This window comes from Embiotoca jacksoni, unplaced genomic scaffold (assembly GCF_022577435.1).
Source record: "Embiotoca jacksoni isolate LCO1_2020_lvr unplaced genomic scaffold, fEmbJac1.0.p SCAF_28, whole genome shotgun sequence".
Taxonomy (NCBI): Eukaryota; Metazoa; Chordata; class Actinopteri; family Embiotocidae; genus Embiotoca; species Embiotoca jacksoni.
This window is the reverse complement of record NW_027185379.1, coordinates 2,768,066-2,828,795: the sequence shown is the minus strand read 5'-3', so window position 1 is coordinate 2,828,795 and position 60,730 is coordinate 2,768,066. Positions and strand designations below refer to the sequence as shown.

General features: G+C 40.2%; 8 protein-coding genes across 11 annotated transcripts; 6 read left to right on the top strand and 2 right to left on the bottom strand.

Annotated features, from left to right (window-relative positions):
- Positions 1-1,262: 1,262 nt before the first annotated feature.
- LOC138205335 (capZ-interacting protein) lies at positions 1,263-15,008 on the top strand. Of its 3 annotated transcripts, none has more exons than XM_069161278.1 (6): positions 1,263-1,382; positions 11,393-11,476; positions 11,674-11,745; positions 12,211-12,279; positions 13,122-13,358; positions 13,916-15,008. In XM_069161278.1, exons 1-6 carry the CDS (start codon positions 1,377-1,379, stop codon positions 14,324-14,326), a joined length of 879 nt encoding a protein of 292 aa, XP_069017379.1. In that variant the 5' UTR covers positions 1,263-1,376; the 3' UTR covers positions 14,327-15,008. The 3 variants fall into 3 exon arrangements, with proteins under 3 accessions (XP_069017379.1, XP_069017378.1, XP_069017377.1); XM_069161277.1 differs by having other exon boundaries at positions 1,264-1,382; positions 11,390-11,476; XM_069161276.1 differs by lacking the exon at positions 1,263-1,382 and adding an exon at positions 1,416-1,515 and having other exon boundaries at positions 11,390-11,476.
- Positions 15,009-16,099: 1,091 nt separating this feature from the next.
- Positions 16,100-21,683, top strand: LOC138205336 (TPA-induced transmembrane protein). 2 transcript variants are annotated; one of them, XM_069161280.1, is made up of 7 exons: positions 16,100-16,655; positions 17,121-17,198; positions 17,482-17,568; positions 17,786-17,918; positions 18,161-18,273; positions 18,945-19,015; positions 19,122-21,683. In XM_069161280.1, exons 1-7 carry the CDS (start codon positions 16,605-16,607, stop codon positions 19,306-19,308), a joined length of 720 nt encoding a protein of 239 aa, XP_069017381.1. In that variant the 5' UTR covers positions 16,100-16,604; the 3' UTR covers positions 19,309-21,683. The 2 variants fall into 2 exon arrangements, with proteins under 2 accessions (XP_069017381.1, XP_069017380.1); XM_069161279.1 differs by having other exon boundaries at positions 16,103-16,655; positions 18,113-18,273.
- A 4,536-nt stretch (positions 21,684-26,219) lies between these two features.
- guca1c (guanylate cyclase activator 1C) lies at positions 26,220-28,018 on the top strand. The gene is made up of 4 exons (XM_069160976.1): positions 26,220-26,414; positions 26,888-27,037; positions 27,520-27,607; positions 27,882-28,018. The coding sequence occupies exons 1-4, from the start codon at positions 26,220-26,222 to the stop codon at positions 28,016-28,018; spliced, it is 570 nt and encodes a 189-aa protein (XP_069017077.1).
- A 2,135-nt stretch (positions 28,019-30,153) lies between these two features.
- On the top strand, positions 30,154-30,783 carry thrsp (thyroid hormone responsive). The gene has a single exon (XM_069161475.1). It carries the CDS (start codon positions 30,216-30,218, stop codon positions 30,636-30,638), a length of 423 nt encoding a protein of 140 aa, XP_069017576.1. The 5' UTR covers positions 30,154-30,215; the 3' UTR covers positions 30,639-30,783.
- A 64-nt stretch (positions 30,784-30,847) lies between these two features.
- Positions 30,848-31,854, bottom strand: ndufc2 (NADH:ubiquinone oxidoreductase subunit C2). The gene is made up of 3 exons (XM_069161476.1): positions 31,590-31,854; positions 31,321-31,464; positions 30,848-30,979 (listed from the first exon to the last, which is right to left on the bottom strand). The coding sequence occupies exons 1-3, from the start codon at positions 31,726-31,728 to the stop codon at positions 30,930-30,932; spliced, it is 333 nt and encodes a 110-aa protein (XP_069017577.1). The 5' UTR covers positions 31,729-31,854; the 3' UTR covers positions 30,848-30,929.
- An 886-nt stretch (positions 31,855-32,740) lies between these two features.
- LOC138205448 (tudor domain-containing protein 15-like) lies at positions 32,741-41,570 on the bottom strand. Its single transcript, XM_069161471.1, has 5 exons — positions 41,506-41,570; positions 40,661-40,729; positions 34,508-40,285; positions 34,031-34,170; positions 32,741-33,332 (listed from the first exon to the last, which is right to left on the bottom strand). Exons 2-5 carry the CDS (start codon positions 40,690-40,692, stop codon positions 33,319-33,321), a joined length of 5,964 nt encoding a protein of 1,987 aa, XP_069017572.1. The 5' UTR covers positions 40,693-40,729; positions 41,506-41,570; the 3' UTR covers positions 32,741-33,318.
- A 580-nt stretch (positions 41,571-42,150) lies between these two features.
- On the top strand, positions 42,151-46,537 carry rab30 (RAB30, member RAS oncogene family). The gene is made up of 5 exons (XM_069161185.1): positions 42,151-42,288; positions 43,466-43,564; positions 43,651-43,734; positions 43,851-44,034; positions 44,347-46,537. Exons 2-5 carry the CDS (start codon positions 43,472-43,474, stop codon positions 44,595-44,597), a joined length of 612 nt encoding a protein of 203 aa, XP_069017286.1. The 5' UTR covers positions 42,151-42,288; positions 43,466-43,471; the 3' UTR covers positions 44,598-46,537.
- Positions 46,538-46,747: 210 nt separating this feature from the next.
- On the top strand, positions 46,748-58,673 carry prcp (prolylcarboxypeptidase (angiotensinase C)). Its single transcript, XM_069161184.1, has 9 exons — positions 46,748-47,600; positions 51,385-51,525; positions 51,611-51,712; positions 52,060-52,241; positions 52,683-52,840; positions 54,004-54,176; positions 56,041-56,208; positions 56,324-56,511; positions 57,216-58,673. Exons 1-9 carry the CDS (start codon positions 47,436-47,438, stop codon positions 57,484-57,486), a joined length of 1,548 nt encoding a protein of 515 aa, XP_069017285.1. The 5' UTR covers positions 46,748-47,435; the 3' UTR covers positions 57,487-58,673.
- The last annotated feature ends 2,057 nt before the right edge of the window (positions 58,674-60,730 follow it).

Here is a 60,730-nt window from a genome sequence, read left to right as displayed (position 1 = left end):
CTTATACAGGTAAGTACAGAAAAACAGAAATATACCAGATGTGTGAAAATTCTGCCTTCAAAATAAAAGTTTAAATAGTTATAAGCATGTAGGAAAATTCTCTCTACAAAATGTACTTTTTTTTTTTAACTACGAGATACCTCTGGCAGAAAACTACTGCTGCTTAACTGCGCTCTGATTGACACTTTCAAAATGTTGCTCACCTGGCCACATCTGTTACTGATGTCACAGCTGATGTTTTCCATCACCTGTCAAAGACAAAAGAGGCTGTGACAGTTGATTGTGGCTTACTTGCTTGAAGGTTTTCCCTCATAGAAATCAGGACTGGCAAATGCACTATTTTAAAAAAACAATTTCATTTGGGGGACAACGTGCTTTTTATCCACTTTCTCCCTCCTCAGTCCAAATTAAAAGTTTCTGTCCCATTTCTGACAAGAGAAGAGCGAAGAAAGTGGTCTTTTGCATGTTTTCTGCTGTGCAATGAGCATGGAAGCTGTGGACTTTTTAGATTTGCATACTGTCACTGTATCCATCTAATGGTGTAAAACATCAACATCGGATGTGGCTGCTCTCTTCAGTATGTGGTTAAAATGTTATCCAGCATTCCTTTCTAATTGGCAGCTGCCAATTGAACCTACAAGAGAAAACAAATTTAAGGTTTAATATTTAAATACAACCATTTTCTCTGTTCTGCCTTCAGCATCAGTTTGTGCAAATGTATACTATACTGTATATATACGCACATTTATATATATAATGTTATTTACTTATTTATGCTCATTCATATATATATTTATTACTCATATATACCCATAAACCTAATCCATATAACTAATGTGCAATATCATGTCCAATACACAATATATCCAGTGCAATTTACAATTTACTAGTGTGACCTAGGTGCTATAATAATCTGTTTTTTTCTTCATTCAAAAACCTGTATAGTAACAGTTCACAGTAAAAAGTGCATTTGGTGTATATAGCTTTTATTTTAATATTCTATTCTATTTTGTATTGTATGTGTATTTTTACTTTATTTTCATCTTTCTTGTATTCTTGAGCTGCTGTGACGACAACATTTCCCAGCTGTGGGATTAATACATTCTAATCTGAACGCTCTCTATGGAACAGCGTTTTATTTTGAAAATCTTGAAGCGAAGTGGAATTCTTTTAAGCTGATTGACTTGACGTCGCCGAGGTAGCCAAATGTGCGCAAAAGTTGTCCGCTCCTCCTCCACGTTCATGAGGCAGATTTGGCTCCAGATATAAACACGGAGCTTCGCTCTGTCTCCTCACTACCAGCAGCCACTTTGCTCCAAGAGGCCGAAAAGGAGGGGGAAAAACAGGAGGGGACGATCTCTGGCACATTTCCCAGGATGGAGGTAGCAACTATGTGACTCCGAGCGTAGCTTTCTAGTGCAGCCTGTACTTTTACGCCAGATGTTTTTAACATTTAATGCGGTTTTGTGTCGCCATGCTGTGGTTGAAATGGAAGCATTACATCATAGGAGCTCAGTGAGTGAGTTTACAATATCTCCTTGTGCTCTGTGTTGTTGTGATATTGCTGCAGGGACTTGCTGGTGCAACAATGTAACAAATATTGATATTTTGGCAGCAGTAGACCTACGGATCATTACGCATGTAGTTGTAGTTCATTATGACACGTTTAGGCTACAACGAAACTGTGTGCTTAATTTATTATGACCAGCTACACGTGAGAGTTGTATGATGTAAACGGAAACTCTTTTAAAGGATGACTGCACACACACACACACACACACACACACACACACACACACACACACAGCCACGCACACTGGGCCACAACATTCACTAAAAGCAACAGGAGTTTGTGTCTTCACCTCTTTGGCTCAGTATATTTGAGCTTCAGGCTAAAATTTGTGGTGACAATTTCATAACAAGTAATCCCAGTGCAGGAGGAAGGAAATGGAACTGATAAAACATCTTGTCGGGACCCACTGCGTGTTCACTGTGATGTGTGCAAATGAAATGCAGTTAGTAATTTTCTTCCCTATAAGTGTGCTCTTTAAGTTTTCTGATGCTTCCCGGCCCACTTCTCAAACACCAAACTGTCGACTTGAACCGAAGCTAAAAAAAAATTAAAAAGTGTGTATTTTGTAGTGAGCCTGTCCCATGTGTTTTTTCTGCTGGGTTTGCTCACAAGGTTTGTGGTCTCCTCGCTGCAACACACAGGCTGTTTCCTCCAGACTTTTAAAACTTAAAGTAGTTCATGTCATGTGGCAAATAGAAAGAGAAACACCCTATTTGTTTCCCTTCACAGTACGTGAGGGAGCACATAAGTAATCTACCTCAAAACTACTCTTACATACTCACAACACTCAACTTTAGGGTTCGAAAATGCAACTGGTTCACTTTGGATTTAAGATTTCATTCTAATACCGCTGTTGCTAAAGTGGAGAGAAACAAAAAATGGACTTCCCCCAAATCTGTAAATATTAAAGATAAGGGGGTTAAATTGGGAAACAACTTTTTCTATTGTTTTGAATGGAAAAGCAGAACACTAAGAGGGATTCAACTTTTATTGGTGTGTCCAACCTTTTGTGGGTGAAGATTTTATCTTGGTGAACAATTACCCGACCAAAGCTGCTATCAGTTTCAGCATTGCTCACCAGATTTCTATAAAAATAGATTTCTATTGATGGCGCCGATAAAATATGAGACCTCCTTGAAAGTCGCCATGTTCTCCCAGCCTTAAAGGTTAAAGTAAAACCGCTGGCCAGTGACTGGAACATTTGTTCAGTCAGGTTCAGATGTTTGACGTTTCCGACAGCCATCTGTTTCCCGCAAGGCCTTTTTGGTCCTCATCATTTGATGACACACAAAAAAATGCTTATTGAGTCTGTCTACCCACATTACCACAAATAGTGAAGTGAAATTTAGTTGTGAAAGAACGCGTTCCTGCTTTTGATGATAAAATGTCAGTTTTGCTGTCGATTTTTGATTTCTATAATTTCCACTTTGCAATGTCCTATTTGATGCTGAAAAGGACAAAATGGATGAGTTTCTCCGAATGTTAACTTTTCTTTTTTTTTTAATGCTGCATTAATTTGGCCTCAAACGCCTTCAAACCAGTGTTAAAACTGCCTTGTAAAGTCAGTCTTACACTCGCTGTCATCTAAACTGCTTCAGTTTAGCACAGGGATGACATCATGTGTGTGCGATGTATGTGTGTGTGTCTGTGTAGCTTTGGCAAATAGTGATTCATATTTACAAACATTGACTTACATCAGTCGCCTCGAGCGGGCCTTAAAGGAAGATTTAACACATGGAAATTATTACATTCAGTGGTTCCCATGCGGCTGACGGACTAAATGGAAAGTTGTGAGGGCGTGAACGTGTTTGTGCGTGCATGTGTGTGCATCCACCTGAGGACTTGCACTGTATGTGTGTGTTGGTTTGTAGAGTTGCGGTGTTCCTTTTGATGGAAAAACAACACCGCAGCTGGAGGAGTGAGTATTTGGGATCGCCTTGCCAACCATATGGTGCGCACATTTGTTATGTAATTCACAGCAAAGTTAGGGGACCAATAACACAGGAACTCAGTCTGTACCAGCCAGACATTTGCTAATGAGTTAGATTTTCCCCCTTCGCTTTGCAACAGTATGTCATTGAAATATTTTATTATGAACCAGCACTACTTCTTTCACAGGTAGTAACTACTACTTGTGCTTCACTCACAACCATTGGAACCAAAATGTCGTCCGGTTTCATGGAAAAGTAAGAGATTACTATCAGTGAAATCTGTGTTGGCAAACACTGTACATCAGGCTGTATTTGTTTCAGTGCAGGATTAATGGCTCACTCCGTCGCGGACATAAAACAGACACCTAACTCGCCGTAAAGCTCAGTGGAATGTGAAGCATCAGCAGCGAAGGAAAACCTCCGAAGCCGGTTGTTCAAGTCGCAGAGTTGTTATAGTTGGATCTCCGTTCAAATCACACAAAGTGGGGTGTGTACAAAATGTTTCCTGGAGTAACAGGTAATACTAAGGGAATGCTAGAGGTCCCACGATACAATATAATCACGATACTTAAGTCATGATGTGATATCAGTGATTATTCAATATTTTGCTTTGAGTATTTTTGATAAACTTGCAACTGCAAATTATGTCACCAAAGGAAAACTTGGTCAGCATGTGTTATATCTGATGAAATCAACTTTTCTGTCTGTCCATCAGAGACGGTCAAGCAGACAGACTGATGAACACTCATAAAAACAGGTCATGAATGTTGCGCGCACCGGATCATTTCATTTATTTACCTACGGGTGACATCGATAGTCGGCGTACGTGCATTGATACAATATTGCACATTTCACGATAAGGAATCGAATGTTTGCTCCTGCCACCTCCAGCTAATACAAGTCATCAAAAGGCTTTTGAGCCTTGATGAGTTGGATAAAGAGCACATAGTGATAATAGGATAAACTGCCAACATTACATGGGACTTTTAAAATTTCACTGATGCTTCCTGTTGTGGCTTTTTTGTGTAACTGCCTCTACACAACCTCGTCTGTCTTTAATATTATCTCTTCGTGTGCTTTTGACCTTATGTCCAGATATTTTAACTTTATTATCTTTTGATGTGAGCTCTTTATAATGTCGAGAAAGGAAGCCGAACCGTCGTGTTCTCACTGCAGTTACTGCCGTTCGTCTTCACTGTTTCGCAATATAGTTAGTTTCCCTGGGGGGATACCAGTAACTGTGTGAAAACAATAACTGTTTTTTTCCAGGCTAAATAACTGTTGTTGCCATGTGAGTTCAGCTACACTCCTCATAAAAGTAAAAGATGATGTAAACAAGGCAGGTTTCAAAACACTTTAAAAATAGGGTGTTTTCAAATGTTTTATACGGTATGAAGTGCATTCAACAGATTTGTCAGGCCGCTGTTTGGGTTGACAAATTGTAAAGAAACAGAACATTTACAGTATTTCCTTGATGATTGTGCAGTTTTCTCTTCTGAGATTCTAGTGTGCCCTAACCAGCTCGCTGAGGCATTTCAGTTGTTCCTGTTAGACATTCCCTGGAGTTAATAATCTAAAACATGAAATTTGCTCTGTTGTCAGCATACAAAGTTTTACTCTGGTTTGCTGTCTGAATTTACTTTTTTTTTCAAAGTGTGGCAGCTTGGCACATTGAAAGATATTTGCACCTTAATGACCAATCAAATGGTTCACAGAGCCTCGTAATCTCTTAACTGCTTTTGCTGCTTTCTATTGCAAAGTGGTTGTTGTTCTTTTTCCAAACAATGTTACAGTATTTGCAACCCTTACAGGCACTCGAACTATGCAGTGTGTGTGTGTGTGTGTGTGTGTGTGTGTGTGTGTGTGTGTGTGTGTGTGTGTGTGTGTGTGTGTGTGTGTTTTTCTCTGAGTCTGGCTATCAGGGTTCTGCATATGGCAGAAAGATAGGTGTTGAAAACTACAGAGAAGATAGCGAGGAGACAACACCGATGCATGTGAGGAAAACATCCAGGCTGTTGGCGTTCAGGGAAGTTATGTCATGAATGGATACATGGAGACTGGAGGGAATTCCTTGGAATATGAAAACAAACCACACCACACGACTGCTGCCCCAGTTTAGTTATTCCAGACACGTGTTCATGTCAGAAGGGACTTTAAGCAGTGTCTGTTATTGACATCAAAGCTGGTTAGATCATAGCAGGTCAGACATGAAGTCTTGACAGATAGTCAAACATGTTGAATTTTGTTCGTGTAAAGTCTAAAAATGTGAAGTCCATGCACATTGGGTTTGAGAACAGAGGAAGGTGAAACATTTTCTTTTTAAACAACAACATCATCCCAAGTTACTTACTGATCTCCCTGCAGAACAGTTAAAACAGTTAAAACTGCACCTCCTCAACCACTCACTTCTAATTTTGGCTTCTAGCCACATTCTTTCCTTTTTTGGCAGAAAGGAGTGCAAACACAATAAGTGCTCCAAGCTGCTTGTACTTTTCAAGTGCCTTCTTTTGTTCGAGTCAGGTTTTGCATTTTTACTTAAGGTGGATGCTGCAACCTAAATTAGATCGAGATTACTGCTGTTTCCCTCATCTGTGCTTCATCATTAATATAGTGGGACAAATATTGAGAGTTTTGCATCCTGCAAGTCTTAGCAAGTCCATCAGTCTTTTAAACGACATATGATAAGTGAGGAAAAACTTCAATTTAAACTGAAACGTGCTTGGCCTGCTGCCACCGCGACCCGATCCCGGATAAGTGGAATAAAATGGATGGAATAAACTGAAAAAAAGACAACTTAGAATAAGAAAAGACCAGATACAAGTGCACAGTGTCAGCAGAGTTGCTTAGAAACTGGACTGTGACCGTCTTCAGAAAGGTCAATCCTATTGGAGCTGTTGCTGTGATACATACAGTCTGGAAACCCTGCTCGCATTAACATTCGCTCTGCCTTTCTGCTGAGCGGACCAATCAACGACCAGCATGGGTGGCTAAGTGTGATTGATGACTTTGAAGTCAAATGTTTGGCAGTGGTAGATCCAGATGAAGGCACACAAACAGTTGTAGCAACGCCAGCAAAAATCAAAGACTTGAAGTCTACGGTAGTCATTTGCCGACATGCTGTTGCACTCTGCTAACATTGGGTTCGGGTCTCGGTTGTTTACAGCTTGGTGACATTCAGTGCACAGCATACATCATATGGTGGTCAATGCCGATTAGTTGAAGGCTGCTCACATAGTTTCAAAATTAACCCGAGGTCTTCGTCCAATATGATGTAACGACTGGAATCAATCTCCAATGATGTGTTTCTAGACTCGTATATTAATGAAATGAATTTAGTTCTTGTAATACCAGACTACGGCCATGCATGAACGGATTCCTAACCCTGTGGCTGTCTGCAGGAACTACACAACACTACAGTGGGGAAAGTGCAGGGCTTCACTGAATGAAGTCATCCCATGTCTGTCTGCACTCATCGCTCTGATCCACCGTCCAGATGGTTTTGGTCGCTGGGATCGCTGGATCAGAGTGGATGAGAATAGCGGAACGTGTAGATTCCCTTCAAGTTTTCCTGCAGAAGTTCAAATGTTTTGAGAGAGTAATGTCTACTGTGAGTTGTTTACATTTTCTTAATGTATTATGTAGCGAATTACTCTCAACAACTCGGGTCATGTTAAAAAACAGGCTGCTGTAGTTATCATACTAAAATATCACGGTGCATTCCAGGAACAGGCTTGGTTCTGTGATCTGTTCTCATATCTTCATCATTTGTCAATCAAATTGCAGTTGAATAACATCTCAAAGTCTCTTGGGATCTTGACTAATTTTGCGGTGCATTTATTAAGAGAAATACACGTCTCGTGTTCTTTCTCGGGGAGTGTAGCCATCAGCAAGTTTCTGTTCTCAGGTTATCTGAGGGTGTTTTCCTTCTTCGTGAATGCTTATTTTATTTCATACAGTACAAGACTGTGTCTGCAGCAACTCCCATTTCCCTTGAGGCAGCAGCAGCTTGTGGATCAGTGTGTCCTTTTACCTCATCCCTGTGATTCAGGAGCTTTTTTTTTAAGGCACTTCTACTCACACAATGTATGAGAAAACACAGAAAAACAGTGCCAGTGAGGGCAGTGGAAAAGTGAGATATTCAGATGAGGTCTGGTCCAAAAACACATCATGTTTTCCTGGAAAGGCAGCGAGCAAAGAAAGTGCCTGTGTGCTGTCTTAGCACTTAACAAATGTAGGCAGAAGGGAGCTGCTCGCCGTGGTGGTTTCCCCTTGGCGGAACACGCTGACTTGTGAAAACAAGAGTCTGCAGACTTAAAACTGAAGCCATTACGCTCGGTGAACTTATTGAACAAGATCCTGCTGAACAGCTGTGTGCTTCATCTATCTTCACTCCAACAGATTCCCACTGTGGGGCTCACCACTGAGATCTTATGAGGATTGAGAGTTATTCTGAGTAAAAAGAGCCTGAGCCAGACCGCGTCTTTATCAGCTCCATGATAGATTTACTTCGCCTGTTGCTCTGTGACCAATGTTGGTATATCAAGCTGATATGTTCGGCTTTACTGAGACTAATAATCATGTGCTTCTTCTCTCCTGCCTCTGGAAATGGGAATCACAGGAACAGACAATCACAGGCTTTGTGTGATCTGTTTGTCTCTCCCTCTTCATCTGTCGGTCATACAGTAAACCTCGTGTCCCCATCTGCAGCCTTGACATGATGACACGGGTTGGGATTAACCTTTACCTCTTCAAACACAGCTCACTGAGCAGTTGTCGAGCTTGTCAAAGTATCTAACGAAGTAACGGGATGCAGAGTGTTCATGGCTCCAACTAAAACTCCATGAGTTTCCAGGGAAAAATGAATATCTTATTTAGGCACCTAGGAATTTAGCCTTACTTCAAAGGAAGTATTGGCTTTAAATTTAACCCTACCATATTTTGTTAGGGTTAAATTGGTCTGGTCTGGGGATTTAAACAAACAAATTATTTCAGTTATGACACTTAACTGTCCTTTCGGTTTGGAATGTTTTCCTGAATGACAGTCTCACTGCAATAATAAACCTACTTTCTATAAAATCACCTGTTAAATATTAAAAGTATCCTAATATGTCTACAACATTATCATGTTTTGATAACAGTGCTTTGAGTGGGTACTGTAACAGCAAGTCCAAACGGTTTCCAGGGAAGTCGGAGTTCAGAAATAGGTCCTTTTTTTTTTTTGCTATTGGAAAACTTCAATCACACGGTTGAGGCACTGCTTTAGGAAGCTTTTTTTTTTTTTTTTTTTTTTTTTTTTTTTTTTTTTTTTTTTTTTGCGTTTCCTTGTTTAGACATGCTCAATTGCTCTGTATGATAGATTACAGTATGTTTCAGATGTGGTGTAGCATATCCAGGGATGCGCTCTCTTAGGAGCTGAGGGGTTACAGAGCAGCACTGTGATCCAGGCTGCCTTCACTGCTCTGGGGCTTTTTCCCAGGCCTACAGCCCCAGAAATAGTTTGCCCCGCTCTCTCCTGCAGTGGAACATAGTTTCCCACTCTTCCTCAGAGCTCAGGGTCCCAGCTGAGCTAAACATGTGCAGCACTGATAACCATAGGCCTTGTACAGGTCAATGACATAAGTATTGTTTTGTCATCTCAATGACACAGAGTGAAACTATTTGTTTACAACAAAATATGCAAGATTGTAGCTCTTAAGTAACCGTGAATGTTTTGATACTCGTAACACATTCCTTATACATTTTTATTTTAAATATGAATAAAACCGCATCTATCACCTTTGTATACTGACTGCATGGTGAGTGTCTGTACAGCCATGTCTGAGGTTATTTTCATTCTGCATGAAGAAGCTCATTAAAGATAAGGCCTCTCTGTGAAAGACGCATGAAAGAATATTAATGGGTTCCGAATGACTTCTTCTGAAACGATGTAGTCGATGAATAGTTAACATGTACAAGTCATGTTTTATTTATGTCACTTTTGCAAGTAAGTGGTGAATTATCAAAATATAGAAAAATATAATCTGTGCTGTACATGACTAAATTACATGTTCAGTAGCAGCAGTACAAGTGCAGAGGTCACCTTCACCATATACATTGACATTAAATGTTTAAATCCATAATCACATTGGAAGTTATTAAACCAAAAAACAAGTTATTTATTGTGAGTTTGAGGAGTCAACAATGTTCCATTTAAATGTTTAAATAAGTTAAAACACCAGAAAGAAATGCCTGAAACATCTGAGCAGAGATTTGAACAAAGAGCTGCACTTCCTCTGGCTGCACTGTTGTGACTGGAGTTTGTGATGTGAAGGGGGCATTTGTTTTGGAAGGACAGGAAAGAGTTAAACAATTAGAGGTTACAAAATAATGGAGTGGCGGGTGGGTGGTCCCACGTAATTACTATTTATCACGTATGAGAATAGAGAACGCAGGAAAAGGGCGGGGATGTGGATTAGGACAAGGACGCACTGCAGGGCTGGTGCTGTTACACATTTGGGTGGAGGGAACAAGGTGGTGAGGTCATGTTGAGAACAAGGGGAAAAAGGAAAATAAAGCGTGTGATTAAAGTGTGGAATGCGTATATCTGTGGAGCCCAGGAGATCCATGTTTCCATGAGCCACGGTTCAAAATGTGCAGAGGGAGATGAAGGGGGAACTGAGATTGCACACCCAAGAAATGTGACAGAATTTGCAGCTGTGAGGAGTGGCATGAGCTTTGTAGAGCTCAATAAAAATACGGTGGAAATGACATGTGGTATGAAATCCGAAAAGAGAAAAGGAGGGGCCCGGCGAGCACAATGCAAATCGTGAAATGGCCCCATGATGCTTTAGAACCTGCGCAGTCCTGGCAGACAGCATACGTAAACAATGCCTCGACCCATTCCCAGCTCAAACACATGGCACAAAAATGAACCTAGAACCTGGGAAACAATGCAATACTAAAGTGTTGTTTTCAAGACTTACACTCATGCACATTCCAGTCGGACGCCAAAAGCCAACTTATCACTTCGGCCCACAGATATGTGGAGTGAGTTACTGGTCATCAAAGGCAAGCGGGGAGGAAGGGGGGCGTTTAGCAATCAGCTCGGGAATAGTGGGAGAGACAGAAAGGAGAGGGGCCAAGGAGTGATAACAGTGTGAGGAAGCAAAGACAGGTCGGTCCTGCCAAAGGCCGCGGCGTGATGTTGAACAGCTGCAGAGAGTGGGACTCACTGCCTGTGCTCGTTAGCGGGAGAGGAGGCGAGTTCCTCCAACGACAGTACCGAACCCAACGTTGTCGCCCTTCCTGCTGTGTTTCTCAACCGTCTGCATTTTCTTGTAGAGAACAAGGAAGTGAAACACTTTCTTTATTTTAGGACGTCTTCAATTGTGTCCTGCTGCTCTCTGCACACACCATGCATATTAAAATGTAATTTTAATTTTTTTTTTTTTATTATAGTTCTTTAAATCGGCAGGTGTCTCCCCTGTAATGACAACATTAAGCTTTTATGGCGCATCTAACATGTCAAAGCTATCAAAACTGTTCCAAGGTTTCATACTGGTTACTTCTGTATACACTATTAGTTTGGCTGGAGTGTGCATGTCACGGTGCATTATTATTATTTCAAGGTTCAGGGCTAAAGCCTGAAATCAAGGATGTCATCTTGTCATGTTATCATCTTAAGATACATGTACACAGTGCACTTAAGATTATTATATAACATTATAAAAAAAAAAAAAAAAAAAAAAAAAATTGGTGCAGAAATTATGGAATATTCACCAGTCTTTGACATCTATTGTAACAGTGTTTAAAAAATGTTTTATCTGTTTTTTATTTCTAATTTATATGAGCATGTATTAAGACTTAAGAACTTTTTCATGTGTTTTGCTTAAAAAAAAAATTCCAGAAGGATTCTCCATCCAAGCCATCAGTGGCTGAGCTGGCTGGAAGGTTAAAAGGTCATATTCTACCAATGCCCAGCACAAACGATGAGGTAATCTACTCTATATCTCAGACGGTATCTATTCCAAAATCTCCAAATGTGTGTTTGGCTCTGAAGTAAAACGACACTCAATATTCTGTACATAGTTTTTTTTTTTAATTATATTTAAACCAAGTAGCTGTTGAATTCGTGCAAGCTGCTTGTCAAAACAGCTTTTAGTCACACTTCCTCCTCCTTTTCATTTGTAGTTGCCCTTTCGAAGACGACCTCCGTGTTCCCTGAAGCTGCAAAATCGAACAGATGATAATGAAGAGTCAGATGTAAGTAAATGTCTTCTTTTAACGACCTATGTGCTGCATCTGGTTTGTTGATCTGTGCAGGAAGTCTCCAGGAAACAGACTAGGATTTGTTTACGTTGCAATTTAATTGGCACCTCACAATTTCAACACAGTGGACAGTGTTTGCCAAATCTGCAATGTTATCTTTTTTTTTTCTGTCTGAAACATTTAGAAAGTGCTGCTGTTTCCCCCCCCCTCTCCCCAAGTAAAAATGACACAAACACACCACACAAACCTATCTTTGTATTTTGACCGATAAAAGCACAGCAGAAATGAAAGATGCGTATATCATAACCAACAAAGTAATACAAACATTGTTTAATAATGTTGATCTAAAAAAGTCTCGCAGGAGCTGTGCTTGTATGTTCCTATATAATGAATATACATGACATGACAGACATGAATTTATCTTCTTATTAACTCTCGTCTAACTGTGTTCTCTGGCAGAAATCTGTTGTCTCCCCAAATCCCTTTAAAATCAAGATGAAGAACTCCGCCATCTTTGAGAAACTGCAGGTTGGCGCATCTTGCGACATTTCAATATTTTTTGAGGGAAATGGAAATCAAAACCACTGCTAAATCTCAGATTATATGTTAATACAGCATGCAGTCAGGAGTTTGTACAGTCGGGAGACTGAGATATTTAGAGCATTACTGCCACCTACTGTTTAGAGTACACTGGTACCTGCAGAGAAAAAAGGGGAGGGGCTCGTGCCTGCTGCCACAATCGGCTCAGATTAATGAGCTAATGGGATCATGGGCCACCGAGGCTGTGGTGAGGCTCAAACTTGCCACTTGAGTTCCTTTAGTTAGTAGTTCACACGGTGGGCAGCCATGGGACAAAAGGGCTGCCGATTCTCCCTCTTCCTCTTCTCGCCAGTGCAGGTAAGATTCACTCTGAACCTGAACCCGGGTTCAGGGGCTAACGCCGAAGTACTTCACTTCTGAGTATTTCATGTTCTGTATGTTACACTTACAAGGAATTTGGGGTATTACATCTGTTAGTGAGGAAGGTGACAGGTGCATTGTAGTATGTGTATACCTTGAAAATACTTATAACAATATTTATACTCAATTTTAAAGGAAGACTGAAGCTGGAAATACTATTAGTGGATAATTTTTGTTTAAATACATGTGTTTAAATGAATACAATTGTCTAATTTTTACTTTGCCTAATGATGAAGTGTTTATCTCCTAAGTAAGTAAACCCTATGTTGAAATAGCCTCTTTTTTCTAAAACACTATCTCAAATTTTACTTTTATTTGAAGTTTGTTTATTAGCGATCGAGTGTTATTAGAACAAACTGTACTGGAGATTACAGTGTTGAGGCTTCAGGATCTTCTCTGACCCCCTACAGGCCAACCTTGCTCTGTCACCCACTGCTCTGCTGTCTTCACCCAAGAGTCCCGAGGTGAAGCTGCAGCCGACACCGTCGTCCCCCACCGCCGCGCCCTGCAGCCCCCCGATCCCCGTGAGCCCTCTGAGCCCCTCGTTGCGACCGTCGCTGCGACCCTCACAACTGTCCAGTGAAGAGGAGGATCCCCTCAGCTTCAACAGCCCTCCTGAAGGCACCCCACTGCCGAGCTTCAACAAGGTAAACACATCAAGCAAAGCTGCACATTAGCTTGACAATGTTAATGACAAATAGATCGGGACAACTTTAAAAAAAAAAAAAAAGCCAAGATGTAGCCTATATCTCATCATGTTTGTGTGGGTTTGTGCACGAGTTCTGAGTTACGAAATGACAAACAGGAGCTGCTGTTACATTGAAGAGTTTCTCACGCTATTCGCTGAGTGAGCTGTGACCTCACAGCCGGGCACGTGCCCTCACCCCCACTGACGTGCTTCTCAGCGGGTGTGCTGCATCTTGTGTTTAAGCAGCCCTCGGATAACCTGGAGCAAGATGTCACTGTAGTACATGTGAGCCGCTGCAAGGGGGATTGAAGGTGTAATCCACTTAGCCTAGTTAGAGTCCATCAGTACCACTTGTTTGGTGCTGTCACGCGTATGCTGTCCAGACTTGGATAGTTACCAGAAATATTCATTCTCACCTTTAAAAAATACTGGAAACTTGCTCTGTCTTATGGATCTAAAATGATTTCCAGATTTGTGTTTAAGACATTATCTAAATTGCCCATCTTTGCCACACAGACTCGTGCGCGACTATCATTCAAGAGACGTCCGCCCACGAGACAGCACAGAAGGTCAGCTGGAGAGGAGGCGGGAGCCTCTGGGACCAGTCTGTCCACGAGTGAACTGTGCGATCCAAAAGATAATGCGGACAAGGACCAGGTTTTCCACAGCCCAACAGAGGAAGCTGATTGTGGGCAGCTAGGCAGCCTGAGAGAAGCTGAAAACCAGGATGGGGACTGTAAAGTCACAGAGGCTGAGGTAGCAAAGACAGACCCAGACGACATGGGGGATCTGGAAGAACAAGCCCTGAGCTCCGAGGCTTTGGAGCCGGAACAGCAGCCTTCAGCGCTGGCCGAACAGATGCAGGGTGATGAGGGACAGGAAGAGAAGCCTCAGGAGACACACCAAGGAGGAAATGACAGGATGTGAACTTTGAATGTTTATGTTAAGAAAAAAAAAAAATATATATATATGAATAAGTTATTCAGTGCTTTGATCAAGGGAACTCTTTGGAGAAAAAAAAAAAAGAGTTCATGTGTTTTAAATTTCTTGGTACCTTTCTCTTTTAAGTCCCTCTGTCGTCCTCTTCTGGCTGTCTGAACAGGTCTATAAACACTGGAGAGTCTTGTGAAGCAGCTGTTTTCTGCACATGTAAATGACTCATCGCAGTTGATACTGTAGCCACAATCCCAGGAAATTTCCTTCATGTTGTACCAAATCTGCAAGACTCCTGTTTTTATAAAAATTGATTTTTTTTTTTTTTTTTTTTTTTTTTGCTGAGATGTCAAAGACATTGTTAACAGTGCACTTCTACATCAGGAGTCTGTCAAATAAACACAGCTTTGAACATGTTGAATGCTGGGTTGACAAAATGATCAAATATTTTAGAGGACAATAAATGTTTCGATGTCATACCAAATCAATTTTTAAGTTGAAATTATATACTTTGCTTAGCTTTCTTTTGATGTTCAGCGTGTTGGTCTATACACCTTGTCTTCTATTTTGTATACAAAATATCCAAATCACAGTGCTGCTGTGGAGTGGCTCAGGTCCTCAGAAATGACACAGAAATGTACAGCAAATAAACAGCTTCCTTCTTCTGTAAAAACAACTTTATATTACATGTTGTCATTCAAATTTTGATATCAATTTAGAATAGTTGAGTCAAAATTATTGAGGGCAATGTATTTTCAGTCAGGTGTGACCAAAACGTTAGATTTTAGAGTTAAAGGGTATCACTGATGAGGAGTTAAGGCACTGATTAAATACAGATTTTAAAGGCCCTGCAGACCTTTAAAATGCCCACACGGGTGATTTCAATTTTCCCCCTGATTAGGCTCTTCTCAGGGCTGTTGGTGCGCAAACTACATTTGATACGGCTTTGTTGCATCTAGTCAGGTAGGACCAACTTCACTATGATCACTTTCAGTAGCACATAGAGTCACATGATTTTAAACTACGGCTCAGGCATTTTCAATCTTTTTATAAACAGTCTGTTTTCAACCTGAGCAGAATTATCTCATCAGAATTACTGAAAACATCTGTGTGCAAAAGTCTAAGGATATTCGATTAGACATTAAACAGACCGAATGGTTTTAAAGAAATGAAATGTTTTATTCAGTTTTTCCTTTTTTTGACACTGTGCTCCTGGGAACATCGTATGGTGTGAAGACTACTGTAAAGAATAATACATGCAGGTTTATACCTGTGGATTTTGTCAGTCTCTACTGATGACTATTAAGAGTTGCAGCAATTCAATAACTAAACTGTATCTTAGATGCCTGTAATTGCTAACCCTAGCATGCATCTTTACGTGGGTATCCATATGTAAAAAAAAAACAAAGGCCTACCTTAGTTCTTATTCACAAAATTGTTTTAATAATAAAAACAAGTATTTGTGAGTAGCAGCCGCAATAGCCATCTGTGCACTTATTGTAAATGAGGTCTGGGTCAAAGTTTCCTGTTCAACTAATTATGGCACATGTTTTTGTTTAATTTTTTTTTTTAAATGTTATCACTTTAATGTAAACAGAATAAGTGAACACGTCGAGTTTACATCATCAGGGGAATCTTGACTGAACCCATCTTGGAATTTTCCATAATGTATTATTTAAAATGGACAGTTATGGCGCGTAAACAGTCGCCAACAGCCACTATGAGCCACAATGCTTCATTTTACGCAAATATTCAATTATCCACAAAAAAAAGAAAAAAAATCCTCAACCGTGGGAAAAACCTCGGATCAAGTGGAACAAATGTAAATGATCTACGTCAAAAACGCTGACTGTGATAAAAACGTGTCGATGACGCACTAATTTCAGTTAACTTGATTTAATTGCGGCATAATTTCGTCACGTCTAAAAAAATGCTTATGATGTGTTGTGCATTCCGGAGAACGGTTCCTCCTCCTCCCCCCCGGTGTCTTAACTCGGCACCGCCTCCCGAACAATCAACCGGCAGGGGCCACACCTGTCTGCCTGGGAAACAACGGGCAGCGGAGACGGACACGAAAGACACTCGGTGGCCTCGTCTGGAGACAAACTTTGCCACCAGCTGTCAGGGCGAAAGACCTGAACTCTCTGTTTCTGAGTAGATGTTGCATTTTTGAATTTCAGCTGAGACGTTTACGGCCCCGCGGATTTAGGACCATTAATAGTTATAACGTGTAGGCATTTCCGGGTTGGGAGCGTCTTACTTGGAAAAAAGTATGGACATTACTGAGATAAATGTCAACGATGAAGAAACATCTGATGAACTGGTGAGTTAATGGAAATAAAGATTATGTTTAATGACCTGCTTAATTATTGTAATCATTATAATATGAACTAATAATCTTATTTAAACATACAAGAAAACTCTTGATAATAATTACAAGCATACCATGTCTATTTACTGTATTCACAACATTTACTTTTCAACAAGTAAACATCAGAGCTGAAGTCAGTAAATAGTCGATTGTCAGAACATTTATAAAAAAAACTGCCAAATTATTTCCATCTTTTCGATTGTGAAGATTTTCTTCCTTGTTTTCTGACTTGTATGATAGTAAACTTGACATCATTGTTGTACAGAATCAGACAAGCATGTTTTATAGAAAGGTTGAGTTTAATAAAAACAAAATGGTAATAATCTTTTGTCTCAGTTGGCATACATAATCATCATTTTACATTAAAAGACCTTTTGTGATTTTCAGTATTTCACAGTAATATTTGCCAACTCCTAGGTGACAGCAGGCAACGGAAATGGTGCAGTCAACAGAAGTCCTGATGCAGCAGAGTGTGATGGGTTGCTCGCTGTGCAGGTGAGCTTTTATCAAGGTTTTGCTCTGGTTTGTCTGGTTTTCGTCTGGTCTGTCCCTTCAAGACAATAAACAATGGCTCATTCACTTTGTTTAGCTTAACCTTTCGGTTTCTGTGCCAAACAAAAAAAGAAAAGGATCCGTCTATCTGAGTGACATCCTGCTTGAGTCACTTACTTTCAGTCCTTCTCGAAGAGAAAGAATCAACACACTGCCCCTTCATCGCTTTTTCCATTTATGGTAGTGAGGAAGGTGACATGCCTGTTTATCTTTTGTGTTTTTTCAGATCTCTGGTGCGAATGGGGAGGCAGGGCCCTCTGGCAATGCCGCAGAAAGTCACAATAATATAGAAAATAATTGTGCTCCTCAAGAGGTATGAGAGTTGCTGTTTCCTCCTATGATGCGTATAAAGGAAGTGTTACTTATCTATTAGTTATCTAATTTTATTTAGCCTACTGTCAACAGTATATCTTGAATTATGTCTCATGAAAGTGATACTTCACTCCAAATGTGTTTTTATGTCAAACTTGTTCCCTCAAGGACTCTTGCTACATCTTAAAAAAAATGTTTTATTTCATTTCTGCTTTTAGATGAGCTCAGTGTGCCGGATAAAGAAAGAGCTGAATGAGAATGTCTACAAAGGGGTCAAACTATGGATGATTATCGTCATCATCTTTCTCCTCATCCCTGTTGTGATAATAGTTTCGCTGCTCGTGTGCTCAGGTATGGTTTCATGATGAGGGGTTTGTATATAGCCGGGTACCAAGTTATGCGAATTATTTAAGCATAAAGGAGCAGAGTGACAGTATAAATGTTACATGGTCTGAAGGCCAGACTCACTGTTAGTTATTTCTGAACAATGACTGATAAACAATGTTCCCATTTTAAAGGTTTTGACCCAGTTTCTCTTTGAGCAGCGATCCATGAAGATGTGGATGAGAAGTTTGACCCTTCATTGTTTAAAGTTCCTCAGTATTTCAAAGGGAGCTTCCAGATGCCAAATTTGGTCTTCACAGAGGAGCTTTTCACGCTTTCTTCCAATGAAAGCCAAGCCCTCGCTGCACACCTTCAAAATGAGGTTTGACCGATTATAACCAATATTTCAAATCATGTACTTCATAATATTCCCTTGGCTGTATTTAGAACTAACTACATAGGGTAGGTATAAAAGACTATGGAATAGCAGTTACACCCATTTTAACATCTTGAATACGAAATTTATTTGATGCACACATGTCTGACTGGCTTAATAAAGCCTCAACAGAGGGGAGGGATGCTTATGTGTCATTTTATTGGAAGTATATAGTACATTTCATATTCATAACTTACCTGTATAGAAGAGAAAGAAATGCATTGAAATACAATTTAAATTCTAATTTGCCAAATCTTTGACCTTAAGGTTGAAGTTACTCTTGGCTTAATGTCAACCCTGTGTTACAAAATCCCATCTCACTATAGTCATGTTTGTTTGTATTTAGTGAGAGCTGCAGGGCCGTTTTCATTCGGACTTGATGGCAACAAATGTATATTACTTGGATTTAAAAGTGGAAAAACGGCTGGACTGAGCCACAATCTACACAAAACAGAAACCCAGCCCTCTGTAGCGGCTTCAATCTCTTACAGAGAAATAAACTTAAAAGCCTTTAGAAGAAGCTGAATGGCAGCTCTTATTGACGTAAAAGGGAGGTATGTTAGTATCAAGCAGAAACATCTTCTCATTGCTTCTACGTGTTTCAACCTGCCCCACAGCTGTCTGACATCTACAGCTCCTCCCCTGCTCTGGGGCGATACTTCTTTAAAGCCGAGACGTATGCGTTCAGGTAAATACACATCACACTCAGCGGTTAGGAACTATGATTTTTGCTGTCATTCACATGAAACCACCGGATTTTGTGTTGACCTGGAAATGTTTTACTCTCCCTGCAGGAACGGTTCAGTCATCGCTGACTTCAAGCTGACATTTCACTTGCCTGAAGAGCAGCAGGATCAGCTGAGAAACTTTACCCTGAGCAAGGAAATGGTGTACAACGTGTTCAGACAATTTATATATGACCAGCAGCCAGCTGAGTCTGGGACAAAGTACATCGATCCAGTTTCCATAAAATTTGTTTAAGACACTGATCACAAAAACAGACTGCAAAAAGCGGCGTTTCACGCTTCTTTTGTTACATAAGTGAGATACTGTGTAAACACTAAACCTCCTGCAGTAAGCCGCAGTTGTTGCATATGATTTTTCAGGCATGATTTTCCCACGAGTCTGCATATGATGCATTTTCACCACAGGAAGCTATGTGGCCATAGCTTCTCTGTGTGTGTGTGTGTGTGTGTGTGTGTGTGTGTGAATAAAACAGATCGTGATGATTGCAAATCTTCCATACCCATATTCAATAGAAAATAGAACAAAGACAACATATCAGTCCATCTTAAATAACCTAGGACCCAAAGAAGGCAGTGATGTTTCTGGACCAGGTGTCCTTATATGCTTTTTTCTTTGGATGGTATTTTATTTAAGTTTTAACCTGCATTTGTGAATGCAGCAACGAACTGTGTTCACAGAAAATGGTTCTCGGCGGTGTTCCTGAGCCTATGCAATGATTTCTACTACAGATTTGTGTCTGTTTTTAATGCAGTGCCTCCTGAGGGTCTGAAGATCACGGCCATCCTATGTTAGTTTTATGCCTTGTCCCTTGTTTACAGAGATTTCTCCAGATTCTCTGAATGACATTATGAACCGTAAATGATGGAATCCCCAAATTATTTACAGTTTTATGTTGAACATTATTCTTAAATTCTTCCACTATTTGCCCATGCAGTCTTTCACACAGTGGTGAACCCCTTCCCACCTTCACTGCTGAGAGACTGCCTCTCTGGGATGCTGCAATCAAATTCATAATGACCATATATTTTTCATAAACCAATACAATTTCTCAGTTTCAGCATTAGATTTATTGTATTTCCATGTTTACATGGTTTGGAAATCATTGGATTGTATTTTTATTTACATTTTACACAGTCTCTCAATGTTTTTTAGAAATGGGGTTGTACTGAAGAATGTCAACAAATATTTGGGCTTTCTCAAGTAAGACATACCTTTTTTAAATATGTATTTGGGATTTTATTGGATATTACTGCACTTTGTCTTACTGCAAGTGTAGTATTGATTTAAAATGTTGGTGCTGTCATTTTATATTCATACCCTGAATATCAATGTGATTTTGTATATGATCATTTGTATGTGTGAAAAACTGCCAAGTCTTTTCTTTCCCTTTTTTTATGGAGAATGAAAGTGTTTATATTTGCATATCTGTGCCATTTTTTTTTTTGCATCACTAGAAATGATTTGGAAACCGTAACTAGAACGCCAGAGAACTATTTCGATAAAGAGCAACAAACACTGCCTACCAACCTCGTCGGTAATGTACCTGCTGAACCGTGCTTAAGCCCACCTGAACAAACTGACAAGTACTTTGAGGGTCACATTTATTGACTTTTCTAGTGCTTTGGACACAATCAGGCCGGTTGTACAGTGACTGTACATTGTGGAATATAGATCTGCTTAGTGCATATGAGGGCTCATATGTTGTATGCTCATTGGTTGTCTTCCACCAAAAAGTCATGTGTATTGATGTATCCTTTGTTGGTTGGTGGAGGTGGGGGTTGTTTTCCTTCACCCCCTGGAGTCCTCCAGACAGCCCTCTGTTCCTGTTAATGCCTCAAAGAACAACAGTATGTGATCCCACAGGTTGCAGACCTCCTACTGTGACCTTTTGGTTTGGCCAAGCAGTATCACTCTCATTTACATACACAGCCTTTTGTCTACACCTTAAGATTGGTAGTTGATGGTACGACCTATATGTAAGTGATAAGATGTGATATATATATGTGTTGTATTGTTGTGAACATAACCTAGCACAGAAGCTCAAAATATATACTGACTGTAAGCATTGTAGAACACATTGCTTATGCAGGAACTTATCAGGTCGGGGTCACATGAGGTGCAACTCACTATCAGATCAAAAGGGGGATGTGAGTTAAACGGAGGACAGTGGAAAAGTACTGAGACAAACATATGCAAATGTTCCCGCCTCACTGTATGTAACGCCTCTTCCTATAGTATAAGTGTATGTGCCGGAAAGGGGGAGGTCAGACTCCAACAAAGAGACCACAGGTTGATGCTGGGCTCTCCAAGATGTCTTGTATGTTATGCAGGATGTCTTGTATGCTATGCTTAATAAAAATAAGCTAAGAACTAAAACTGCCTAAAGACTGCCTCTATCAACGGACTCGGGGAAAACAATTGAGGATACAACAACATTTAGTATATTTATTATCTTGGTTCTTCTTAAATTCTTTGTTCTTTCTGTCCTGGGGAAGACGTGAATGAGTGTTGTGTCAAAATTTCCCTGTGGAGATTAATGAAGTATTTCTGATTCTGTGCAGGAACATTTGCCATGTGCTTGTATTTAATAAAGGAATACTGTGCCTTCCTATGCAAACCTTGTTCCCTCACTGACCTGTGTATCTGATATTCTTGTGGGTGAATGGTGGAGGGAGTGCCTGTCCCTCATGCAACAGTTGCAGTCCGTTATTTATTTCATTCTGTTCGAGAACTGCCGTGTCATTGATATTTTCCTCCTAAGTAGAATAAGTAGCAGGTAATTGCAGCTAATAGCAATGGTGGCACGTCATCCACAGGTTTATCAAATAGAACTGCGTCAGTATGGCTCATTGAATTGTGCTGGCTGGCAGCGATCGTATCAATAAGTCGGCTTTCTAATGAGATCAAGGCTATGGTTAATTTGCATGCCAAATTGTCTGTCTCTTTCACTAAGTGGTAATTAACGTGTCCTCACTCTGGCTGGTTGCCCTCTACAAAGCACATTTCTCAAATACAGAATATTAACTTTCTAAGTGCAAAGGTTATTGCAGTTATTCGGTTACAGTTTAACTCCACAGTTTTAATAATCGCCTCCTTTTTACAACTGATGTAATAATCAAAATACCAAGATACTCTATGGTTAGGTTGGCCTGCATATTACACTGACATTGCAACTTATCCATCAGTAAAAACATAGCCTGTCCACTTTCAACACTTTTTTGGAAATTTCACTGAAAGACCACATTAGACAGATTTATTGATGGCCTAATGCTGTTAGAACATTGGCTGATGTGACACAATTGGATTCACTTGAAAGGAATTATTATTAATCAATACAATAATTTCTAAGGTTACTGCACTTGGAAGGAAGTGCTGACCTTTTTGTTTTCTCTTTGGTAACATTCTTCTTCTTTTCCCTGAAGGGGGAAATACATCTTCATGTCCACATATCAAACACTCTTTCTGCATGACTGTCACATGCTGGCCAAAGGTTCAAGTTTAAACAGCAGTGCATCAGTGGGATCCAAGAATTTCAACAGCTCATAACGACTTAAAACCACATCATTCGCTCTGCTCTTTGAAACCATCAAAAAGTGCAAACGTGATTAACAAGGCACATGTTTGTTTGGAGAGGATTTATTGATTCAGACTGGATCACTTCAGTGGACTCGGCTGCCCTTAGTGTATTTTTGGATTGGAGAGACTATTTTCTGTAGGTGTCATGCTCTGTTACGTTAAAGTAAACACTTTTTTTTAATCTATTGGCAGCAGTGTGAGACGATGTGGCACTGGGCTGCAGCATTGCTTCTGGTCGTGTATATCGTATAGGCTAACAGATAGGCTTGTAGTTGCTGGTGGTCCCTCTTCTTAATCCTATTTTGAGAATTGTTAATCGTCTCAAGCCAGATTTACCACAATAAGCGCCTGAGCTTTGATAGCCTCGATAGCAGTTACTCTCAAGCTTCTGTCCAACCTTTGGTCCTCTCACTGGTCAAACTTAGGTCAGCCTTAGGTCAACAGTGCTTGTTAAACATATATCAATCCATAATGAAATGTGTGTGCAAGAACTCTGCTGCAGTTCAACTTTACAGGTCAATACGTTAAGTATAAAACTGATACACTACATGCTTGAATTGGTGTCACTGATCTGATGATTATATTCTGCATCCTATAAAATTATTTAATATGTTTAATCCTCTTGCTATTGCAGTGTCACACAACCATTTTTGATTTCTTAGCATTAACAAACATATGGCAAAGCCGACTTCTTTTTTGCTGGTCATGGTGAGAATGGCAAACATGACAAAATGATAACGGGCCCTCGCACTCTACGCGCCGCCTCCCCGAAGCCATCTCCCTGATGTGCAGCGCGCGAGGGACCGCACATCCCCGCTTAAAGTTGCTATTTTTGTCTCGTTTCCTGTCTCCAGCAGGGGGCGCTACGACTATGACGGAATATTACTATCAGGTGTCTTCAGGGCGGGACTGCTATCAAAGATGTAATGTTTGAGGAAGATCGGAATATGTACGTAAAAGTTACAGTCAGTTGCAGGTTCACGGCGAGACGCTCAAAATAGCCGCCACGACACGGTCACACCGATCGACGAAAACAAATTCACGATGCAGAGACACTTTTCGGTACATCTCGGTGTGATACACAAGTCCAACAAATTTGGTGCATGTAGGTGAAACTAGGTGTCAGAGCTGCACCTGGCGAGCCGTTTGGCCGCGCTCACTCAAAAAACACATATCAGATGTATGTGACACGTTTCGTGAGGTTTCAAGCATCCTTTGACCTTAAACATCAACTTCCTGTGTCACGGCGAGACATCAAACTTTGCCGCATCGTCACGGTGACGCCCATTGACAAAGTCGAATGAAAGTTTCAGTATATCATCAACTACATGTTTAGGTTATTGTGACCCGACTTGATGTTTGGAGAAGGTCGGTCCATCTACATAAGATTTAAAGCAACTCGTAGTTTCATGGCGAGGCCCTTAAAATGGCCACCTCTTTACGGCACACACCGCACACAAGGTCAGTCCAAAACAAATTCTTTTGATAAGATTTAATCCCAAACATGTTAACTATCCATAGAAGCTAAATTCAAGTCGGTGTGACAAAATCCTGAGGAGGAGTTCGACAAAGTACAACATGTCAGAATGGCCCAAAATGGCAACTAAATTCAAAATGGTGGACTTCCTGTCGAGTTGACGTAACGGTGCGATGTAACTTTTTTGTGCGTCTCGGTGTGATACACGTGTCCACTGGATTTTGTGAATTTAGGTAAATGTGGCCGCCGGGGCATCTCTTTAGGGGGCGCTCTCGAGCCATTTGGCCACGCCCACTCGCGACTCCACTAGAATACGAAATCTTTCGCCGGGAGACATACGTGTCTCCACTTTCATGAGTTTTTGAATATAATAAAGCCTCCAAAAAGGCAAATCACTTTTCGTAAGAATTCCTTGAATTGAATTGAATTCCTTGAAAAACCATCGGTGCTCGGGCCCTAATTAGGCATTAAATACTTTACTGACTTATACTGAGGACATTTATGCTCCTTTACATTTTAGTGTTGCTGTTGCTCCATGTATAATTGAAAACTCATTCAAAACAGGGTAACAAAAGAAACTACAATGATATAGCTTTATTACTTATAAATTGTAGGACAAAAATTTCAAAATCAAACTTATTAGGTTTCTGAAAAATATGTACATGCATTTCCATAATGTTCACCTCGTGCTTCATACCGGCCTGTTGGTAGCCTGATATCCTCAGACAGTGGACTTTTAGAACCTGTTTCCATTTGGCAACATCAATCTGGACATATGGACCTGGCCGTGATGGGACCACAGCTAGCCAGCAGAAGTACAGACTCAGGAAGTAGCACACTCAGGAAGCATTGAACTCTGATCTGTTCAGGCCACCTCCGAATGTGGCCTGAACAGATCAGAGCTCAGTACTTTTGCTGGCCACTTGTGGTCTGATCACTGCCAGGTCGCATATGTCCGGATTGATGTCGGCAAATGGAAACAGCCTCTTATCTGTTCCTGAGACACGGCTGAAAACCAACGTGACAAAGCATTCGCAGCCGGAGCCAAAGTTATGGAGTGAGCTGCCATCAAGTCAGCAGAGTCAGTGACAGCTTTTAAAGTCTTTTCTTAAAACGCACTTTTAGCCTTTGCTGATTTTAGTGATACAGTTTTATATATATTTTTTATACTATAACTGTGTTTATTTGTTTTACGGTTACTTTTACAATCACCGTGATGTTGGATTTTAAGGCTTCTTTGATTTGATAGGTTGATGTTTTTTTTTAATGGCTCATTTTATTTGAAGCAGTTTGTACCTTAAGTTCAGAAAACTCCTCTATAAATAAAGTTTATTTTATTACTAATCTTCTTTATTTAATTTATACATAGAATGAGTTAATATGTAAATACATCACGAAAAACAATCATTTCATTCGAGGCTTAATGTAGGTTAAAGCTCATAAATATCCTGCCTGTTTGTTTGTAAAAGAGGGTAAGTCGCTTCCAGAGAAGTTCCAGTGGATAATTCTCAGGCTGTGTTATAACTTTGAGTGGCCGCACAGCCGTGTGGTTAAATTTAGCCTTTTTTTTTTATGCGCATGCTTAAAGAAATGTGATTTTGAAGAATGCAAAATAAATTACCTCGCAAAATGAAATAAATGAAAATACCTCAGTAAAGGCAAATCCAAAAACTGTAAAAATAGAAAACAAAAAAGCTAATAAATGGAATAGAGACATGGTGGGAACATGTAACTTTGAAGAATGTGGAACCATGTCATCATTAATTATGTTCTGCATTTCTCTATAAACCAAACCTGCAGGAATTTGCTTTGTTCCATATTTTAAGCCCACCACCTAGATATCATAACCAAATCCCACCTCAGTCATAGAACATACAATGTCCTGAGGTTCTTGGAAGACTTCTGCAGTTATCCCATTAAAGGGTTATCTCCCCTTTTGGCCGTCCCTTAGACTTAAAGATTAAGGCGGTCGTTGCATGAAGTTTCAGCCAGACCTCAGAGCTGCAGGTGCTACACTGTCCTCTCCGGTCTCAGTTTCACCAGCAGCTCTCTGCAGGATTCTGGACAAAAATCCCAATCCTCTGGCGGAACCATGGGCTCCTACAACTGCAGCCTGGATGATATTCTGGAGGAGGACATGCACCATTGGTACACAAAGTTCATGAAGGAATCTCCTTCAGGGCTCATCACACTCTTTGAGCTCAAGACGATGCTTGAGATGACGGGTATGACGGAGGAGGCCAGCAGCTACGTGGACCAGGTCTTCTTCACCTTTGACATGGATGGAGTAAGAAAACACCTCACGATATTTCATTTTTGCATTTTTGGAATATGGATATTGAGATGTTCTCTCAAAAAAGACAAAATTAACAAGACAGACAACTAAAGAGACAGTTTCTTGGTAAATTACTGACGTAAAAACCGTGTTGAATAAAACAGATCCAGTGTCATGGGCAAAATAAAGTATTGCAATTAAACTTAAATTGTTTAATTTCCTTACACCGAGGACTCTAAGAGGGTTCAACTGAGGTTAAACTCTACTCTCCATAGTTCTTAACTCTTTCACAGGTTAAAGTCATGATAAAAGTCATAGATCACACAGTTTACAGTGTTTGGAAATATCTGCTATAGTTTCCTCCGAAATACAAACACCCTATAGTCTTTGTATTGATTGTAAAAATGGTAAATGATTCTGATTTTTTTAAATAATTGAAATCTTTGCAGGAACAGAGATTTACAGTCTTTGTCTCTCCTCTACAGGATGGCTATTTGGACTTTGTCGAATACATCGCAGCAATAAGTTTATTGCTGAAAGGAGAAATAAATCAGAAGCTGAAGTGGTACTTCAAGCTCTTCGATCAAGATGGAAATGGAAAAATTGACAAGGATGAACTGGAGACGATATTTAAGGTATTGCATAATTCCTTTGAACGTTTCGAAATTAGAAATTTGAGAACCTGAGCAGCTCACAGTTCCCTGATGTGGAAAGATGATCTCTGAATGACTAGACATGCGTGTAACTGGCCATGAACTAGACATTACACCTAATCCAGGGGGCTTCTTATTTAACCCCTACTCTAAATACGGCCTTCACAGACAAACTAATCACTCAGATTATAGGAGACCTTTTTACCTATTATTAACTGTATGGACTACTTTTCACCAGGCGAGTTAAATCTTGATCTATTTATTATGGAATACACTTCCATTTGTAGTTCAGGGAGATAAACGGTGTCGTACAACCAATATACAGTTGTAGTCTGAAAATATTGATTTACATGTTACTCATTTGTTACGTCTCCTGTTTAGTTCTTCTGAGACACTGTAGTACATTTAAGTACTAATCCGCTGTAAGTGTCTGCTCAATTAACCTCTTTAAACTCTTCTTTCAGGCCATTCAAGATATCACCCGCAGCTACGACATCCCTCCAGAGCAGATTGTGACTCTAATTTATGAGAAAATTGATGTCAACGGAGAAGGTAATGAATGAACTGTCCTTCCAGTGCTAACGTAATGATGTAAAGATTTATCAGCCCTGAACATGTCAACAGTGTCTTTGGTTGGAAAATAATGTCACCATGACCAGATGTGTTCAAGGGCTGCTAGTTCCCAGACTGAAATTAATATGAAGCATTAATAACCATATATCTTAATATATGACTTGTTGCCTTAAAATCTTAAACCCCATCGTGACAAACCCAAATATTTAAAATGTGCAAGATGTCATTTTTACCTCTGCTATCACCTCCTCAGGTGAGCTGACGCTGGAGGAGTTCATCAGCGGAGCGAAGGAGCATCCTGACATCATGGAGACGCTCACTAAGATGATGGATCTTACCAATGTCCTGGAAATCATTATCAATGGTCAGCAGAGGAAGGCTGTTAAATGAGGTGGTTATCAAAAAGTTTGATTCTGTGGAGGATTAACGTCACAATGAGGGATGATAGGGAAAGACTGCATGCACTTGACGGACAGCCAAGTCCCATCTCAGACTGTAGAGTGAAGTGACCGAGCCACGTAGACATGCTCTCTCATCACCAGAGGGATGCAGGGAATTTGCCCTTTTCTTTACCTTTGCTTGTGCTCTCCTATTTCTAGTATGCATTCGTACTGTTTTGTTAATGTTTAAAACGCTTTAATGAGACACATGTTTGGAAGTCTCGGTGAAGAGAGGCCAATCTGCTTTTAGGTTCTTATTATTCCAGAGGACGGTGCAAAGTATGATGGAAAAAAAAAATCACTTTGATTTGAGCTGGAAATGTTGTTTGTTTGCACAACTGTCAGTTAAAAAGTGGAAAGCAGAGTGACTTACTTCAATCCAAAAACTCCTGGATGCTTCGGGATGAATTTTTATCAATAATTGATATTGATATATAATTGAATATATTGACTTTCAAAATGTCATTCTGATTAGTCCTGCTGAAGACTCCCAAACACGTACAAAATATTAAGAAAGTTCACTGCCAACCAATGATATAATAGCAGTATTTGGATGTTAATGCTGTACGTTTAGCGTCTAAAACACTCACCGGGATTGTTTGTTCTTTGTTTTTTCGTTGTTCTTTTAAGATCTGCATAAAACCTACACTACTGGTGAAAAACTGGATAGTAAGTAAATGTTGTCTAAATGTAAAAAAAAAGAAAAGAAATGCTGTTATTTACAGAGAATGTAATGTGTTTGCTGTAAATAAGTGCACAATGTTGCCTTAACAATGTTTTTGTTTAAAAAAAAAAAAAAAAAAAAAAAAAAAAAAAAGGTCCTTTTTAATCTATCAATTTAAAAGAAAACAGTGCTCATCCTGATACAGGATTTTTCAAGTTTTCCCCAGTTTAAGATTCAGGAGTTAAAGCTACTCAACAGGTTCCCCCGTTGCCCAAACTGGACTATTTTTCCTTGAATGGATGGCTTCACTTTTTCTGTAACACACAACATGTTCTACATTGTTATGCAGAGTTTACTTGAAAATAGTGAAGGCACTGTTCAAAAATTGTGGATGAGGAATGTTAGAAAAGGATTACATAAAACCGTATTAACACAAGCAATGAATGCAGTTTAATCACCGGATGACTGAACGAATTTAATTGAGTGAATTTAATTCACTTTAAACAAAATGTGACTTTATGAAATTATAATCTAAAGACAATGGCAGTAGGTATGATCAAGAGGAGGTGTTACTTGTAATTATTGGGGTTTATAATATCTGGAAAAAATGTATCAATCTCTTGAGGCCCTATTCAAAACTATGCCTGGCATCAAAAAACAACAAGACGTTTTCAGAATTCAAACATAATGTATATCACGGCACAAAGATATATTTATAATACCACTTGATAACCAGGACCAGTTTTAATGTTCTGAACAATAATCTTTGTTCTCTGACACACGGCTCCTCCTCTGGTCTCGTCTGCCAAGAGACTGCTGTCTGCAGAGCTATCATTTTCATTTGTGTGGGGAAAAAAAACAAAAACAACAGAGCTTCTGAAGCATTTAAAATGACTTTGTAATTCTAGTTTGAAGAGGAACCAGAAGCAGAAACAAATGTTTGCACCAAAGCCCATTCAGACCCAATTCATCCAGAGGGGGCATCCCTCATTTTGCAGCACGGCCATCACAAAGAATCTAGTTATCCAAGTACCCTTTTTGTTTGCAATGTTATGTGCAAACAGACCAAAGACCTTCAGGTTCATGAGATAAACACAGCCGGGTTCATCCAGGGTTCTTTAAGGTTTATTTGATATTCGTCTGCTGAACTTAAAAGAACTAAAATCACACCATATAGTCTCGATACCGAGATCACTCAAACATCACGGTTTCTGTGGTTAATGATTTGACGGAGGTTCTTTTTGGTAAACGCTGATCAGACATTATTATGATGTCTGAAAAGTTGCGGGTTGTGTAAATCAAATAAAGATAAGGGGTTTGACTCCACATAGCACTTGAAGCGTTCCTATGCGTATCGGATGACTCGGTTGTGTATCTACCCACCTCGGCTCTTCGTATAAATACCAGCGTCTGCCGTCACGACTGCACTGCACATTGTTTGCCGCCACAGCACAGGGTCAGTCAACCACACGCACCTGGAACCATGCAGTCTGCCGAAGCCAAATTCAACAGAAACAGCCTGCTCTTGGCTCTGAGGCTATACAGCTCAGCCGTCCGTGACATGGAGCAGACCATCCTCCTGCCAAGCCTGCTGAGAGACGTGCCCTCCGAAGAGGTGTGGGACTGCGAAGCAGCAGCAGAAGAGGCCTGCGGAGACTTGTACGGCTACTACTTGATGCTCAAGGCCATACGAAACACCGCGGAGAGCGGACTGGTTTCCATGGATGACCGCAAGGCCAAGAACAACGCAGCACTCATCAAGACTCTGGAGCCTCTCCTGGACACGGATCCTGAAGCCCTGTTTCGCTTCCATCTGAAAGGACTCTTTTCTGTGATGAGCGACCTCACCAAGAAGACTCAGAGCCTCACTGAGAAATACATGGACATAATTGGAGTGACAAATTAACATCAAAACACAAGAAATCAAACTAAACATCTGGTGTTTTTCAAAGAGTGGCGAAAGTCACCAGAACATATCAAACTGTTAACATTCAGTGACATCTTGCATCCAACTTCATAAACTTGGAATAAATGTGTATTGCCAAAAAGAATCAACTCGATCTCCTCATTTGTGAATTACAATACATTCTTACAAAACTTCAGTCAGAACCGTCGTAATTTAGGTTTTGTTTTTATTTACATAACTATAGTTCACACAATATACGACAGAAATTCCTCTCTCCCTCCTGCTTTCATCTCAGCGCACAGGATGGAAAGGCTCCACAATCTCTGCGAAGGTCTTTTTCTCTGGGGAGGAAAAAAAAACAAACACAAAAATGTGATTACAAATACACCCGAGCCATCAATGTTTTACAATCCAGTTTCATTCGATGTCCTGTTGCACTTTTAAACACGACAGAAAATCTGGCAAAACAACTTGTACAACAATGTGTTTTTAAACCCTCACGACAGTCTGATCAATCAGTGCTCTTCAATGCAATTTCTTTTCAGTTGCACACACGAATATGTTTTCCCCTCCACCCCTTTTGAAAGCTATAAACAGGACACACACACACACACGTGTGTGGACCAAACCCTTCGTATGCATGAAGGAAGCAGTTGAACACCGACCGACCGACCCGACTCACCCTTTGCTGCAAATTCCTCCGGGTGGTGCCTGATGTACTCGCTCATGTCTCGATCAAGTTTGGCGTAAGTGTAATTTTCATATTTGGTGAGATGGTAGCCGATGAACCAACCGATGGTTGCAAGCAAGAACTGTCGGTGAACACCTAAAAAAAGGAAAAACGGGACATTTAATTTCACCTGTGTTTTAAGCACACAAACAGGACGCCACGAGCCTTTTATTTTTCAAAAAGTAAAAGCAGCTAAAATAAATAAATAAATAAATGCCAACCTGATCTGAGAGGCGGCCTGTGGTTGATGGCGTTCTGGAGCACCGCGGAGCACCAGCCGACGCCGGCCAGCCACACCGAGTTCCTGTTGACGACCCCCGGAGGAGGGAGAGACTTCCCCTCGTCTGGAACGAACCCCATTATCCGAGAGAACCGCCCTTCAAGTCGGGATGTGTTGTTGACCTCGCGGCAGCCTGCTTAACTCCTTACTACTTCTCGGCTGTCACCTCTCGCAGGAAGTCAAGGGCACGGTGTGCAACCGAATGATAAGGTCCGGGCGCAACACAATGAAAACCGCTTCGGTTCCGACTATTTTGCCATAAAAGTGATTTGTTTTCACTGGCATTACAGAAAAAAACAACAACACAACACACACACGTGAATAATAATGTTGACATTAAACAAGGCTCAGGTTTGATATACTTTTGACCATTTCTCAAAAGCTTTTGCACTCAATCATAACCTTTAATTTATCCCTGTACGACATTTCTTCAGACTCATCACAGGGGCCACAGTCACTGCCATACCCCCATCCCTCCACACCACCAACAAAGCTATGATGGAATAAGACAAGAGGAGGACAGAGACTGGGAAAAGAACGAGAGGGATAAAGGTAAGGAACAATTCATTCATGGTTCTTGATAAGAAAAGTTTTGGATTGAAGCTGAAAGCTCTCGAATACGGAGGACCACAAGAGTCATGGAAATATTAATCAAAATGAATAAATCAATTTGCAAGTGCATGCATTTACACCTCAATTGCTTGATTAGTATTTCCGTGGCCCTCTTGGTCCTCCGTATGACTGCACATCACATACTGTGTGCATAGTTTTACATTCACTGAGGTAAAAACTATATGTCCAATGCAAACAGACACTACTTAATACTGTCTGAAAGGCTGCATGATATTGTGTCCCAACCATAGTGTATGGTCCAACAGCAGTGCCAGACAAGTGACTTCCGTTGCACAAACAATCCTGGTTCAACAGCACCACCTAGTGGCATAATATGTGTGCACAGGACCCTTATAATTCGCTTTCTATACACCCACAAGTGACATTTTTGTATTTCCACACTCCTGAATATCCCCTGCCCGCTAAGAAAACAAAATATCAAAAAGAGAGGACAAAAAGCATTAAAGTTTACACTTGAAAAGGCCTCAACTCAAAATTTATTCAAAACAATCCCCTGAATACAAAAAGTTCAAAGCAAATTCCCAAACATACTCATTAGTTTGTGACTGGATAATTTTCTGTGAATTTTTTTTTTTTTTTTTTTTTTTTAAAGCTCAATAAAACTTATATGTACTTAAAAGTTCCCAATAAAATGTGTACTTAAAACAAATTCAATAAACAGTCACCTTGCCTTCTACATATTTAGTTTACATAATCAAAACCAAAACCTGCAGTTCTCAGCATCCAACCTCATGTTTGAACATAAAGTGCTGTTTGAACAGTTTAAAACATATATACAAAATGACTTGAACATCCATGTTCCTCGTCTTTTTAAGGAAAACGGTGTCAATAACGTAACGCATTATTAAAATGCACTTAAAATCAATCCATACAAGAAAATATAATCAACTTCGTCATAACTTAACACAACTAAGTAGTCATAACAACATTTTAAGGTTAATTAAATGGAGTAACTTAAATGTTAAGCAATGTCTTGTTTGGAATAATCGGATGCTGGTTCACAGGGAATCGCTGAGTCCAAGATTTAACAGCTGCCTTCACATCAGGAAACCTGTCAGAAGAAAACAACATGACTGTTACGGTACATTACTGTCAACCCAAGTGTCCACTGGTCTAACAGATTCGATTAGTCTGAAAATTATTTGGGATAATGCGTTCACGTACTTTTGGAAAAACATTCAAAACTCGAGACGTGGTGTCTGAACACCATTTTTCTTCAAATGAGAAGCCAATAAACCGAAATCCTTTTTTTAAATATTTGGCGTCTGTTTATGTTGCAGTTTTGGTTTAATTTTGAAAATATAGCTTTATATTGTACTATTTGACTGTAGAATGAAATACTGTACCTTACCACCCGTGTAACTTAAAAAAAAATAATTTTGATGCAACAGTAATGCTATATCTTGGCATGGTCACTACGATTTTTCATGCAAAAGATAACAATCAACAATGATGCAAATATCACATACAATGTATATTAAAAACCCTTTCAGTTTTGTCTAATTAGACCATGTCATGTTATATTGTTACCTACTAATAAGCCATAGCCCTAAACATTTTTTAAATATCTTGTGAAAAGATCAGAGTACTTTTACATGTAATCGAGTACTTATACAAAGCAGTTATGTTACTTGTTTCATGGAGACGGTGAAACATTTTAAAAGAATATCTTCCAGCAGTTTGCAGTGATCAGCAAACATTTTCACTTGATGCCAGAAAACAAACTGTGTTGAAACTCCTCTTTCTTACATTGACTAGATCTGGATGGTCTCTTCCCCTTCGATTCTTCAATGGCCTCAACTTCATCAGAGCCTTCCTCTTGCTGCCCACAGTCTTCTTCACTGTTGTGGTTTCGGGGAGGAGTTTCACAAAGACTCTGCTTCTGAAGCCTAAATGTGTCAGACATAAAATATTATAAGTTGTTGGCATTTACCTTTAAAATCTGCCACAATTGAAAAATAACCCAAATTTTCTGCTGCAGTTTACAGTTAACAGCGTCGACCAGTAGTGAGTACTGCTTATACTGTTTTTTGGAGTATAAATTAAAACAAAAGATGTAGGAAACATGCAAAAGAACCACTAATACGCTTTTATAGAAATGAAAAGCAAAATAAAATGTCTAATTGTGCTTTTTCCATGAATTTTAAACAACCTTTTAGTCATATTTAATCCTATTTCTATTAAAAAATGATAATGTATTATTGATTTACACTGATAAGAGCATACCTGACTCCTGGCATGACACCTCTGTAATTGGCGTGTCCAGCATCAATCAGCTCCTGGGCAACATTGACGCCATCTGCAAGAATGTCCACCTTCCAGTGTGTGTCTGCTTCAAATTCTCTGAAGAAGATGAGGAGGTTCTTCTGGTACAAACACTGCTGGAAGAAGACTACTGCCTCATCAGACCAGTGCCCATCCTCTCCAACAGGCTTCACCCCTCGCAGGATACATGGGTAAGTCCTTTTTGGGAGCTTTGTTATCTCCACTGGAGTCTTCTTCAGCCTGGAGCGGTCGCTAAGCGGCGTGCATTCGTAATAGCCATAATCCACGAGGTTTAGGACCACTGTGGTGTCGATGTGTAGGATTTTGGCCCTGCACCACTTGTTCCTAGAGGCTGATTTCAACAGGCAGCAGGTGCCGGGGATGAGGTGGGCTTCGGGAAGAGGAGACAACTGCCCCGGCGAGTTGTCCAACATGAGGGATACTTTGTTCATCAGAAGGTCTTCAAGAACGACGCAGAACTCACAGGGGTTTGTAATTGCAGCAGCAAAGCCAGAGTAGGCTTTGTCTGTATCAATAGAAGCAAAGACAAATTGCTGAGGAGGGCTTGTGTCTGAGGTAGGCCCTTTTTCTGGGCCCTCATTGTGGGTTTCAGCATTTTGGATTTCAGCAAGTGAAGGTATTTTCTCTTCTTTTTGCTGCAGTGAGGCTTCGATTTGACAGATGGGGAACAGTCGGTTCATGACGACTTCAACCATCCAAAGGTTATCAGCTTCACAGTAACGCACGAAAAACAGATTGACCTCTTTGCCTATCAATGGTTTGAGAGTTTCATACCACAATCTCTGAGCTTCCTCTCCCTTGCTGAACTCAAGGCTGTTTATCTTACACAACATGGCAAAGTTCGGGATTTTTGTCAGTTTGCAACACTGTTGTCGAACGGAGCCACTTGGAATTTCTTTAGTTAATCCGTGATCCACCAAGAGGACCTTGCATTTGTCCTCATATATTTGCTGCACAACAGCCCTTTGCCACTTCTTGTCCTTTTGTACCTGAACTAAACACTTAAGTTCTTGTTTGATATCCTCTCTCGCCACCATCTTGCACTTGTGTAGGTTCTCAGCCATGTGACTTTCTAAAGCCGTAAGGAACTCACTGGAACAAGTAAGCCCAACGTAAAAACTGCCATTATTCTGGACCGACAGAACGGTTCCCTTCTCTGTATCGTTGACTTGAATAGTTGGAGGTATGAAAGCATCTGTACCACCTCTCATCACTTTGACAGCAGATGCTTTTGTTTTCCTGTGACTCCTCTTTAAATCGTTCATGTTTCTTTTGGCTCTTCTTCTACGGCACCTGCAGGTTCTTACCTTCAGTTTGGTTGACTGCTTGGCAGGTGGTTTTGTCATCACATATTCACCCACAACAGCAGTCATCGCTTTCTCTGACTTACTTATTTCAATGTCGCACACTTCTTCTCGGAAGTAGTTCTGTTCACAGGGAGTTCTTTTTTCTTCCGCTTCAGATGAGCTTGTAGGAGGATCTTCTTCCATTTCAGTAACAGGACTCCTTTCAACATCTGCTTCAAGTGCTGCATTCAGGTTGACATCGTCATCAAGAATCTCAACTTTAACTTCCCACTTAGTTCCACATTGACGGACAAAGTTAACCACGAGTGGTTTCTCCACTGCAGCGTCAGTGAAAGAAGCATCATTTTCAAACACGCTTGCTTCGAACAGTGAGCATGATATGCTGAACCTCGGCTGAGACAGATAGTCCTTTGGTATGGCGTAGATCTTATCGTTCCCTACGACTGCTGAGTTTCCATAGTCCACAAACTCAATTTTGATAGAGGAATTACCCTCATAGTTCTTCACAACTGCACGATACAGAGCGCCATCCTCAAACTCAGACAAAACTATGTCATTGATTCTCAAAGAGGTGGTTGACTCCAAGGAATCTCTGAAGACACTTGAGTTGAGATCTTCCACCATTTTCAAGATGGAAAGTTCATCTTCTGAGAGCTGAAGGAAGAAGCTGTTAACGGAGTCAATGTGAGAGATGAAACACTTCGCCCTGAAGCCTGCACTCATGTTCTTGTCAGGCAAACACGAGAGCTGGGGAATCTCTGTTTCCTCACTGTGTTGTGGTTGCTCTGACTTTGCATCCTGGTCCTCTCTTTGTTGTTTTACTTCAGAGGTTTCCTGAGGTTTTACAAGGGACCAGGTCTTTGTAGTGTCCTCCTTTTGTTGCTTTACTTTTGTGTTCTCTTCCTGAGCTCTCCCATGAACAAAGGGATTTGTGTTTTCTTTTTTCTCAGTGTTTCTGTAGTGATTAGATGTATGCAAATGTAAACACCGCCCTTTAGGTTGCCTCTTACTCTTGACGGAAGGCTGTGTGTTTCTCCCGTGGTTAGATTTATGTTTTGTCTCTGGGCTGCCTTTCTTAGGTTTAGGTGCAAGACTGAGAATGAGCTCCTTTACCTTCTCATTGATGTTAACCTCTCCATCAAACAGCTCAACATCAAATGAACCATCGTCATTCCTTCCATGTATGACGGCTCTCACTAGTTTGTCGAGCACAGCACTATTAAGCCATTCCTTGGCATCTGCATAAACCTCTTCCTTGGACACAGATTTGAGGCTAAATCTCACAGCCTGCATGGGTGTGTACAACAAATCCACAGAGTCCCGGGGAATGAACATGATGCTGCTTTTCTCCGATATGTTTGTGTTTCCATAATCCACAAAAAACACACCGAGATGCAGAGGTGACTGGACAGGATGTGCGATGGCCCTGTACCATTGGCCATCACAGTATTTTGCAAGGCACATCTTCCTCACAACAGCTCTTGCGCTGGCTTGCATAATTGTTTCACTCTCCTCTGAGATTTTCTGTTGAAGCTCTTCAAACGTTTCAGTGTTTCTCTCAAGATGGCAGTAGACTTCACACTGACTGCTAACATGGGTGACGTAGACTTGTTCTTCATTTCCAGGGCTTAGAGCAAATGAAGAGTAGACAAAAGATTCAGGAACTGCTGTTGACTGTTGCTTGGTTGACATTTTTGCTTCTCTTGCCAGGCCCTGTTCTATGAGTGTATTTGTAACACTCTGCTGGGTTTGGGTGTTGTAAAGATCAACTACATTGCACAGCCCTATGTTTTTCACATTTAACTGGGAGACAACTTTACATTTTAGACTTCCGGTGCTTTTGAGGACAAAATCTATCAGCAAGTTATATACCTCTGGACTCCAATCCACACAGTTCTTGGGATCAGCAGGTTCAATCAGGTTGTAAAGGCTGCACCTGAAAGCTTGTCCTTCCAAATAAACAAATTCTGGCACGATCACCTGAAGGTGCTGGTCACTGACTTTAATGGTGAAGCCATAGTCAACCAACATTACTGCGCTGTGGCCTCTCTGTTTTTCTATGATGAAGGCCCTGTACCACCTTCCATCTTGAGGTGATCTGGCAATGCAATAGGAATCTCCTGCCTGGAGGGGGATTGTGTGAGCGGAGTAATAGTGCTGAATTTTACCCATTAATTCCTCCAAGACTGGAATCTTATCTAGAAACTGGCACCAGAAATCTGATGGAGAGTTGATGTAAGAGCAGCGCACAGCAAACTCACACCCAGCCTTGATCCGGAAAACTTTGACGCTTGCAGGAGCTTGAGCTTTCTCGGCTTCATTTTTGCACATGTTCTCTTCCTCTTCACAATCCTTCCATTGCTCTGCGTTTCCACTGATGTCTGTTGTCACACTACATTTTGAGCTTATTTTTTTCATCACGTCTGAGTGCATCGCAGGTTTTTTGGAAATGTATTCAGCTTGTTTGGAAGAGATCAGGAGCTCTGTGATACTCTGACTGTTGTCACTTCCCATCTCAAAGAGGTTAACAACCAATTTGTTTTTTTTCAACTGAAAAACATGGATTTGCAGGATTTTGTTTGACACAGCTTGTCTGAAAAAGTCATTAGTGGCACTGGTCCAGGAGTCATCCAAAGGAAAAACATTGACAAGAGTACAACAAATGGCAAATGCTGATTTTCTGGCAAATGTATCAGGCATGTTCTTGATCAACATGCTTGGCACTTTTGCAATGTTCCCAAAATCAATAAAGAGAACTTCAGCTCCATGCTCAAGACTGCTTGTCACTATACCCCTGTAGAAATGCATGTCTTCCTCATAAACTGCACAACACAGTGTCCCTGGCTCAGGGTTCAAGAGTACATCTTCATCCAGCTTCACTTGACTAAAGTGATCTGCCATTTTTGACATCATTTCTTCAAACTCATCATTGCGTTTTTGCGTCCTGATCCACAAGTGGTTTGGATTCTGGGCGTGAACAACATAACCCACGAAGACAGAGTCTATTTGCATGTCTTCTTCTTCCAGCGTTTTATGTAACACTTCGCCCAAGACTGTCTCATAGTTCAAAGAGTTAACTTGAGGTGACAACTCTTTGGCCTGAAGAACAGACTCAACCTTCAATGAAGGAAACCTTTGAATGGGCTCTGGTTCCTTTAGATGATTATCTTCAACGCCAACTACACAGACAGAGTACAGATGGTGTTTTTCGTCAAAACCACGGATCTCCACATCCAACACTCCTCCAAGCAAGCCTGCTTTGAGGAGACTCAACTGTTGAGTTTTGAGCTCTGTATCTTGGTCAATCAGGGCAGAGAGCGTACATCGAAATGCCATGATGGGTATTGAATAGAAATCAGGTGGCAGACTGTGTACATCCTCAAGTTTGACAGATTCAAAGAATCCATAGTCAATGAACAATACTCTAACCTGAGAGTTGACTGGGAGAAACTTCAAAAAGCCTCTATACCATTGCCCACTTTTACCTTTAACTGAGCACAGTAAACCCATGTTCTCTTGAGTCTTCTGACTTTGTTGTTTGGTTTTGTGCTCAAAAATCGCAGCGAACTTCTTTGACATTTCCCAAAGATCTGTTTCCATACCAGCCATCTGACAGTAAAACAGCCCAGGGTTGACAGCAGCAGTTACACGTACTTTAGCACGTGTCCCACAACTCAATTTAAGTCCAGAGAAGGACAACATGTCTTCATATCCCTGCAAACTGGATGGCTTGGAGCAAAATTCATGTCCCCTTAGCTTTCCATGGGGTAAGTCAGGAACTGAATTGAGGTTTTGTCTGAGTGGCACCTCTGTAAGCATCCCAACCAAGAGGAGGAAAGTATCTGTGTCCACATGCTTCCCAAAGCCATTTCTAACAAGGTCACTGTTGATGTCAGGAACGTCCAATAAGAGGACATTGTGGGGAAGCAGGGCATGAATGTAACCCGTGACATTTCTTCCTGTCAGACTTGAGAAATACTTGTCCACTACAGAGTGAGGACAATTTTGAAGCAGCAGCAGATTGGCAAGAAAGCCACAAACTATTTTTGGAGGCAGGTTGAGCAGGTCCTTTGAACAGGGAGATATGCGGGCAATGTCCACACTCAAGATGTTACCATGATCTATGAGGAAAACATCAAACAAGTCCTCCTTTCGGTTCTGAACTCTTCCTCTGTACCAGCGGGCTGAAGTAAAATCTTCTACCAGGCAAAACTCTCCAATGCCCGCTGCAGCTTTAGTCTTTGGTGTGCTCTGTATTTCTCCATGCAAGATGTTATAGTCAAGTTCACGTGTGTTGGGGTACTGTCCCTGGAAGTGTATCAGGGCAGCTTCAGGGTTCCAGTCCAAGTGAGTTAACTTGAGGTCCACTGGCCAAAGGGCGCAGGGTGCTGATGGAACTGAATCTTGCAACCTGCAATTTAAAGTGGCTTTTTATTTATTCAACCCTCATTCATACCTACAAAACTGTTGCTATGTGTGGTGTTTCTTTTTGGATGATTAAAGGGTTACTTTGATCAGCATGTTGACATTTCTATTGTTATTATATCCATAGCAGATTTGTAAGAAGTGCTGAAAAATATCTCTATCAATCTTAAATTTTCAGATTTAACTGTAGAATCGAAAAACTGATATTCCATAGAATCATTTACTTTATCTGATAACCTGAGCTGTCAACACATAAACTCATCACTTAACAGTTAAATAAAATCGACCTAAATTATATTTTACACTATACGGACAAGAGCACGTGTGCACCATTTTACTTTTGCCTCCATGTTGTACGTACATTTGATGTTTGGAGCCCAGCACTGACTGCATGGCAGCAGAATCATAACAGTCACATCCCAAACAGAACCTGGAAAAAAAGATCATGTTTATGCACTAATCATAGTGTAGCCTATAAACTATGCATGCAACCCCCCCCCCCACCCAAAAACAAAAAAATCTAATAATTATCGGCTGCTAAGCATTTCTCTCATCTGCTTTCAAATCTGCAATTCAGTAACACTTCCATACATTATTTTCTGATTCATGGAGTGTTAAGAAAACAATATTTCCCCCCCTTTGACTGTAATTTGTCAACAAAATAAAACAAACATTTGGAACTTCCCTTGAATCAATATTTAGTCTGTTCTGTAAATGTATGCAAATCAGCAAGTATTGTATTACTCTGCATTCATTCATGAACTTGGTCAAATTCACATAAGAAAAATGAATAACTGACCGAATTCAAATTTCAATTTTACGAATTTAGCAGAACAAAGTTACAAGACAAAGTGCGCCAAAAACGGACACAACAAGTCCATTTCCGAGCAGCTTTCTGGGCCTGTTAACATGTGCGCGCGAGTTTAGCTCATTTAACAACAACAACAACAACAACAACAACAACAACAACAGTTCAATAAGAGCTACCCAAAATAAAGCGGCCCGGTTGTTATCGGAGTGAGCTCCCAGCAGTTGTTAGCTGTCGGGCACTATTTTACCGGATTCAGGTGAATGACCTCGCCGGAAAAAAACCCCCCAAAAAAACCAGGAGACTAGTTTGCAGATACAAGTGTGTCCGTCCAAATAGGAGCACATGAAAGACAGATGAACCCTCCTCTAAATGGGTTGAAACAGTGTGGGACTCACTGTCCGCTGAGGACGCCAGAGGTTCACAGATGTTCAAAAATGTCAACCATGGGCACTCCAGTCCGAGTCCAGTCCAAGTCCGAGTCCGAGTCCACATCCATTACGCCAACTGTGCTACGTTCAGGACAAATGGGAATTTAGGAATTTATTATCTAGTTTAAATGGCTGAAGCAATTCGGGGCGGTGTCCAAGGTTCGGCTGATATTTTCAGTATCAAGGCACCATCTGGTGGTGGGATATTATTAATACTGTACTGCAGCCTCGAAAACACATTACAGCAGTACATTTGAATTACAAACATTTCCTGCATATATATTCATTAGGATTCAATTTAATATTGGCCTGTTAGTTAAATTAAATTAAATTAAATTAAATTACACACAAGGGTTTTATCCTTTATAAACGGTGAAATTGACAAAGGAAAATCTCCCGGCTACAGAACGTTATGGAGTAAAATGTTTATATTTCATGAAAAGGATAAAACTCAAAAGGTTTAACAAAGAATAAATAAATACTTGAATAGACATGCTGAGCTACTTTAAATATGAGCTGATGACATCATTGAGTGCAGCCGCTCCCCCCCCTCCACCAATCCTCCTCCTCCTCCTCCTCTTCCTCCTCCTCCTCCTCCTTTTCCTCCTCTAGCAGACAGACTGCTGCTGCGCTGCTGAGGAGACACAGCCAGAGGAATTATGCCCTGCCCAGCTGCGGCTTTGCCCATTTGAAGAGGTGACCTATGCATACCAAGTAGTCACAAGTCCGGGGACATCCCCGTGTTTTTTGGTAAGTGCAAACTATGTCCTCGCTCGACGCGCCGGACTGAGTTTGATTTGATCCCTCCTGCATCTGCAGATAGAGCCAAAATGGCTCGGGTCGCACCGTAGCTGCTTGTTGCTACTGTTGCTAGCTTCGCCCTAATGGCTCAGGTTGAAAATGAGACATTTTTTTTTTTTTTTTTTTTTTTTTTTTTAAGCCAGAAAGGTGGCGTTAACCTAGATTAGGTACGTGTAGGATGCAAACATTTTTACTTGGCTCCAAAAACAATTTAAAAAGGGTGAAGAGGCAAATGCGACACGGGAAGAATTTCCTTTTTGAAATACAAGCGAGGTTTGAATTAATGCCCCCCCCCCCCCCACCGATGTATAGTGATCTGTTTAACGATTGTCACTTCGCATCTTCTTGCAAGCAACAGTTTGTTTGCACGAAGATGCTTTGCACTGTGATCCATTTAGTTTGCACGCAGCTCCAGGCCCGATTCACCGCGCTGGTGAGCGGAACAGATATAACGGTACTGCAGTATAAAATGGCATGTTACTGAAACTCGGACTAAGAAAGTCACGTTGTGCGCATATTTTATTATGTAAAAATGGGTGAAAAAAAATAAATCTGGTGCAGCAGTGAAACAGAAACGTTTCTTGTTCTCAAAGTTCACAGTGTACAGTGTTCTTACAAACTGAATATCGCCTAAAGGACAACAAATGAATAAAACATGTATTTTATCCTCCATATCAGGACCAGATGGTAACTGTTACTATACAACATCAATAACCTGTCCATTTAAAATGAGCCTTGAGGAACTGAAACTTCTGCTTTCAGTGAGTTAATAGCTAAATGGACATTTCTTTTGGTCATAAATAGCCGGTGCAATTAAGGTCAATCTCAACTCAAATTAACACACGGTGCATTATTCAAACTGTTGCATGTGATCCTCACACTTCCTCTAGTATGTGTTTGCAAAACTTGTTCAGATCAGGTGACAGAGATGTGATCTGAGTCGTGAGGTCGCTGCCTTTGGTGGCAGTTTTACAACGCTTTTGGTAGTTTTGTCAGCATCTGCACTGTCTCTCCTCGGTGCCTGTTGATGCTACAGGCACTGGTGACATGGGAGTGCTTTAGTGTTTAAGCTTTAACTTATCACCTGTTTTTTTTGTTTGTTTTTTCCTTCCTTTATTTTTCACAGTTTAGCATGAGCATGGAAGATTATGACTACCTGTTCAAAATAGTTCTGATAGGAAATGCTGGAGTAGGGAAGACATGTCTCGTCCGGCGCTTTACTCAGGTTTGTATTCCTCAGTCTTTAAAAGTTTGCATTTATTGAATGAAAACGTATACAAATATTGAACTTGAAAATGTCTGCTCTTGTAGGGCCTTTTCCCACCAGGACAAGGGGCTACTATTGGAGTAGACTTCATGATTAAAACTGTGGAAATCAAAGGGGAGAAGGTCAAGGTACTCTAACATTAAAATATATATATATATTTTTTAAAGTGCTAATGTGTATGCAAGTTTATGTTTTATAACAGTTTAAATGGACATTTGTCCATTTGACATGTTATGTTTTCCAGCTGCAGATATGGGACACAGCTGGACAGGAGAGATTTCGCTCCATTACTCAGAGTTATTACCGTAGTGCCAACGCCCTCATTCTTACGTACGACATTACCTGTGAGGATTCCTTCAGGTGCCTTCCAGAGTGGCTGAGGGAGATTGAGCAGTATGCCAACAACCAAGTGGTGACTATATTAGTCGGTAAGAAAGCGATGTGCTGTGCTTAAACATCTGATCAACTTGTTGTGTCATCAGTGTGCCATGTTCTAGGAATAGTTTCGGGAAAACGCAGAACCAGTTTTGTGTTGTCAACGTCTCTGTCAAATTCTTGTTATTTCTGTCATTTTCGTGTGGAATATAAAGCTCCCTCTCACTCACCGTCTTTGCTCAAATCCAACCCACACATGCCTGCTCACGCATACACCTCCCATTTCCATCTGTCAGGAGGATATGTGGTGATGCAAGATGCCAGAATCCTACTTGTGTGTTGACAGATGATTGTATGTTTTATAGGTAATAAAATAGATCTGTCAGAGAAGAGAGAGGTTCTCAGGCAGAAGGCTGAAGACTTCGCAGAGGCTCAGAGCATGCTGTATCTGGAGACATCAGCCAAAGAGTCTGACAATGTTGAGAAACTTTTCCTCGACCTGGCCTGCGAACTCATTCGAGACGCCAAGCAGAACAAGCTGGACAACAGTGACACTGCCCCAATGCTCGGCGAGGGGAAAGCCATCAGCTACTTGAGCTGCTGCAGCCTCAATTAGAGAGAGCTCAGGCACCTGGCCGTGGTAACTCGGTAGCAATTGACTGTAAGAGGGTAGATGGCTGAGCCCCAATGCCTCCGTCCCACTAAGATGGCATAAAGCCACCTCTTAGTCTGGTCATTTCTTGTCCCATGCCTTTTAAAGCTGTACTAGGGAGTTAGTCAACTTTAGTTTGACCTCCCAGGAACAAGCATTTTAAGATGCTGCCATTATAGAAAACATTATCCTCAGTGCAACGGGATGCAAAGTGTTTGCCTGATGCATCCCGGAATCTGAGTAGGGCTCCATTTTATCATCATCATGGTGAAATGGCAGAATTTTCCAGTTTGGGTTTTAGGATCTATTTTCATCAAACATTAATATTCACCAGCGGTGTTATGTCAGTGAAAAGCCAGGTTTTTTTTTTTTTTTTTTTTTTTTTCCAGATACCATTTAATTTACTAGAGGTTTCATGATCATGGGAGCTTATCAATTAAAGGGATAGATAGGTGTTTTTTTTTTGTTTTTTTTAAATGGGATTGCATGAGGTAATTATCCATACTTTAACTAACACATTAAAACAACACTAAAGTCACGCAATAACACAAAGAAACTTAGTTTGAGGCAGCGGTTGACCAGCAATTCCTTTGGTCTGCGGGGGTAAAATTACTGTTTTTGTCAAGAGGCTTTGAAAAACACATAAATGGTGCACATCCCCGTCAGAAAGGGCTATCTGACAGAAAGGTCAAGCTTTGAAAATGTTTTTAAAACATAGCTTACACTTAACTTAAACTGATATAGATGTTTTCAGGTAAGCCTTTTTTATGAGTGGCAAAAAAATATTGAATTGCTGACTGCGTCCACAGCAGTACATTGCTTCTCCAAACTGGGGATGTGTCGACTCCTTTCTATTGCAGACCATTGACTGTGGAAAAGTACTTTGTACAACCCCACTTAAAAAACAACAACATCCAATCCCTTTGTTGGTAACGTGTTTAAATACTGTATGTTTGTGAGATTACCAAGTTTGATTAAATTGCAAAAAAAAAAAAAAAAAAAAAAAAAAAGGTTTGTAAACTTACCCTGAAATGTTTGCACAATCAGTTATTTTCCATCATACAAGAATGACATACGATGTTATTTACTGTCATTATTTCATTTCTAAGTCATTATTTGCACCTGTCATTACATACTGTGAAATATTTGTTCCCAATAGATGATTTTTACTTGCTGCTAAAATATGTTTTTATTTCAAATAACATAAACTGAAACAAACATATAAATACTACAGTATTCTGTGATACCATTATTTTTTTTTAGTATACTTGCAGTGCTTGTGATTAGTCAGTTGATTTAGTTTGAAGCAGTTGGAAAGGCTATCATCAGCAGAAATTTTAAGCAGTTTAAACAATTGAGATTATTTTGATTGTCAGCTGTTTCTTTTTGTTACCCATAGACGTGAATATTTCTTCCTTTGTCGTTGCTGCCGAGCCATAAAATTATTCAAGGGGTTTGTTCATGTAGTTTTGTATGACTTGTTGTATTTCATATGCTTTTATTGTGAAATTTCTCAATTGTTCAGCATGTGTAGCCATAATTTATAGTGTCTAACTCATATATTTGCTATAACTGTAATGTGCTGTATTGCACAATGCCATATACTGCACACTTATTTTTAATGTAACATCTCGTCTTTTGTTGTACAGATTTAGTACTGTAGTTCATCTTGGCACTTTGCTTTTATAATTTTGTATTTTCAGTAATCCCTTCTTAAAACCGGTGAGCGTTTTGTTTTGCCTTTTACCTTTAGATTTAACAGCAGTTGGCTAATCCCTTGCATTTTCCTGTCAGCACAATATGGGAAATACAAAGGAAACACTATTGGGATGTTGTGCTTCTTTTTCCTTTGTGTACAAATAATCCCTGAAATACTCTGTATAACATTAAACAATTACACTAAATATTGTGTATTTGTCATATGTTACACTGAACATTTTTGTTTTGCTACACAAAACTAAAAAGCTGGTCCTTATAGTTCATTTAATGCTGAATTTGAATCTGTTTACAGCATTTTTTTTTTTTTTTTGGGGGGGGGGGGTGTACAGTGGGTTTAGTTTTTCTATAAATAAGGCTTTTGTTAAAGTTTAAACATGTACATACCTACTCATGAAGTGTCTAATTTTGGGCAACCGGGGACAGAGAAATCCTGAAAACATTTAGATTCGGCGTGCAAACATAAGAAGCAGGTATTTTTTTTATGATGGGACAAAACCTTTTACTCCATAAGAATGTGGGCTCGACCCTCCCTGCAGTATTTTGTCTGGCAGTAGTCGCGTGCCAACTTCTGTGACGTATTTCCGGTATTCTTCACAATGCCCAAATCTTATTTCGTCGTGAATGTCGCATCACGTGTGGCTCAAATGTCCTATGTGATCGCATGTGTCCAACGCTTCACCGCAACGCGTCGTGAACGCGTGCGTCAGCGCCGAGGCGGACTGTTTGGCGCGTCGTGCCCATGGAGAACTCACACTCCCGTCATCCCTTGCGAGCTACAGTAGGAACTCGTCTGCTGTCTACTCAAAGACAGGTTTGCGGCGCTTGTGTGAAAGCAGCCGACTAGAGATAAATTAAAAGTTGTTAAAGTGTCGGGAAGACTTTGAACCTGCTGCGGACTGCCTCTGCTGCGTTGCTGAATTTAGGTCACAAGCCGCGTGGTAACACCTCCCTGGATTTGCTGACAGGACAGTCTCACTTCCTCCCTCTCTTACCAGACAAGTCTCTTTCCCAGTGCCAACAGATAGATCGTGCGACCTCGTTAATCATGTGCTGAAGACCTCATTGCGTTTGATAGTTGCAGCAATGCTGGCTGGAGTCAGGACGCGGGTTTCGACCTGCATCCTAACGCTGTGTTTTGTTTGTTTACACGGGACCGCCCTCAAACCGCAACTTTTCACCAGACTGGGTGGGCTGCCTTTCTCCACCGAGCCCCCCATCAGCTATAAAACACTTTACTTTGACCAGAAGGTGAGTTTGAAATATTTGTTTTAAATTTTTTTTTTTTTTTACATATCTTATGTCTTACACTCGCTTCTTCCTCTTTTACTTCTTTCTCTTTCACTTCACTTTTTACATAGTTGATTTGTACCTTATGAGGGCTGAATTTTGTAGCAAGTGTAAACGAAGAATAAAAGATCTCCATATTGGGCTTTAAAAATAGTGTGATTTAAATTGATATGCTCAGAGTGCTTATGGTGCAAAGCAATGTTTTCTGGAAATGTAATTGATTGTATTGAGTGATGACTCCTGGCTCATATCTAGTTTAATTACACTTTTATTTGCCACTACATTATTTGGGGTCATTGTTTTCTGTGGACAAATAATTTCGCCACTTGCTCTTTCTAAAATTCCCAATTCACTAAATTGTATAGAAGTTCATGCCTTGTGTCTGCAGACAATGGGGGTTTCCATCTGGCTTCCTGTAGTGAAGGGGAAACCATCACTATTGCCTCTGTTCCTGCCAGCAGATCTGTAACTCTCCTGCCTGGCTGCCTGCCTAAAGAGGTCTCCAGGGCCCAGTGAATGTGAAACACTTTACCTCAGGGGGGGTTGAGAGATCTTCACTCAGCCTGTACATTTTCCTTTTCTTTTTTGTGTGTGACTTCATGGAGATCCAGGTTGCATGTTGAGGGTTTGTGGTGGCATGCAGCACATCACCAGGTTTGTGGTGAACCTGACTCATACAGTCACAAGACTTTATCTCACTCTCCCATCACTGCAGTCAGGGGTGTTGTGAAAGGTGAACTTGATTGCTTTACTTACATTGAAAGAGTGGCGTTGGTTTAAATCAGAATAATTGTAATGATTAGAAAATGGCCAGGGGACACTCTTCATTGTGTACCGAATGTTCAGCTGCTGATTATGGCAACTTAATATTTATTGATCCCTTAGCTCCTAACTCTCTATTAAACAGACTATATCTGAAGTTATCCCTCATCTGTGTTTATATGGTTGTTCTTCTGTGTGCACACTCCTGTTTAATGTAGTGATATTGATTCATTTAAGGCTGTTAGTAAAGCCTTTATCCTTCAAACTCATGTGTTTGTAAGCATTTTCAAGGAGTCTGGCTTAGAGGACAATCAAGTGCGCGTTACTAGCAACAATCCACACTGTTGTTTTGACCAGTCATAAATATTCAGTGGTAGAAGATGAATGAGGTCAACAAATTCAGGTTCTTGTCCTCACTAAGTTTTAAATGTGGGCTCATACTCCTAATATTTCAGTATATTAGCAAAGTAGTGATATTGTTACCAGATCTAAAAAAAAAAAAAAACCTAAAAAAAAAACCAAACATGTTAGTTGTTGCAGCTTTTTAAAATAACAGTGATTTTTTTTTTTAAACATTTTTAAAGCCAAAATGGGAAAAAAAGAAAAAAAGAGTTTGTTTTCAAATCTAGGGGGTTACTGCATTATCTGTTTTTTAGACCAGTCAGATAAAACAAGACATTTTATTGTACCTTTATTCTCTGGGACATTGTAATCGGCATGTTTCACTTTTTTCAAATGTTTTATTGAGCAAACAACTAATTGAGTTATCAAGAAAAAAACCTTACATTAATTGAAAATAAAAGAAACAGCTGCAGACCGAAATATTTACATACTATTAATTATGTGTGCCCACTAATCAGTGTTTGGCTTTTTGGACAATGCTCCACACCTGGTCCGACCCACGGCATCCTGTTTAATCAGCCATGTTGACAAGAAGATAAAGACCATTTCCTCCCTTCTGACGCCCACTGTCTCCTCTGATGTTGGGTATTTTAGCGAATCAACAATAAATTGTGTGCTTCTGCTTGACAAGTACAACAAACAAAATCCTTGTAAACACCTTTTTAAGTATCCGTTGCAAGTATACCGTTATCACAACAGAATCATCAATCACGCAGCCTTCTCTACACTTCGCTGCGCAAACTGCTGTGAAGAGGAGAGCACCAAGTGATCCAGCAGTTGTCGTCAGGAAATCCTCTTCACTGCATTCTGCTCGAAGACAATGAATGGAAGTGTCCTTTAGCATCCTTCAAATTAACTGCTGTGGTTTACTGGAGCTTGTGCTTTGGTTGCTTCCCTCATGTCTCTGTTTGCAGTACAACACATGGATACTTCTGTTCTTACGGATCAGTCAGCGTTCTGGCCGAGTGGATGTGCAGCTTATGCATAGAATTTTAATTGGAAGTAAAGTGCTGAAGTAAAGTGCTGCCTGGAGTAACCACATGGTGGCACTACTTATCAGGGTGTGGATGCGTTATGAAACCAATCTCAAAGGTGTTGTGATGTGCATACTGAGTGGGAGCGAGTGGTACAGAGCCTACCCGGGGTCCTTTAGCTGAGCCACTAATTGTATTCAACCACTTTAGTTTTGCCATTTAGATCATAGCCTTTGTAGGACCATTTTTCATCTGAGCTACAAAAGAATTTAGCTTTCAGTAAGTGAAGAGTTTTTATTCCCAAAATCAGATACAGTTTGAAAACTCAGGTTTAAATAGAAGATAACTTAAAAATTCTAAGTCCTTTATGTAACTTTTTAATCAACACAAAATACATTTATTTAAAATTTCTAACATCACACGTTGACCACTTAAACTTACTTTTCTGCCAGACTGCTGAACTTTTCCTTTAAACTGTTTCATGGTCCCCTCGCACTTAAAAACACTGCCAAGTGTGAAGGAGTCGAGGGCTGAATGAACACATTGAGGCCCCAGAATCTATTTTGCTGTCATTGGCTCATAAAATTACTGCCTCCTTTGTATCCACCGAGGAGGGAAGAGAACGAGGACGAGGGTGGGGGGGGGGGGAACAAAACAGAAACATTTTGTATTAAGTGTTGGGGCTGTTTCAAGGGTTGGACAGCTCGGTAGCCTCATGGGGTTGTCTGCTCTGTGAAGTTGTTGTTTTCTTTCTGCCTTTGTTTAATAAAGAACACAGGAAATATGCTTGAAAGGGGAAGACACCCCAGAATCCCCGAGGTTTTATAAAAGGACATTTCAGAGCTCATCTAAAGTGGAACTAATGTGGCATCCCTTAAAATGGCTCCAACATTTTTTAATACAAATTGGGGCTAATTACCCAAGAATCCAACCTCGGGACTGTCATTTCACAACACCATAGTTGGTAAAGGGCCAGGTATCCAGCGATCACACCTAGCCCAAAGCAGTTTCAGTGGACCGGACTGCATCCCCTTGTATGTTGTGTGTTTGTTTGTTTTTTGAATCAACATTTCTGTTGACAAATGTGAACAGTTCTATAAAGATTGTCTTATTTTTATCTTCAAATTATGTTTTACATTTTGCACCAATGGCTTGTTCAACTGTTTTGTGCTTAAAAGGGAGATTTGAATGCTTATCATTAGTCTCACTAAGTATGAATGTGTGACAACAACTGGCTCAAACAGGATCGACTCAACAAGTCTCTTAAACAAAAACGGAAAGGTAAAAGCTTTTCAAACGATGAGTGGACATGTATCTAATGAATGAGTACCTCATTGTAAATGTCAGTCAGTGAGCTCATAACATAATCTGTAACACACGAGGGAGCAGAATTTATGGAAATACTCTCTTTGGTTTCTGGAATAGAAGTACCATTTACCACAAGCATACACAATGTCTGAGACTGTCTAAGTAAAGATTGTTTTCATATTTAATTGTTTCTGAAAATATGACTTGATACGAACAAGAAAGAGCCGTTCACAGTTCATTTGCTCTTCTGAACGCGTTTATACTCATTTCATTTATCGTCTTGCTTTTATGCGTTACAGATTGATCATTTTGGATTCCTCGAGGATGGCACTTTCAAACAGAGATACCTTGTGGCTGACCAACACTGGCATCAGCCGGGAGGACCTATTTTATTCTATACTGGAAATGAAGGCGACATCGCCTGGTTCTGCAACAACACTGTGAATATCCAGATCGGATCTTTTTTTATTCACACTGCAAGTAATCCTCAGTCATATTCAACACCTGTTGTGGTTTTCTCTTCAGGGCTTCATGTGGGAAATTGCAGAGGACTTGGGCGCCATGCTGGTTTTTGCAGAACATCGTTACTATGGAGAGTCCCTGCCATTTGGACAAGACTCTTACAGTGTAAGTGAAGACACAGAGTGACATGCTACATATAAGTCTTCTTAAAATCTTTCTGATTACATGTTTATCTTTTAACTTTTTTGGTTCCAGGCCAGTAAATAATTGATATCATTACCAAAAATGTGCCTTATTTTTGAACATATTAATGATTCTTTACATGAAAATAAATAATTTAGCAGATGTAGACGTTCATTTCTGAAAAATAAAGTAGCTTAAGGTGTTAAAATAATAATCAGCCAAAGTAAACATTACATTCAGTACCTGAAATTAATTTGACATGAGTTTGTAATTTTTTATTTATATAATGTGTCCTTAATTTTGGAACTATACTTCTCATTTGCTTGCAGGACAACAAACACCTGAACTACCTAACCTCAGAGCAGGCCCTGGCAGATTTCGCAGTACTGATTCAGAACCTCAAGAGCACTTTACCTGGGGCTCAGCACAGCCCTGTCATCGCTGTCGGAGGTTCCTACGGAGGGATGCTCTCTGCCTGGTTCAGGATGAAATACCCAAATGTAGTTGTTGGGTAAGGTATTAGTGCATTTCAGGGAAATTACAGGTTAAAATATGATGTTTACAGTTCTAAATAGTGGGGGGAAAAAAGGATCGAAAACATCTGCTTCAGTACCCGAGAAACCACATAATGGTGCACGAACACATCGCAGCTTTGTGTTTACCTAAATGATTATTTCACACCGGAGGATACTGAAGAGACAACAAGCTCTGCCTACATTATCTCCTTCTGGCAAAAAATGTCTACAATAAACACTAGATGTTAACTTGAGCCAGCAGGAAGAATCTGCAAGGCACAGCACAAGTGGAAGACATTTGGTATCACAGCCTTAATCATCATGTTGTTGACCTCTAAGCCAATTTTATAATCACAACTGAAATGATAGCTGTAGGGTTTGTGTAGTTTGTGAGAGTCCAAAATCATTGAAACATTTTTCTTTTTCTTGTGTTGCAGAGCGCTGGCGTCCTCCGCACCAATATGGCAGTTCCCTGGTATGGTGCCATGTGGAGACTTCTACAAAATAGTAACACAAGACTTTGCCAAAAGTGGCTATAATTGTGATGCAAACATCAGAAAGTCATGGAATGCTATTAATAATGTCTCTTCCACTGGTAAGTCATGCAGTCATGATTAGCTGATTTGTCTCAGCTTTTATACTGTAGGAAATACTTTCCAATTTTTGAATTTGAGTTATTGAAATAATCTGTTATGCAGATTTTAACATTACACTAAAAGAAGCATGTTTCATGCTGAGAGGTTTACGATGTTTATACTTTACGGGAAAGCTGACAGACAGATACTGGTCCTCTTCCACTCTCTATTTGTGGAGAACTTTTTCTGTTATTTCTTGGTATTTCTTACTGTCTGTAGTTGACAAGAGGAAATTCATTAAGACTGTTTGTATGTCTACCAAGATTGCGGGTCAACACCAACATCATATGACACTTTCTAGAAAGCTGCGAGGAAAGAGAAGGCAATCTTGTCTGTGGTGACTGTGAGTTGTTATCGTCAGGAGGAAATGGACGTGCAGACTACCTGTGTTCAGAGACAACTTCATACTTTCCAGTGTAGCTCTGTTACACCAATCCTGGTATATAATAGTTGTGTCACTTGCAGTTTATTTTTTTTAATCATTGGTCATGACCCTGAAACAACAAATTCATGGTTGATTGTTGGTACATTGTGTGAATGTTCCCTGTTTTTTGTTTGTTGCAAAAAACATCTGACAACTGAAAAAGTTTGTATGAGAAAGAAAGTATTTGGAGAACCAACGAGAGACTTGGAATAAAAGTAGAAACTGCTCTCAGGTTTGGTATTTGATTTGAATTTGATGGCTGAAGTATGAAGTATTTTCACAGGAACTTATTTAGGTGTCGGAAAGAGTCAATGTCCTGGTCCAGTTAAATTATCCTCCGTTAGCTTTCACTTCTGTTTCTTTTTCTAAGTATCTCCGTCACCTCACACTAACAAACATGTTACTGATGTTTTACTGTTTGTATTTTAACTAAATGCGTATTTACTTCTGTCCTGGACAGTTAAGTTTAGGCACACTGTTACTTTAACTAAGATAAATTATGGATATAAAGTTCCAAGACTCATTGGAGCTGTAATCATGTAATGCTAAATAGTCATTGTTCCTTCTTGGGTAAAATGACAATTAAAGGTTTTAGTACCCAGTGGTGTAGTAGATACAACATTGAACATGCATGATACATTAAAGAGCAATTACTAATTTAATGACATTTAATCATATTTTTCTCCTTTTTTTGACAAGCGTCTGGTCTTCAGTGGCTGTCAGAAGAATTCGGTTTGTGCGCCCCTCTTAAAAACAAGAATGATGCCGTCAGCTTCAAGAACTGGCTTCAAGAGACTTGGGTGAATCTGGCCATGGTGGACTACCCGTATGAAGCTAATTTCCTCCAGCCACTGCCTCGCTGGCCGATCCAGGTACAAGCAGCAGACAGTAGAATACCATAGCTACATTCAAATGAGAAAAACTGGGTTTGGTTGCTTTCCAACATGACACAACATTTTGTCCAATAAAATAGAACTTTTAGTTGAACTTTATATTGATTTTCTTTCTTTTTTTTTTTTTTTTTTTACTTTATTGCAACTTATTTCTCTTTGATTAAGCACCTAATTTGGCCTGACAGCCTGTCGGCAATTGAAATGAATGTGCGATTAAACCGATTGTGTTACAAGTGTTTGTTGTGTTCCTCCAAGCTTTTGTTTACAACAGCTGTCAACTAACTTCATTAATATTCATAAGGATCTGGTTTCTTTTAGATTTTAAGTATTCTTTAGATGAGGAGCTACAAGTGAGCCACCGTTCTTTTCTTGTCTCGCCCCAATAGTCCTTTCATTTGCACACTCCGTCAGATCTCTGAGGTGTTCCTGTTAGGACGCTCACATGGCACCGCAGAAAGAGGACAATTTGCCCAGTGTGGCTCATGAGGCGGTCAAACAAACGTTAACCACTTGTTTGAATGGGACTGTAACAAATACTTAACTGGACACTTGATGTGAAAAAGTAATCACAGTAACAGTAAAGCTTGTCATGTTATATAGGTGATGGGGAGGAAAAAAAAAAGAAACTCTTCCTGTTGTCAACATTACAAGATGTCTTTTGTTATCATATAAAAGAGCTTGTGACAGTACAGCGGCTGTTTTCCAGAGGCTGATTGACTTGGTGTAGTGTATTCTACCAGTCACCTTGGCATGTCACGTGTATAAACCGACCTCTGCTATTGACCCCCGACTCTCTGTTTGGGGCTTCAGTATCCCTCCAAGTGGATCACACGGGAATCTCATACTTAAACTTTTACCAGTGTGATACATTTTTAGATATTTATTATTAGGTCGCTGAATAGATCCAGGAGCATCATGTGAGGTGAAATAAACACTAAATGGTCATTTTGAGTTTTTTGGCTCCTTGCCTTTAATGTATGCGACCCCTATGGGTGGTTTAAGCGGTTTAGGCAGTGGGTGCAAAGAGGAGCTTTTTTAATGACAAAGCTAATGTGATTATCTGAGTGAGTGTGAGAACGGGGTATTGAGGGCTTAGAGGAGGGAAATCTGTTGGCAGAGATGAATGTATAAGCCTAATCCTATCTGAAAAGTAAGGAGAAGATGCTTTGGAGCTATTGCAGTGTTTTTTTCACAGTATAAATCTTTAGTTGGACATGTCTGTGGCCCTCCTCATCCATCGACCACCAACTCCTCCCCGGCCCGCAGACAAAAGCCTTAGTAACAGACTCCACACTAGTGCAGCTCCCCTCCAACCTCCAAACAAGAAAGCCCAGTTTCTGTGCCTCACAAAGAGTGCAGAACAACAGCCACGGCCAACTCTGCTGCTGCAACCATAACAACACGCAGTGAAATCAAACAGGAGCTGAAACTCAAATATTTATCATCCATGCTATTAATTCTGAGAAATCAGCCATGGCCAGACAAGAGCAAAACCTGTAAATTTAAAAATCATTTAGATCATTGTCTTCAAGTAAATGGATGGTTTTGTTTCTCTTGTGCCAAGATTAGAGCAATAAATTCAAGTTCATTCCAGGGAATTGCATATGCAAATCAGGCGCCACCACTTTTTATGTGGAAAAACACTTTCCCAAGAAAGCAATCTTCAGTCCTGTAAACAACTTGGGTGTCAAGAGAATTGGATATTTTAGTTTTCTTTTCTAATCTTAGTTAAAAAAAAAAAGAAGAAATCCTGTATCTTTCAAAAGATAGAATAGCTAAGTCTAAACTAATGTCATCAAACTACCAATTACTTATTGTTGTTTTTACTTTTTCTGTTTTCAAGGTGGTGTGCAAGTATCTCAATTGCCACTCCGCCGTGTCTGACCACCAGCTGCTGCACGGTGTGTCCCAAGCAGTGAAGGTCTACTACAACTACACCGGAAGCTCCCCCTGTCTCAACACATCTCAGACAGCAACCAGCAGCCTTGGCGCACTCGGCTGGATTTACCAGGTGCATAACACGGCGCAGGGATTAGTCATGTCATGCTGAATAAATCGGTGCACAGAAATGTCAGTGGGCAGCTTTACCTGTCACGATGAATACGTGTTCAATCCCTCATCCCCAGGCCTGCACGGAGATGGTGATGCCCATGTGTACCGATGGCGTGCAGGACATGTTTGAGCCCGAGGAGTGGAACTTCCAGGCCTTCTCTGACGAGTGTAACGCCATGTTTGGTGTCAGGCCGCGGGCTGACTGGGCAGGCACAGTGTTTGGGGGAAAGGATATCGCCTCTCATAGCAACATCATCCTCAGGTAAACATCGCTTGCAAAATGCCAGACTTAAGCAGAAAGTTTCCTGTTTTTTGTTGGTTTGTCTTGGAAAGTGAAAAACAAAACCTTTATTGGAGGAAAATTAGGACACAGAAGGTAGACATGTAAAACTTAAATGACTTTGTTGCTCCATCACAAACATTTAAGTGGGTCATATTAGGTTGAATGCAGCTCTAGCTTCTGCCAAGATATAAAACGGTCTGACAATCAGCAATTTGACATGTGAGTTTTGAAAGCGTCGTTTGATATTGCTTTAAAAACTGGAATAAAAACATATTGAAAGTCATAACATATGCTAGTCATCATAAAAGCACAGTCAATAAGGACCATGGGTGGTTCAATCACTTAAAAGTACAAGTGTTTTGTTATTTCGAAGATTTTAATTGGCAAAGCCCAGCAGACACAGAAATGAAAGAACATGAGGAATAAATGCAATAGATTGATACATTATTTTACTTCATATGCTTTCCTTTTGTGTTTTCTTTTTTCTAATTTGTCTCCAAAGCATTGACACATTTTTTTTTAAGACACCACGGTTCACTGGAAGTTCACAAAACGTGTCATAATTGTTTACATACAAAGGTTTGTATGCCAGACATCAGCCATGATGTTAGTTTCTTGGTCATGATCATGCTTATACGTTGTGTGTGGTTCTCAGTGCACATGTGTCTGCTGTTGAATTTCAGTAATGGAGGACTGGATCCATGGTCGGCGGGTGGAGTCACTCACAACATAACAGACTCTCTGGTTTCCATTATGATTCCTGACGGAGCCCATCACTTGGACCTCCGCTACAGCAATGACCTCGATCCTCCTTCAGTCCGTGCTGCCCGGGCATTAGAGGTGAAGTATTTTCGGGAGTGGATCAAGCAGGCTAAAAAGACACATCAAACTCAATCGAGTCTCTCGTCTGCAAAAGCGGCGAATTTCTACCCAACAGATATTCATGATGTCTGAGATTTAGCTTTAAGTTGTGTGACACAGTGTTTCACACTCTCTTTCATTACACCAAAGTTTGTCCCTTTTTTAATCAGTTTCTATTCTAATCATGAAGCAACGTTCAGCGCTGGAATATCAAAAGACTTTGACATATTTACACTCACTCCATTTCTTTTTGCCAAACTACAAATTTTCAAGGGCTTTGAAACAAGAAGGTACTTTATTATCTCAATTTACAACTGTTTGTCATGTAAAAACTATTGATAACACCGCTGTGGTGTAAATATTTACTCATGTAATCCCACTGTCATCATCCAAACACTGGATGATCCTCATTTGTTTTCTTCTGTCATGGAAAGTTTGCCAAAACCCAGTGAAGCCTGTCTGCCTATAAGCTATGATTTTCTTCTTTTTCACTCGATGTTACAATCAGGGCAGCATTCACAGGGACTCATGTCCTTGATGTCATTTAGATTAATTCTTACAAATGTATACCCCTTAAGTTTGTTGTTGTCATTCTTTTTATTTAGCTGTTGTTTTCATTTAGGTTTATTTGTTCTTTCAAAGTAGGTGTATTTTGTAATATGCCTCTTAACACTTAAATAAGTCTCAGGAGAAAAGTATGACACCAAATATAAATCAAATCCAAGTTTTTTAAGACGTACGCTGCACTTATAAAATTAATTTGTTGTAATTTATTGAAGATCAGTGCCTGCTCTGCTTTTTAAGTTTTCTATTTGTCTTATACCAGTGAAACGGATTAAAATGTTACCAATCTATTGCCAAATAATCCTTCTGACTATCTTTTGATGCTATATGGATGTACTGTTCTTCTGCAGAGCTGACTCTTTGTCATGTTTCAGAAAGACTGAGGCCTTTAAGTTCCGTTTCCACCCAGCAAGAACAATTGTACGTGCTTGAGATTTAATAAAAACCCAATCGGAGGAGGCCAATAAAGTGAGTGGTGGGAGGTTATTGCAGCTATGCCTGCTGACCTTACCCCTGTGGACCAACCTGTGGGATTCCCCCTCGGCACGCATTGATTCACTGGCTGCCATTAAAGCCCTAAATTGTGGCACCAAGGCAGCTCATAGACTCTGGTTTGTTCCCCCCTGCAAGTAATATTATTAATACAACGCCTGTGGTGCCAAAGAGGTTGAGAAGGGTTGATGGAAGGTTAAGAGTGAGGCGCTGAGTGCATGCAGGAATCGGCAGGGACACAGAAGCCTTTTGTAATTCACCATGAAGTTACTTTTTCTTTTTCTTTTTTAAATGTCACGATAAAAGACTCGAATGTCATGAAAATCCTTTGAGACTAAGAGTCTGACTGCCAATGAAAGCACGTCTTCTTGCTTAGTCATTTTCTTTGAACTAATCTGACCACTTCTTTTTTCACTCTTCATTCTTTTTCATTCTTTTTTTTTTCTTGTTCCCTCTTCTTGTAAAGCAAAACTTCCTGACATGACATGACCCTGCGAAACAGATGGGAAACATGTCCTGCACTGGTATGTGGGTTGATTTTCTACCGGGAGACACAAAGCCGGACTTTTTGTCACAGGCTTGACTGAATTTCGGACACCTCCGTGGAAAGAAACATAGCTAAACATGGGGGAGGACGGGGTCTGCGCCACTAAATTCCCTCCTTAAACTTTTCTCAGGACTTTGAGAGGTCATTAATTTTGCTCGCCTTTTCTAGGTCTCTGACACTGGCCATCAATCAGAGATGTTATTAGTATTCGCTCAACCTCAAACTCTGTGCATGTCCCTGCTCAGACAGGGACCACACACTAGTAGGAAGAGATTAAGCCTGTGCGTGTCACATCACGTTGTACTGAGCACCCCACTGCCTTAGGGATGGGTGCTGCTGCATAAGTATTGTAAGGGACAGAGGGTGCGATGTTAATTTTTAATAATATAGAACCATATGCTTGTTTTGGGAAAAGTCGCAAAATGTCACTAAAGATTTTCTCTAAATTCATCTTTCCCCAAGGTCCAAACTTTTGAAAATGCCATCCATAATTTTATGATTTTAACACTAAAATAAGCAGTGTTATATTACAGGAATAAAAAAAAAACAAAAAAACTTCACACTTTAAGTCTTAAGAGGAGTCAAAAAACCTCATCTGTGTGCTCTCTGTTTATGTATATATATATATATATATTTTTTTTTTACAGCTAGTCTGCCATAGCCCATCCCCTCCCACCCTCTCAGCCTTTATGCCACAATGGAAACTTGTTTCCGGGATCTGTGCGTCAGGCTCTGTGATGTGAATGACCCACCAGCACAAAAGCCAAGACCCCCTGACTAGACAAAAGGGGGATATGGCTGCCATGACTGTGATGATGTCACTTTGCCAAAATTGTGCTGCTCGCAAAGAGAGGGAGGCAAAATCACTTTGCGCAGGCATTAAAAAGCTCAGTACTCCTCCACGGAAACCATAAGATGCTGTGATATACTGCAGCTGTTTTCGTCCTACACTTATAATAAACTAGTAAAGTTTTTAATATCACCTCAAAGCTTTTAGTCGAGTAAAGTATTAAATTTGAATTTAAAAATGTAAGCCAGGCATTTATTTTGATAAATATATGCCTAACAGGTGAAAAGAGTACAACTTAATATTGACCGTCTCGTCTCACATGCACTCTCTTTTTTGGGTAAAATCAAAAATATTTTTTATTACGAGCCGTGTAAATAGCAAATAATCTCTGTTTTGTAACCATTAGTTGCTCTTAGATTGAAGTTTTTTGGGGATTTCTCAGTCAAAGACTTGTATTGGGCCACAGATAATTAGCACCATCAGTTTCACTCTCCCTTTTCACTACAGGAATTAACATAAGAAAGAATTTTCCACCGCTTCAGCCTTTTTTGTCTCTCAAACCCTTAAATGACTCACTGCTTTACCACTACATGGATTTTTGAAAAAAGGGAGAATCTTCAGTTTTTATCCTTTCAATTACTCAGCTGCAACATCTCTTTGAATAGGAAAGATAAATGAAGGTTTAATAAGATCAAAGGATGCGCCAGAGAGATAGATAGTTAGCATTTTCTGGTAACTACAGAAACTAGAAAATAAAGTGTGCAAAGAGGTTTACATTTTTAGTTGTATAGTTAAACTATGTCAGTCAGTCCAATCTCTCAAAATATTCTTGAAGTGCAATTGAAATTCCACTTAAATCCAGATAAGTGCTGGCAACATGACAGTCTGGCTCTTGGACACATCCTCCATTGTATTCACTGCTGGCCAAGAAACTTCCTGTAAAT

What these genes read in the sequence shown, in the direction of transcription:
- LOC138205335 (XM_069161276.1), top strand. Translation starts at nt 1,441, where the DNA reads ATGTTTTTAACATTTAATGCGGTTTTGTGTCGCCATGCTGTGGTTGAA. An exon ending in CATTACATCATAGGAGCTCA is followed by an intron (nt 1,516 to 11,389) that starts GTGAGTGAGTTT and finishes AAAAAATTCCAG; the next exon opens with AAGGATTCTCCATCCAAGCC. An exon ending in ATGATAATGAAGAGTCAGAT is followed by an intron (nt 11,746 to 12,210) that starts GTAAGTAAATGT and finishes GTTCTCTGGCAG; the next exon opens with AAATCTGTTGTCTCCCCAAA.
- LOC138205336 (XM_069161279.1), top strand. Translation starts at nt 16,605, where the DNA reads ATGGACATTACTGAGATAAATGTCAACGATGAAGAAACATCTGATGAA. An exon ending in AAGAAACATCTGATGAACTG is followed by an intron (nt 16,656 to 17,120) that starts GTGAGTTAATGG and finishes GCCAACTCCTAG; the next exon opens with GTGACAGCAGGCAACGGAAA. An exon ending in ATGGGTTGCTCGCTGTGCAG is followed by an intron (nt 17,199 to 17,481) that starts GTGAGCTTTTAT and finishes GTGTTTTTTCAG; the next exon opens with ATCTCTGGTGCGAATGGGGA.
- guca1c (XM_069160976.1), top strand. Translation starts at nt 26,220, where the DNA reads ATGGGCTCCTACAACTGCAGCCTGGATGATATTCTGGAGGAGGACATG. An exon ending in TCACCTTTGACATGGATGGA is followed by an intron (nt 26,415 to 26,887) that starts GTAAGAAAACAC and finishes TCTCCTCTACAG; the next exon opens with GATGGCTATTTGGACTTTGT. An exon ending in AATTGATGTCAACGGAGAAG is followed by an intron (nt 27,608 to 27,881) that starts GTAATGAATGAA and finishes TCACCTCCTCAG; the next exon opens with GTGAGCTGACGCTGGAGGAG.
- thrsp (XM_069161475.1), top strand. Translation starts at nt 30,216, where the DNA reads ATGCAGTCTGCCGAAGCCAAATTCAACAGAAACAGCCTGCTCTTGGCT.
- ndufc2 (XM_069161476.1), bottom strand. Translation starts at nt 31,728, where the DNA reads ATGGGGTTCGTTCCAGACGAGGGGAAGTCTCTCCCTCCTCCGGGGGTC. An exon ending in CAGGCCGCCTCTCAGATCAG is followed by an intron (nt 31,465 to 31,589) that starts GTTGGCATTTAT and finishes TCCTTTTTTTAG; the next exon opens with GTGTTCACCGACAGTTCTTG. An exon ending in GGAGGAATTTGCAGCAAAGG is followed by an intron (nt 30,980 to 31,320) that starts GTGAGTCGGGTC and finishes TTTCCTCCCCAG; the next exon opens with AGAAAAAGACCTTCGCAGAG.
- LOC138205448 (XM_069161471.1), bottom strand. Translation starts at nt 40,692, where the DNA reads ATGCAGTCAGTGCTGGGCTCCAAACATCAAAT. An exon ending in CTGGGCTCCAAACATCAAAT is followed by an intron (nt 40,286 to 40,660) that starts GTACGTACAACA and finishes TTTAAATTGCAG; the next exon opens with GTTGCAAGATTCAGTTCCAT. An exon ending in GGTGTCATGCCAGGAGTCAG is followed by an intron (nt 34,171 to 34,507) that starts GTATGCTCTTAT and finishes TGACACATTTAG; the next exon opens with GCTTCAGAAGCAGAGTCTTT.
- rab30 (XM_069161185.1), top strand. Translation starts at nt 43,472, where the DNA reads ATGAGCATGGAAGATTATGACTACCTGTTCAAAATAGTTCTGATAGGA. An exon ending in TCGTCCGGCGCTTTACTCAG is followed by an intron (nt 43,565 to 43,650) that starts GTTTGTATTCCT and finishes CTGCTCTTGTAG; the next exon opens with GGCCTTTTCCCACCAGGACA. An exon ending in AGTGGTGACTATATTAGTCG is followed by an intron (nt 44,035 to 44,346) that starts GTAAGAAAGCGA and finishes TATGTTTTATAG; the next exon opens with GTAATAAAATAGATCTGTCA.
- prcp (XM_069161184.1), top strand. Translation starts at nt 47,436, where the DNA reads ATGCTGGCTGGAGTCAGGACGCGGGTTTCGACCTGCATCCTAACGCTG. An exon ending in TTGGACAAGACTCTTACAGT is followed by an intron (nt 51,713 to 52,059) that starts GTAAGTGAAGAC and finishes ATTTGCTTGCAG; the next exon opens with GACAACAAACACCTGAACTA. An exon ending in CATAGCAACATCATCCTCAG is followed by an intron (nt 56,512 to 57,215) that starts GTAAACATCGCT and finishes GTTGAATTTCAG; the next exon opens with TAATGGAGGACTGGATCCAT.